The sequence below is a fragment of the Panicum hallii genome, chromosome 7, assembly GCF_002211085.1.
Source record: "Panicum hallii strain FIL2 chromosome 7, PHallii_v3.1, whole genome shotgun sequence".
NCBI lineage: Eukaryota > Viridiplantae > Streptophyta > Magnoliopsida > Poales > Poaceae > Panicum > Panicum hallii.
Window position 1 is genome coordinate 16,371,773 of NC_038048.1, and position 72,089 is coordinate 16,443,861.

The following is a 72,089-nucleotide window of genomic DNA, read 5'->3' on the forward strand; positions in this document are numbered from 1 at the left end:
CTGCCTTGAGGAACAATTTCCAGATTAAGCTTGCTCATTTCCCAACAAAGAGTTTTGCTAAAAACTTCTACTGATAAGCAATGACAATGTGACTTACGGCTAAGTGCATCCGCAACCACATTGGCTTTACCTGGATGGTAATGGACCTCAAGATCATAATCCTTTATAAGTTCCAACCAACGTCTCTGCCTCATGTTCAAATCTGCTTGTGTAAAGATGTACTTTAAGCTCTTATGATCCGTATAAATATTGCACTTGGTACCCATAAGATGGTGTCTCCAAAGTTTAAGTGCATATATGACAGCTGCAAGCTCAAGGTCATGAGTAGGATAATTCTGCTCATGCGTCCGAAGTGCTCTAGAGGCATATGCAATTACGCGGTTGTTTTGCATAAGTACACATCCTAGTCCGGTGCCTGATGCATCACAATAAACATCAAACGATTGGGATGGGTCTGGTTGAGCCAAAACTGGAGCGGTGGTAAGGAGTGCTCTTAAAGTATGGAAAGCTTCTTCACATTTCTCATTCCAGGAGAATTTCACTCCTTTCTTTAACAACTCTGTCATGGGCTTGGCTATTCGAGAGAAATCTGGGATAAAACGTCGGTAATAGCCAGCAAGACCGAGAAAACTGCGGATCTGATGGACCGAAGTAGGAGGTTTCCAATCCATTACTTCTTGAACTTTACTAGGGTCAACAGATATACCGTCCTTGGAGATGGTATGACCTAAGAATTTGACGGTGTCAAGCCAAAATTCACATTTAGAGAACTTGGCATACAAATGATGATCTCGCAGACGTTGAAGAACAACATGAAGATGTTTAGCATGATCTTCAAGAGTTTTGGAATAGATCAAAATGTCGTCGATAAATACCACGACGAATTTATCAAGTTCCGGCATAAAGACAGAGTTCATGAGATACATGAAATATGCCGGTGCATTGGTAAGACCAAAGGACATAACCAGATATTCATAGAGTCCATATCTGGTGGAGAAAGCTGTTTTCGAAATATCATTTGGTCTAATCTTTATCTGATGATATCCGGAGCGAAGGTCAATTTTAGAAAATATCTTGGCTCCGGCTAACTGGTCAAACAGGATATCAATGCGGGGCAGAGGGTACTTATTCTTGATAGTAACCGCATTGAGGGGACGATAGTCAACACATAGTCTAAGACTATTATCCTTCTTTTTCACGAATAAGGCAGGGCATCCCCAAGGTGAAGCACTTGGGCGGATATAACCCTTATCCAGGAGTTCCTGAAGTTGAAGTTTTAACTCGGCCAATTCATTGGGTGGCATCCGGTAAGGTCTCTTAGAAATAGGGGCGGTGCCAGGTTGTAGTTCTATAACAAACTCAACCTCTCTATCCGGGGGCATTCCAGGTAACTCATCTGGAAAAACATCTGGATATTCGCATACAACAGGAATATCTCCTAACTTGATTCCCGTTGTATTATACACACAAGATTTGGTATATTCCGGTGATGGAAGGTGAAGGATGGTATGTCCATATTCCGGAGAATTTATTTCAACCACTCGAGAAAAGATATCTAAAGATACTCGATGTCTGGTCATCCAATCCATACCTAGAAGAATATCCATCCCTTCTAGGTTTAATGTAATTAAGGCTGTTCTTATTAATATGCTACCCATTTGGATTGGTACATCTCTACAAATTTGATTTGATGCAATTCTACCTCCCGGGGTTGTTATCATATATGTTCCATTTGTGGGGTAGAAATCCAAACCTATTTTGGTCCCAAACCTTGTACTGATAAAACTATGGGTTGCACCAGAATCAAAAAGTATAATTGCAGGGTGATGGTGTAGAGTGAATGTACCCGTCATCACTGGTGCACCTTCTGGAAGTTCCGATAGAGTGGTGAAATTCACCCTTCCTTGACGGACTTGCATAACCTGCCTCTTGCCTTTATTCTTGGAGTTGGAGTTGGAAGCCTGTCCAGGGAATGTCCTCTTGGGTTGGGGGCAGTCTTTAACAAAATGTGCTGAACTACCGCAGTTGAAACATCGGTTGATATTATTCCCTTGATTAGACTGTGGAGGGTTCGGCCTTGGACCAACTGGTCGTTGCTGCTGCTGAGGTTGAGGCACTGGTGGCCTGTTATATCGGGGCGGCTGAGGAGGTCTAGCTACCCATCTGCCTGCGGGAGCATTTCTGGGCGGAGCTCGGAAAGTCGGGTTTTGAACTAACCGATACCTCGAAGGTTGTGCATTCGAGGGTCCAGTAGATACTTTTTGCTTCTTCTCAGCACGATGTGCCGAGATACAGTCCTCTTGGGTAATGGCCATATTGACCAATTCATTGAAATTGTTAGCCTTGACCAAATTCAAGCGCTCCTTCAGCTTAGTGTTCAATCCACGACGGAAACGATCTTTCTTCTTGATGTCTGTGTCAGCATGGTAGCCTGCATACTGGCACAAATGATTAAAGGCTTGTGCATATTGGAGTACCGTGCTGTTCCCTTGAGTCAGTGCCAAAAATTCATTGAGCTTCCGCTCAATGAGTCCCTCCGGGATATGGTGCGCTCTGAAGGCTGTCTTAAATTCTTCCCAATTGACAACATGTCCATCTGGCTGCATTGCATAGTAATTGTCCCACCAAATGCGAGCGTTACCACGAAGCTGCTGGGCTGCGAAAAGAGTTTCGTTTGCTTCGGAGCACTGAACCGGGAGTAATGCAAACTTAGACTCGATGGTTCGGAGCCATGCATCTGCATCCAGGGGTTCTTCAGTCTTATGAAAAAGTGGGGGTTGGGTGCTGAAGAAATCCTGATAACCAGCCGAGGGATGCTCCTCACGTCCACGTTGAGGAGGACGGAACTGATGTTGCTGGGCCTGTACTAGCATGTTTAGGAGTTCAGTCTGACGGGCCATCACTTCCGCTAGATTTGGTGGTGGCGGAGGTGGTTGTTGTGAACCACTAGCTTGTTCCTGTCTGAATCCCTCTGGGGTTCCGCGCGTAGCGCCAACCATCTGAAATATAGAAGTTATCCATGAGCATTCGCCAATACTTGCTTCTAATTTCAGAAATCATATCATAGCATATACTAGCACAGTACAAAGGAATCACTCCAAATCTCAAGTGTTAATTCCAGTAACTCAAATTTTACATAACCAACTGAAACTTATTCCATGTTACACCACAAGGTTCCAAACCAGATCGTACATAGGTTTGCCACATATTCTACAACAAGTGGCTCACACATTATCCAACTACTCACTCCCATGTCACACGCACTATCTACATCTAGGATGTCATCAACTCAAACGAGTCTAGAAGTCATCGAGGTTGCCCACGGATGACTGACTACCGGAGGAGGAATGGTAAGGACTAAGAACAGGATCTCCATGTTCAGAGTCAATTCCCGAGACTCCTTCGACTTCTTCAGGGTCTTCTTCTTCATCATCTTCTGGTTCATTAGCAACTGGTTGCGCTGGTTGCTCATGAAGCATGTTGATGTGGTCAATAGCTTCGCCCAGATTAAGGTTGAGCTCATGAACTTGCTCTTGGAGGAAGTCGATAACAGTATCACGCTGAGTAATGAGGGCATCACTCTCAACAATTTGTTCTTCTTGATGCTGTATAGTTTCTTCGCGCTGAGTAATTTCTTCTTCCTTGGCAGTGATAGTAGCTTGGAGTGCCTCAATCTGTGTGTTCTGTCGGCCAACCTGATTACGATACCTTTGGGCTATGTTGGTCAAGCGATAGATACCGTGCTGCTGAAGCGTCTGATAGCGGTACTGTGCACTCATGAATCGAACGGCAGTACGTAGGGTCTCTCCAGCCAGAGTTCCCAGTAAATGGTCACAATATGCCACTCTGAAAGTCCATTCCGGGTCACGAGAATCCATTGCAGGAAACAAGCCGATAGGATATCCTGCAACTTCCTCAGGATGTTGATCACAGAAAGTGTGAATAGCTTCTATAGCTGCTGCTTCAAAAGTATCGGCAAGGCGATGACCAACCACATTTACTTCAATCGGTGACCACAAAGATAAAGTAGGATGCGGAGGGATAGTCATTTTAACCCGGCAACGAGGAACATCTTCTTCATCATACTCTACTCCATCATAGGGTGGAGGCTCGGTGTAGCCAAACACCTGAAGAGATTCCCACAAAAGACGAGGAAAACCCTCCCAATGCAAGGCATTGGTATGAGCGTGTCCTGCGGAATCCCAGAAGAACCTGGGAAGTTCAGCCATCTGAAACAAGGACTCAAATGGTGAGATTATAAGTTTCAACCATACTCCTTGAGAAGACTGCGGAAAAATGTGAGTTAGCTTGATAGATTGGTTGGAATGCAGCTGTCCTCACAACGTAAAGGAAACAAGATGACTTACCCTGATAACAGCAGAGTCTGAAGATCGAAAGATTGCTCTAGATCTTGAGAATAAAGTGATAGAGATAGAAACATTAACCTTAAAGCTATCAAAAACTAATCATTTTACTATTTACTAACACCTTCCAGATAGCCCTAAATCATCAAACCATGTCACTCATTCAATCAAATCAAGGAATATGCATGCACGTGCTACACGTCCTCACATTCAAAATATCTTCCAAAATACTTGGACTTATACGATTAATTCCGGTGGCACAATATATTCGTCTCTCCCTATAATATCTAGTCGAATATCCCTATTCGTCCTAACCTATTTAATCGTGGTTAGTGTACCTGCAGAAAACCACAATGAATATATGGACCTTCCATGCCAGCACTCATGAAAGCGTCCCCAAACATTACTGTTCACTATAGAAACAGCATCTGTACAATTACCGCCGTACAGACAACGTTAACATACGTCATTGAAACAACGTATTCACAAGATACCGCAAAATGCGGGGGTATTGCTATACCCTATTACTGACCATATACTCCCAATATCATCAACCTAAGTCGATATATTGGCAGCATCTCAAGTAGGCCACTGCTTGAGAAACAGCGTTCGGTTCGCATCACCGACGGGAAGACTAACTCCCCAGTTAGCTGAGGATCCTTACCTTCATACCTCACCATCGAAGATGTCGTTACAGAAAGTAAAGTTGGATTGTGCACAAATTTAAGTCTAGCAGAAATGTAGTGCTGGAAGTTAGAGTTATATACATATACTATAGCCACCTATAATTCCCATATTAACATTACCCTAGGGCTTTACGTACTAAGCACAATCCTTAACGAATCCAACGTAGTTTTGCCAAATATTTTGTTGGTCAAACTTTTATACTGAAAACATTTTTAAGGTAAAATGTATCTCCAGGGTAACCTTATAGCTCTGATACCAGCTGTGGCAGAACCAACCTGAATTATACCGGCTCAAGTACGTGAGTCCAATTCCGAGGCCTCCAACGTGCTTCAAACGGTATAATCCCTTGGCCTGTCGGGTAACGTCCCGATAAACCACCGAACACAGGATCAAATAAGGTTACCTCACACGAAGGTGAGTCCAGAAATACATTCACCAGCACATTTCATTATACAGGCATTTACATTATAAAAGTTTTCAGAATAGCATAAGTACTAGAGTGCTAACAGTTATTACAAACCATATATAACATTTGAGTGCAAAACAGCGGAAATCAAAGTACGATAATTATACACGTCGCTCGTATCAACATCATGCTAAGCCCGAGCATGACATTACTCGTTAGGGTCGGTGTTGGCCGGGGACGGTTCCCACTCTACGGACCAACCATCAGGCAAAGTAGAAAGCCAAGGCACAGGGTGAGTAGGTTCTTCGGAGACATGACCTGAAAAATACATAACTAGCAAGGCTGAGTATACTAATACTCAGCAAGGCTTACCCGGGGTTGGGTATACTTAGCCCATAACTAGACCATGCAGGCTTTGCAAAAGGTTCTGGATTTAGCTTTTGCTGAAAAGTAATAAAGAGTAGATCCTTAATTTCAACTTTTAGCTTTTAGGTTCTAGTTGATTATCCATTCTAGGTAAGCACCTATAACTACTCAAGCATAGTATAATCTTTAATCAAACATCATCTTTGATAATCAAAACATTGCTCTTCTTACTCTATGTGGTAAAAGAGATAAGCAGTCTCAAACTTCGTGAGAGGCGGACGATTCTGAATCGAATTTTAACCCTTGCAAGGTAAACCTAACTCACACGCTTGGAACACCAACAGGTCGTTCCGAAGCAACCGTTTGCCTTTCATTCCGGGTCGTGGAACAAAGCCACCACAAGCGACTGCTGGACTATACGCACATCCAATGTGCAGGACATACGTCTGTAGCGCGACTACATGACCGTATTCCTGTCTGCTCTGCAGAACGTACTCTCACAGTCGGTGCGTGTAAACATAAAATAAAAGTCGAGTGGTGGGGGACGAGTCCACTTGCCGGGCCGATTGGTTACTAGGCTTACCGCTTACCATATTTCGCGGCATGTGGCTAGTACTTTCAAGCGCTTAACTACCACTACCACACACTGCGACCTTAACCAAATTCATCAACACAGACGGGGTATCACTTTCTTCCATGAAATTACACATACCCCGTCCGTCATCCTTATAGTGATTGCAGGAATGAAGATAATCAATTCCTATGTCGCGCGAGTGACAGGAAATCACTCGACTTCTACCGGTCCTATTAGCATAGCATTAGTCGGACTCAGGTTCTAATATTCAGCACATTGGTTCCTAGAAGTATGCATCTAGGGTTTCATTACAATTCCTAGACTTAATGCATAAATACAGATAAATAAACATAAGTTGCAGTGTACAGAAAATAATGGGATATGTCCGGGGCTTGCCTTCACTGGCGGGGTTGGGGTCAGAACTATTAATAAATTCTCCCGAATTCGGGTTCGGGGCTTCAGTTAATTCCTCAGTGAGGTTCCCGGCGGCTTCAGAGATTTCCACTTCAGGTTCTTGGAGGATCTGATAGTCACCGTCAGCGAGAAACGCCGAGTCTATATGTAATCAAAAGGATGCAGCTTAGGAAATGCATAAATCTATATTCTATTTCACGATAAAGTTGCAATCCAATACATTCAACATTACATACTAGCAAACAACACAACTCTCATACTGGGCAGTCATTTATCGAGTATTAAATAATTTACTTAGTCACATTAAGCAACATGGTTAGTTACCCTAAATATTTATCTATCTACCTTAAGTAGCATGGTGGATTATTTTAAATAAACACACTAATTCCTAAAATTAAGAGGGTTTAGGTTTGCAACACCATTTACAAAGGAATTGTAAAGATATTGCTAAATTGTTGCAAACAAGAACTGAAACATTTAAATTTGAAGCTAAACCCAAATTTAATTTCAACATTTTAAGCAAAAGATAATAAAGTCTTGAAAATTTATTTACACATCAAGCATTAACACATTAGGGAATGACAAAAGATCCCAATTGGAAAAGGTTATACAATGGGTTTAGTTTATATTTTAAATTTGAAGATTCAAATTAAAAGAAGTTAAGTTTATATTCGATTTGAGTTTGAAACTTTGCACAAAGTTACCTAGAGCTTATAGAACATTCATGCCAAACTTCATAAGCAATAAAGCATGAAATATTAAAGTTAAGCATATACTACCCTTTAATCTTGGGTTTAAAATAGAGGTAAAAGTATTTTGTTTCAAACTAAACTATATTAACAAAAGTTATAGAGTTGGTAATCTAGTTTCTAACAAAACTAGTTTTGCCATTTTTGGATTTTTCTGTGAATTACTACGAATTTTACAAGACAGAGCATGCACACACATGAAATAACAGTCACTTCTTTACAAACCAGCCCCTACATTTAACACATAACCCCCTGGAAAAATTTCAATCGAAGCAATTGGGTCCATGTTCATGGCCGGCGGTGGGGGGCTCGGGCCGGCCAAATTCCGGCCAAGTAGTTCGCCGGCGGTGAGGGGCAAGGGGAGGAAAAGCATGAGGGCACTACGGGCTACGCACCAGTGCTCTTGGGCGGGCCTGAGATGACCGGAGATGGGCGGCCGACGTGAGGCCGAGCCGGCGGCCGGGGTGAGCCGCGGCGGCGGCGCTCCGGCGTCCGGGGAAAGGAGGGGCCGGGTCGGGAGGATGCGGTGGAGGCCGTGGAAGGTGAAGGCGCTGTCAATTTGGGGAGGGAGAGGGCGGAGGGGGAAGCTCCACGGTGGACCGAGCTTGGCGGCACTAATGGTGGGCGGCGAGGTACTGGGCGTGCGCGAGGTGGTCCGATCAGCCCTTTTATAGGCAATGGGGATGGAGGGGAAAAGCCAGGGCGAGCTGAGCCTTGGCTCTGAGCCGCTACGGGGGAGGGAAACTAGAGGAGCACGGCGGCCGGTAGAGGCGCCGGCGGGCGGTGCTTGCAGAACCGCAGGCAGCGTGGCGCTCGGGCGAGGTGCCAACAGAGAAAAACAGGGCGGTGGAGGGACGGTGGGGAGGCACGTAGGCGAGGGAGGAGCAGGAGGTGGCGAGGGGCGGCCGGGAAAGGTGGGCGGCGGCGCGGCAGTAGAGGAGCAGAGAAGCAGGGGAGATGCCAGAGGAGGAAGAAGGAAGAAGAAAGAGCCGAGGACTGATTTGCGAAACCAAAGAATTACAGGGACTGCATTGTAAAGAGTTTATAACTTTTAAAACAAAGCTCAGATGAGAAAATGGTCAAAATGAAAGTTGTAAAACTTTTCAAGACCTATAACTTTGCTTTAGAGATTAAGCTCAAAAACTTAAAGTACACAGTTTTATTTCACCATTTTACATTCAAATCAAATTTTTACAAAAATTTGTCCTAATAAAGCAAATTTTATAACTTTTTGGGCTTATCTGCAAGCATTTAATGCTGATCATGATGACATTCACTTTTTCACTTTAACCCTTGGTAATTTTTGGAAAGTTACTTTATGTCCCAACTAATTTACATAAAAGGGTTTGTATTTTCCTAAATTTACACAAATACCCTTAATTTCAAAATTTTGCTAGATTTCCACACAATTTCACACATACCAAACATTATTTCTATTGATTTGATCTAATTGACACCTAGGGTTCCACACTACATTATGTACACAGTCCCGTAGCCCCGAGTCTGACAATGACTACTTCGACATATCTGCAGTGCCAACGACAACTTCGACAACTCGTCTTGACTAAAAACTAGTCAGGAATGAGCCGCAAACTACTCGGCGACTAGCTCTGCATGGTCAATAACTAGTTGGAATCAGCTTCGACTAGTCAGCTCCATCGACAAATCGCTCACGGATCAAGATCGGGTTAAGATGATTCAACCCAGGACCCTCTCTACATTGGAAGAGGATCTCGATGATCCTCGACCACTCAGAGAAGGAGAAGCAACCACTTGTCAGGGGCTATGGTTTCCGACAACTACTCAGACCCAGCTACTCATGTGACCCAGGGTCTGGTAAGGGGATCAGATTGGTCGGGCAGGTTTGGGTAGAGGAAGGGCAAGAAACCCTCCTAGTCCCTCAAATCAAGTCCACCACGATTCATTGCCTCACCCGGGGAACTCCCCTTTCAAGAAGGCAGACCCCTCGCCCCATCTAACGATTAAGATGAGGGTGTGACACCCTAGGTGTCAAAATTATAAAATATTAGGAAAGAATGTGTAATGTATGTATTGAATTGAGTGAAATTGAGTGAATGTGTAGACATAAGGATTTATGTAAAATATTTACCCTAATAAAGTATGAGTCCTTTTATGCAAAATATTTGAATTACAAATGTAACTTTCAATTTTTACTAGGGGTTAAAGTGTAAAAGTAGTGGTCATCATTACATTGCATAAAACTTGCAATTAAGTCCAAGGTTACATGAAATTTACCCTAATAAGGACAAAAACTTTAAAAAGTTTGAAATTAGTCCAAGGTTTTAAAATAAAGTTCTATCCTTTGAGTTTTTAGTTTTGAACCCTAAATAAAAGTTGTAGGGTTTGAAAAGTTCTACAACTTTTATTACGACTATTTTCTCATTTGAGGTATAAAACAGTGAAAAAACTTGACTTTACACCAAGGTCCCTGGAGTTTTTGAAATTGCAAATCAGCCCCTAGCGCCCCTCCCCCTTCTTCTTCCTCTGCTCCTCCTCTGCCGCGCAGCAGCACAGCCGCTGGCCACCGTACCACGCCGCCCGAGGCCCCCGCCTGCTTCTCCTGGCCTCCACGCGTCGCCCTCGAGCTCGCCCACCGCCTCACCTTCTTACTGCTGGCCTTCCTCGAGCGCGCCACGCCGCCCGACCAAGCCACCCCTCTGCCGCCGCAGGTAGCCGCCGCTCACTGTTGCTGCAGGTCTGCTGGTGCTACCTCCTGCTCTGGCAGCTCCCATGCATCGCCTTCAAGCCGGCCGCGGCCCTAGCCCTTCTCCTCTAGCCTTCCCCGCGCGCTCCACGTTGCCCCATCTCTGCCCGGCCGCCACCGCGCCGCCGTCGTGGCTTGTGCCGTGCGTGCCTCTCCCACCTTTCTTTTTTGGTCCAAGACCTTTAGTAGTCCCCTCTCCCTCCATTTCGCCCTCTCTTGCACTCGCATTCCACACCGAGCTTCGAATCCACCATTGCTGCCTGCTCTTCGTCTCCGACGAGCTCTGCTCACTGTGGGCAGACCACCACAGCTCCTCCCGATCCATGATAACCCCTCCCATAGCTTCACCTCAACCCTGTGAAGCTTATCGCCCTTCACTCGACTACTTTTGAGCTTCAGATTGGCCTTCCCGACTCTCGCTGGTGTTCTTCTCCTTCGCCGTCATCACGGTCACCGTCGGTCACCTCTTTCCCGTAGCTGTTAGCCTAAATTGAATGCAGCAGTGCATCACCCGTGGATCACCGATGCTCGTGCGCAGGACCTTCACCGCCGTTGATCACCGGAGTATCACCGTTGCCATCGATCTCTCCGTTGCCGCCACGGTCTGCCGTGGGGACTCATCTTTCCGACCACCTCAACCCTCACCAAGGTGATCAATCGAACTGCCTTGCTTCCCTCGAGCTTCTTCCCAACCTCTGGACCACCGCCGGTGAAACCCCTCGCCGAAACACTGCCGCCATAGTCGAGCTCCATCGCCGCCGCCTCGGGTCACCGCCGTTCCACCCCCTCCGATCGACCCCGACCATCACATCACCCCCAGCGAGGACCGCCCTAGTTGCCTGACCCTCCCTGGCCGGTTCCCCCTCGCCACTGGCGACCATCGTCGCTGGAATTTGGCCGACGAGTCTCAGCTCTCTTCCCCGATGAGCCAGGGACTTGATTGCATTGATTTAAATCTTCCCGAGGGCCTGGCTGCAAGATTTCAGTCCCTCCCTTCCAATTTAAATCAGCGATCTTGAGAAATTTGTAAGAATTTGTAGAAAATTCAGAAAAACATCAAACCAGTTTTGTTTGAATCCTTGAAGTAAACTATACAACTTTTATGTAATAACCTTGAGCTGAATAAGTGGATATTTTGAATTAGAATAAATACTTGAAAATGGGTGTGCTAATTAGATCTCTTGATCCATAGCTGTGCTGATGCTGAAATTTGAAACACAGGACTTGTGTCTCATGTATAGCTTCATGTAAAAATTATAGACTCGGAGCTAATTCCTAGCTATGATATTTAAGTGTTTTTGTTTTATATTGATGAAAGCTTTAGGATTTATTCAAGGGTGAATCTGTTAGTGTTTATAGCTGAAACGTTTACCCTAACTTTCTTTCAGCATGTGTAAGCCATGATAAAATTTTGAACATCAGTAGTATAGAGTAGCTTAAGTTATGAATTTAGACTTAGATTCAAAGATAATTCATGAATAATAGTTTTGGTTTATGAAAATTTATGAAATTAAATTAGGGTGTTACTTTTGAGTAGTGTGATATGTTCACAAAATTTCAGTACAAGATCTTGTATAGAGCTCCTGATGTGAATAGATCTTAATATCACAATGCCATTTTTGTTTATGTTATAGCATAGTTGCTATAAGGATAAAAATCTTGATAAAATCACAATAGCTTAGATTTAGATCAACCTTTTTTTTCCAGTAAAATTTTTATCCTTAGGTTTGCAGTAGATCCAACTAGAAAAAAAAATTTATGGTCAAAATATTGTTTGATCAAAATAATAACCCCAACTCTTATTGAATGAGTAATTAGTTAATTAAACCACTAATAATGTTTAAGGGAATTGATTAGATAAATTAGGATCTTTTCCAATGCTACTTACTGTAATTAGTTTAGTTGCTTGGAGCAACTCAACTTATCACTTAATGCAATTAGGTAATTATGTTTATACTCGATAAATGATTGCCTAGTATAAGAATAGATGACATGTCTGCTAAATAGAATGTTTGTTTATTGGATTGCAACTTTATCATGAAGTAAAGTTCTTAAATCAACGACCATTGCTTCAAATCACTGCATATCATGTAGATTCAACTACACTCGCCGACGGAACCTACGAGTTGATCCAGAACCCGAGCAGGGCATTTCGGAAGACCAAGTGAACGTCGCCGATGAATTAACTGAAGCCCCGAACCAAAGTTCGGAAGTTATTGACATCCCTGAACCTAGCCCCACCCAAGAAGGCAAGCTCCGGACATAAACCGCTATTTTTACTACACTACAATTTATATATTCATGTATATCTGCTTATGCATTTAAGTTTCCAGGAATTGTATTGAAACCTTAGTTACATATTCCTAGGAACCTATGTATTGAACACTAGAACCTGAGTCCGACTAGCTGCTAAGCTAATAGGACCGGTAGAAGTCGAGTGATTCCCGGTCACTCGCGAGCTCATAGGAGTTGCAATGTTTACATTCTTGCAACCACTATAAGGATGACGGAAGGGGTTGTGAATATGATTCATGACTTTAGCAATAACCCCGTCTGTGTTGATGAAAATTTGATAAGGTCGCAGTGTGTGGTAGCGGTGGTTAAGCATTTGAAAGTACTAGCCACATGCCGTGAAATATGGTAAGTGATAAGCCTAGTAACCAATCGGCCTGAGGAATGGACTGTGGCAGAACCAACCTGAATTACACCGGTTCAAGTACGCAAGTCCTCTCTCAAGGGCTCCAACGTACTTCAAACGGTGTAACCCTTTGGCCTGTCGAGGAAAGTCCCGATAAAACCACCTAACTCAGGATCAAAACAAGGTACCTCGCACGAAGGCGAGTGTAAAGATACAAATGCCAACCCTTTTTACATCACAGATATAATATTACATGGTATACATCCATAGTATAAAAACCTAGCTAGTACAAATTTATACAAACTGTATAAAGTTAGAGTATCGGCAGCGGAAAGACAAAATGCGACACTACCAGACGTCGCGGAATAGATGTTGAACTAAGCCCAAGCTCAACATCACTCGGAGGGACCTGTGTTGGCCGGGGACGGATCCCACTCCACGGACCAACCATCAGGAAGAGCATAAGGCCAGGGTACAGGTAGAGCAGAGTCCTCAGGTGGATTACCTGAACAAAAGTCACATTGCAAGGCTGAGTATCCTAATACTCAGCAAGGCTTACCCGTTTCATGGTATACTTAGCCATGTAACTAGACCATGAAAGCTTTAAGTGGTTCTGGGTTTAGTTTTCAGCTGAAAAGCAACAAAGAGTAGATCCTTACTTTCAAATTTTAGCTTTCAGATTCTAGTTGATTATCCATTCTAGGTAAGCAACTATAACTATTCAAGCATAGTAAAATCTTATAAACAAACATCATCTTTGATAACCATAAGGTTGCTCTTGTTACTCTATGTGGCAAAGGGATCAAACAGTCTCAATATCCGCGAGAAACGGACGATTCCTGAATCGAATTTCATCCTTGCAAGGGTAAACCTAACTCACACGCTCGGGACATCCAGAGATTTTAAAACAGCCTTCTTGAGTGGGGCTTGTATGTCTGTAGCATGACTACATGACCATACTCCTGGTTGCCCTACAACACGTATTCCCACACATCGAAGCAAGTAACCGGAAAAACCAAATACGAGTGGTGGGAGGTATGTCCACTCCTCGGGCCGATTGGTTACTAGGCTTACTGCTTACCATATTTCGCGGCATGTGGCTAGTACTTTCAAATGCTTAACCACCGCTACCACACGCTGCGACCTTAGCCAAATTCATCAACACAGACGGGGTATCATCTCAACCATGATACTTCACATAAATCCCATCCGTCATCCTTATAATGATTATAGGAATGTAAACACTACAATTTCTATAAAGCTCGCGAGTGACAGGTAATCACTCGACTTCTACCGGTCCTATTAGCATAGCAGCTATTCGGACCCAAGTTCTAGTATTCAGTACATCAGTTCCTAGGGATATGCAACTAGGGTTTCCAGACAATTTCTAAGAACTTAATGCACAAGTATATATATAAATATAGATTGCAGTGTAAATAAAGTAGTGGGTTATGTCTGGGGCTTGCCTTCTTGAGTGGGGCTAGGGGCAGAAGTGTCAAAGTTTTCCAAACTTTGGTCCGGAGCTTCAGTTAGATTTCCGATGACGTTCTCGGGGTCTTCCGAAATTTCCACTTCTTGTTCCAGGATCAGTTCGTAGTCTCCGTCGGCGAGAGTGGTTGAGTCTATATGATATGCAAAGATGTGGTTCAATGGATGCATACACCTTCATTTCACTTCATGATAAAGTTGCAATCCAAAAAAATTAACATTACATACTAACAAACAACACAGTTTCCCTTTACTGGGCAGTCATTTATCGGGTATTAATTAAACCACCGAGTTACATTAAGTAACATGGTTGCCCGAAGTGGCAGCGGAGGGGTCAACGACGACGGCCATGCTCTAGTGGCCAACATCGACGAAGGACCTGCGCGTGAGCTTCAGTGAGTCATAGGGAAGGTACTGATGCAGTCAATTGGGAACACAAGCTACGGAACAGGGACGACCGGCGAAGGCAGTGACGAGGGCGGCGGAGGTAAACGCCGGCGAGCGTCGGGAAGCTGGTGTGGTGCACTAGGGGACCGATTGAGGGGTCGTAGAGCTTTACAGGGTCTAAAGGAAACTAGCTGAGGGGTTGTCGTGGTGCGGGAAGGACTGCGGTGGGCTGCCCACGGCGACCAGTGGGTTTCCGGAGTGGAGGAAGGAGGCGGCAGTGGAGTTCGAGGCTCGGGGTGTGCGCGGCAAGGAAAAGGGATGGAAACGGATTGAGTATGATCTGCTGGTGCTGCTGGGCAGAAGGGGGAGGGAAGAAGAGCAGGCACGAGTGCGGGACAAGGCGGCAGCGAGGTGGCCGCTGGCAGCAGCTCGGGTGGCCGTGTCGCTCGCGGAAGAGGACAGCGGGGGAGGGAAACAGGATCGGGAAAGGGGGAGAGTGACGCGTGGAGGCCGCCCAAGAAGGAGGTGGCGCCGGGGAGGGGCTAGAGCGGCGGTGAGCAGCGCTGTCAGCTAGCGGTAGAGGGCAGAGCAGGGGAGCAGAGGATGCTAGAGGAAGAAGAAGAGAGGGGGTGGGGGGTCCGAGGGACTCATTTGGAAAAATAGAAAAGTCTAGGGACCCTACTATAAACTAAAATTTCCCACTGATCCAAATCTCTAATGAGAAAATGATCAAAATAGAAGTTGTAGGATTCTTCAAACCCTACAACATTGCTTTAGGGTTCAAGTTCAAAAACCTAAAGTACCATGCTTTATTTTACAACTTCGCACTCAAATCAAACTTAATGAAGTTTTGTCCTTACTAAGGTAAATTTCTTATACTTTTGGACCTAATTGCAAGTTTTCCTGCAATGTCATGATTACTTACATTATTACACTATAGCCCTTAGTAACTTTGAAAGTTACTTTTGTAATTCAACTACTTGCATAAAAGGACTTGTATTTTTACAAAAATTACACCTAAGTCCTTATTTTCACATAAACACTCAAATCTCATATAACTCAACATGTCTATTACAATTTCTTTCCTAATATGGTACAAATTTGACACCTAGGGTGTCACAACCTTTCCCCCAAAAAGGAATCTCGTCTCGAGATTACAAGAATGATAGGGCTCGGAGAATAGCTATCTAAATAGGCTTTAGGAATTCTGGGAAGTTTTTCCGAAGATAATCTTTGGTTTCCCAGGTTGCTTCTTCTTCTGTGTGATGATCCATAAGATCTTATACATCTTAATTTTCTTTCTTCTGGTGACTCTCTCCTTGGTATCAAGGATCTGGATGGGTTGTTCGGTATAAGATAGATCAGGTTCAATCTCAATGGCTTGTGATTCAACGATCTTAGTAGGCACTTCGATACATTTCTTGAGTTGAGAGATATGGAAGATATCATGAATGGTAGCCAACTGAGAAGAAAGATGAATTCTGTAAGCCACTGGGCCACAGACTTCCCTTTTATGCCGAAACGCTAAACACCTTTGGTAGGAGATACTCGGAGGTAGACAAAATCCCCTACTTAGAATTGTAAAGGTTTTCTCCTTTGATTTGCATAACTTTTCTGTCTAGACTGGGTGGCTTTAATATTGGCTTGGATAAGTTTAACCTTATCTTCAGCTTCGGTAACTAAGTCTGATCCAAAAATTTGGCGTTCACCGGTCTCTGACCAACTCAAAGAGGTTCGACATCTTCGACCGTATAACGCTTCAAAAGGAGCCATTTGAAGGCTGGACTGGTAGCTATTGTTGTAGGAAAACTCGGCCAAGGCAAGACACTTGTCCCAGCTTGTACCATAGTGAATAATACAAGCTCGGAGCATGTCTTCAAGAATTTGGTTAACTCGCTCAGTCTGTCCATCAGTTTGTGGGTGATATGCAGAGCTTCGAATTAGTTTGGTTCCAAGAGCAGACTGCAATTGTTCCCAGAAGCGGGCAATGAATTGTGCCCCTCGATCAGAAATGATGGTCTTAGGGACACCATACAATCGAACAATTTGATCAAGATAGACTTCGGCATACTTCTTGGCAGAATAAGTGGTATGCACAGGAAGAAAATGAGCAATTTTGGTAAGTCTATCAATAATTATCCAGATGGAGTCATGTTTCTAGGATGTGTTGGGAAGACTAATGATAAAATCCATAGTAATGTCTTCCCACTTCCATGATGGGATGGGTAGTGGTTGGAGTGTACCAGATACCTTCAGGTGACTGGCTTTGACTCTCTAGCATGTATCACATTCGGATACATACCTAGAAATTTCTCTTTTCATCCTGGTCCAATAGAAGTTTTGCTTAAGATCTTGGTACATTTTAGTACTACCAGGATGAATAGAAAACTTGGATAGATGTGCTTCATCAAGGATTTGTTTGCGAAGCTGATGATCCTTAGGTACAACAATACGGTTGTTGAACCATAGAACTCCTTGATGATCCGTGTGGAAACATCTATATTTGACTTCTCCCTGGGATAGTTTTTGCTTGATAATTTTGATGCCTTCATCATGTAATTGTGACATGATGATTCTATCTTGAAGAGTAGATTCGATGGATATGAAATTCGGACTACCTTGAGGAATAATTTCTAGATTGAGATTTCTCATCTGATAGCAAAGAGTTTCATTGAAGGCTTCTATGGATAAGCAATGACAATGCGCCTTGCGGCTAAGTGCATCCGCAACCACATTGGCTTTGCCAGGATGGTAGTGTACCTCAAGCTCATAGTCTTTGATCAATTCTAACCAACGCCTTTGCCTCATATTTAGGTCAGCTTGAGTAAAGATATATTTGAGGCTCTTATGGTCAGTGTAAATGTTACATTTGGCGCTCATAAGATGATGTCTCCAAATCTTGAGAGCGTGAATAACAGCTGCCAACTCAAGATCATGGGTTGGATAACTTTGTTCATGATTCTGAAGTGCTCTGGATGCATAAGCAATGACCTGGTTGTTTTGCATCAGAACACAACCAAGTCCAGTTTCGGAAGCATCACAATAGACATAGAAAGGCTGGGTATTATCTGGCTGAGCTAGACTGGAGCAGTGGTTAGAAGTTTTCTCAGTGTGTGAAATGCTTCTTCACACTTATTATCCCAATGGAATTTGACCTCTTTCTTAAGTAGCTTAGTCATGGGTTTGGCTATTTTGGAGAAGTCTGGAATGAATCGGCGATAATATCCTGCCAATCCAAGGAAACTACGGATTTGATGGACTGAAGTTGGAGGCTTCCAATCCATAACTTTCTGAACTTTAGTTAGTGTCACACCCGATTTATAAGAACATAAATCGAGCAATCATATATGCGCCAGGATCAAGTCACGCATATATACAACAGATCATCAAGATATCACAACACATGTCACGAATAACATTAATATAAAACGTAAATGAATCAATAAAATGAATTATTTTTATTACAACCGAATCAAGAATCGGTTCAAGAGTTGCGGAAGCGTAAAAGAGATACAGGAAGAGCTGGGCGCCACAGGGACGTCGACTGGGAGACAAACGCCTAGAAGTCGTCGAAGCCGCTGACGTAGTCCTCCACGTTGCCGGGCACTGAGCAGCAGTCGAAGATATCCATAATAGAAAAGAAGAGTAGAGAGGCAAGTGTGAGTACAAACTCGTACTCAACAAGTATAACATGAGCATGAGGCTCTAAGGTTAGCTGACTCAACCGCATTAGCTTTTAATCTTGGCAAATTTTATTAAAGCTAATTACTACAAGTGGATGAATTACCATATCCCGAATTGCATAAGAATTAATTAATATTAATTAAGAACTACTGAGAACCATCCAAACCAAAACCACCCGGGGAATCGCCCTCGTCAAAGGTTGATAACCCCACTAATCAGACGGAGGATCTGGGCCGCTCATAACTGTGAGCACAGCTGATATATCAGTTTTACACTCTCGAGAGGTTGCACAACTTTACCCACAAGTCGTGAGCTACGCTAGTTGTTCATCACACTTCCTTAGGTGAGATGGCTAGCAAGCACACTACGAGACCGTTACAAAGAATCACGTTGGTAAGGTGTAACCGCTAAGGATTCTGGATCAGCGACGATGGGGCCCACCTCCGGGGGTACAAGACACACAGCACAGACCAAGCCGGAGGAGCAGGGACCATTGAAGCTTACCACCCCTCTTGCCCACGCAGGTAAGTTACTCCCGAACCAAAATGACCTAATTAGTAAGTCAAGACCGTCCCATACCAGTCTTGTGGTTGCGCGGTTGTCCCAGGTTGTCGCTCTATGAACCGGTCCTTATGGAGAGTGGCCAACCAAGCACTAAGCACCGTGCTAGCCCCCTAAACCCTGTTTCTAACAAAAACATCTTTTAAGGACGCACAAACCACTCAAGCACACAGCACAGAGGGTCGGCTCCAGAATTAAGTTGCATAAGACCATTAATCAAATTAATTAAAAGGACCCAGATTTGTTATAGCGCAGCAACCTAGCACAACTAACCAAGAATGCAACCCAAGGGATATATATAAAGGATATAAAGGTGGCTAGGACAGTCCTTATAGGCATGCAGAATTAAAATGCAGTATGAAATTGTATTTAAAAGTGATAGGAGGTTCATGTTATACTTGCCTTCCTCGTACTCTCCCGGCCTCGATTCGGGGTATGGACGGCACGGGGAGAGAGAGGGAAGCACAGGGAAACGATTTGAGGGGAAAGGGGGCAGCCAAATCGGCCGTAGCGGCGGGGCGACGGCGGCGAGCGGCTCGGGAATGCCGGCGAGCGCGCGCGGCCGCGGAGGAGCGGGACCGAGGGAAAAGAGAGGCGGGGGAGGATCCTTACCACCCCGGGGTAAGCCCACGGTGCCCGAGCGACGGCAGAGAGCGGCGGAACGACGGCACGGCGGCGGCCCGCGGCACCGGCGGCGGCAGCGCGATTGGCGGCTGGGGTTAGGCGTGCGGGGGTATGGCGGCGACTTGGGGGAACCCTAGGTGCAGGCGGCGGCTTTGTAAGGCGGCTGCGGCGCCCTGGCGAGCGGGCCCAGGGGAAGAAGCTCGCCGGAAACCTCGGAGGCCGTTGCGCCGGGGAGGAAGAAGGGAGGGGGAAGGGGATGACCGGTGGGGCCGGTCTGTCAGCGGGAGAAAGGAGCGCTGCGTCGCGGGCTGAACGAGGGAGCGGTGCGCTGGGCCGGAGCGAGTGCGTGCGCTGGCTAGGACGGCCCACGCGGGGGAAAGAAGGAAGGAGAGGAGGTGGAGACGGGCCGGGGCGCTCGGCTGAGAGGAGGAGGGGATGGGCCAGCGTGCAGCCCACGCGGAGAGGAAAGGAAGAGAGAGAGAAGGAGGCCCGATGGGAGGAAGTGGGCCAGGGAAGAGAGAGCCCGTGCGGGAGAGAGAGAAAGGGAAACTGGGTCGGGCTGGGCTGGGAGAGAGGGTTGGGCTGGCTCTTTCTTTTCCCTTCTTTTTCCTATTTCTTTCCTACACTCAAACATTCAAACCATTCCACTTGAATCCAAAATAAATTTGAATTCAAACCCACACAACAAAACCATGCAGCAGCATGAATGCACAAGCAAGTTGACTTATAATAAATTTTAATTACTTGCGTTATGAAATTACTTTAAATACGAGATAATTTAGAGAGAATGCTGGAAAATTTATTCAAGCCCAAATAAATTTATTAAAAATTGGGAGTATTTACCTTAGGGTGTTACAAACCTACCCCCCTTACAGGAATCTCGTCCCGAGATTCGGATAGGCTAGCTAGCAAAGAGATCGGGATATGTCTTCCTCAGCTCATCTTCTCGCTCCCAAGTAGCCTCATCCTCCGTGTGATGACTCCACTGAACACGGCACATCTTGATCTTCTTGTTTCGGGTGACTCTCTCAGATGTCTCCAAAATCTTCACCGGATGCTCGACATAGGTCAGATCCTCCTGCACATCCAGCCCTTCTATCGGTGCTTGCTCTTCTGGCACTCTCAAGCACTTCTTCAGCTGAGACACGTGGAACACATCGTGCACTCCTGAGAGATTGAGTGGCAAATCCAGACGATATGCCACCTCACCTTTCCGTTCCAGCACCTTGAACGGACCAATGTATCGAGGAGCTGGCTTCCCTCGTACATTAAACCTGCGGATTCCTCTCATCGGCGAGACCTTCAGATATACATGATCACCCACTGCAAAGGTCAAATCTCGGCGATGAACATCCGCATAGCTCTTCTGATGAGTCTGAGCGACCCTCAGATTTTCTCGCACCTGCTGTACCAGCTGTTCGGCCTCCTCAACAATATCCGGACCAAACACCTGCCTCTCACCAATCTGATCCCAATACAGCGGAGTCCTGCATTTTCGACCATACAGAGCCTCAAACGGGGACTTCTTCAGACTGGCCTGATAACTGTTGTTATAAGAAAATTCTGCATACGGCAGGCATTTATCCCAGCTGGTACCATACTGAATAGCACAGGCTCGAAGCATATCCTCCAACACTTGGTTGGTTCTCTCTGTCTGTCCATCTGTCTGAGGATGATAAGCAGTACTGAAGCGCAGCTTCGTATCCAACGAATCATGCAACTGCTCCCAGAACCGTGAAGTGAACTGAGATCCTCGATCAGATATAATCTTCTTCGGAACATCATGCAGACAGACAATCCTGGAGATGTACAACTCTGCGAGTCTAGCACCGGAGTAAGTAGTGTTCACCGGAATAAAATGAGCAACCTTCATCAACCGATCCACTACTACCCATATGGAGTTGTACCCTTTCTGAGTACGAGGCAAGCCGACAATGAAGTCCATAGTGATTTCCTCCCATTTCCACTCTGGAATCTTCAACGGCTGCAATAACCCTGCTGGCCTCTGATGCTCTGCCTTGACACGCTGACAAGTGTCGCAGATAGCCACGTACTCCGCAACGGAACGCTTCATTCCAGACCACCAGAATCGTTCCTTCAGGTCGTAATACATCTTCGTGCTGCCTGGATGGATAGAATATGCTGTATCATGGGCCTCACTCAGAATCAACTTCCTGAGATCTGCTACGTCCGGCACACATATACGACCCTTGTACCACAAGGTACCCTGATCATCCTCTCTGAAATGAGGGGCCTTGCCAATCTTGAGCAACTCACGAATCTCCTGCAGCTTCTGATCTTCCTTCTGATGCTGCCTGATCTCAGCCTCTAGAGTGGGTTCTGCCTCGAACGATGTACCCGAGGTATGATGCAAGAAACCCAGACTCAACTGCTCAAACTCCTCGCATAACTCCTGAGGCATCTGAAAAGCCACGGCCATGTTAACATAGCTCTTCCTGCTCAGAGCATCTGCTACAACATTGGCCTTGCCCGGATGATAGTGAATCTCCAGGTCATAATCCTTGACCAACTCTAGCCATCTTCTCTGCCGCATATTCAGCTCACTCTGAGTGAAAATATACTTGAGACTCTTGTGATCGGTGTAAATATCACACCTCTGCCCAAACAAGTAATGCCTCCATATCTTCAGAGCATGCACAACTGCAGCTAACTCCAGATCATGAGTGGGATAATTCAGCTCGTGCCGGCGCAACTGCCGTGAAGCATAAGCTATCACTCTGCCTTCCTGCATCAGAACACAACCAAGACCATCCCTCGAAGCATCACAATACACTGTGAACCTCTTGCTCTGATCTGGCAGAGTAAGGACTGGCGCCGTAGTCAACTTCTTCTTCAGCTCCTCGAAGGCACTCTGACGCTCATCAGTCCAAGAAAAACCCACATCCTTCTCCAGCAAGGAAGTCAAAGGCTTCGCAATTTTGGAGAAATTCTCAATGAACCTCCGATAATAACCTGCTAAGCCCAGAAAAGAGCGGACTTCCTTCACCGTCTGCGGTACAACCCAGTCAAGCACATCCTTCACCTTTCCGGGGTCCATAGCAATACCTCCCTTGGAGATAACATGACCGAGGAATGGAACCTCGTCAATCCAGAACTCGCACTTGCTGAGCTTGGCATACAGCTTGTGCTCTCTGAGCCTCTGCAACACAAGCCTCAGATGCTTCTCATGCTCCGCTTCTGACTTGGAATATATCAGGATATCATCAATAAATATCACCACAAAGGTGTCCAGATAATCCATGAAAACCTTGTTCATCAGATGCATGAAGAAAGCCGGAGCATTAGTCAAGCCGAAGGACATGACCGTATACTCGTATAACCCATACTTGCAGGTGAATGCCATCTTCTGAATATCCTCAGGGCGAATCTTCAGCTGATGATAACCCGAACGCAGATCAATCTTCGAGAATACACAAGCACCCTGGAGCTGATCAAAGAGATCCTCAATACGGGGCAATGGATGCTTGTTCTTGATAGTGACTGCATTCAGATCCCGATAATCGACGCACATTCTCTTCGCACCATCCTTCTTCTCTACAAGCAATACAGGAAAAGCCCAAGGAGAGAAACTGCGACGGATATAACCCTTAGCTAGCAACTCGTCGACAGTCTTCTTAACCTCCTCATGCTCGACAGGAGCCATACGATAGGGCCTCTTAGCAATAGGAGCTGTGCCAGGCAAGAGATCAATAGAAAACTCAATGTCGCGATCAGGCGGCATACCTGGCAAATCATCCGGAAAGACATCCGGGAATTCAGACACCACGCGAATACCGTCCGTGGGTCTAGCCTCCATCTGATGAAGAAATCCAGAAGGCTCCGTAGCTCCAACAGTAACCTCCTGACCATCCGGTGCTGACAGAAGAACCGTCCTCTGAGCACAATCTATCCGGACTCCCCATTTAGCAAGAGTCTCCATCCCGAGGATCACATCAATGCCCTTGGAGTCAAGCACCATCAGATTCGCACTGAAATCTACCCCCCTTATGGCCACACTGACTCTGGGACAGAGGACATGAGACCTCAACTGCCCTCCCGGTGAAGACACTATCATGCACCTCTTTAATGTGCTAGTAGGAAAACCATGATGCTCAACAAAAGACTGGGTGATGAAAGAATGTGTAGCACCAGTATCAAAAAGCACTATAGCAGGATGGGCATTAACCATGAACGTACCAATAACCACATTGGGAGCCTCGGCCGCTGACTCGGCCGTCACGTGGTTCACCCTGCCCTGAGCTGGGGCCTTGGGCGGTGCTGCACGCCCCTGTTGTCCTGCCTGCGGCTTCCGAGGGCAGACGTTGGCGTAGTGCCCTGACTCGCCGCAGTGGAAGCACACTCGAGGAAGTGCCGGAGCCTGCTGCCCAGGAGGAGGAGTGGGCGCCCCCTGCCTCTGAGCTGGTGGAGCCGGAGGCGCTGGAAGCCTCTGACCCTGTCCCGCCTGCTGCTGCTGCTGAGGACGAGGCGGGTACGGCTGCCGCTGCTGGTACTGCTGGGGCGGCCTCTGCTGCTGCTGCTGTGGAGGGTACTGGTAGCGGGGACGGGTGTTGCTGCCCGAAGAGGATGGAGCCATCTTCCTCTTCTTGTCCTCAATCTCCCGGCGCTTGCGCTCGGTGTTGAGGGCCGCATCAACCAGCTGGTTGAAGTTGTCGAAGCGGTGGTTCAGCAGCGCATACTGGATGTGATCATCCAGCCCCTCCTTGAAGTACTCCTGCTTGTCGCTATCACGAGCGACGTCAGCAGGGGCGTAGCGGGCAAGCTGAAGGAAACGGTCACGGTACTCCGTCACCGTCATAGACCCCTGAAATAACGAACACAGATAACAAGGATAGAAATCGCTCAATTGGTTAGATTTTACGAAAGAGATCAAGGATAGATCAAGCTCAAAAGAAATGGTAGGGAATTTCCGTTAAATTTTACCTGCTTAAGGGCACGGAACTCCTTCTGCTTCATCTTCATGATGCCCTCAGGAATGTGATGGTTCCTGAAACGCTCACGGAACTGGTCCCACGTGAGAGCCTCACGATCCCGAGCTGGGTAGGACTCCCACCAGTCAAGAGCGGAGCCTCGCAGCTGCCCTGCAGCGTAAAGGACTCGCTCCCGGTCGTCGCACTGCGCAACAACCAACTGGCGCTCCACCGAGCGAAGCCAGTCGTCCGCCTGGAGTGGGTCCGTGACGTGAGAGAAGGTCGGCGGGTGACCTCTCAGGAAGTCCGCACGCCTGTCACGGGGCTGAGGCGGCGGAGGAGGCGGTGGCTGAGCGTGGATCTGCTGCAGAGCCTGAACGGTGTTGTTCAGGGTAGCCATCATCTGCATCTGGAGCTGGAAGAACTGCTCCGGGGTCGGTGGTGGCGGCATCGGTAGCGGCTGACCAGTACCCTGGTTGTTCTGCTCCTGCTGGTCAGAACCGGAACCGGTGCGCCTGGTGTTCACCATCTGATTGCAACAAACGAAATTTATGAGAATAAGATATCGTGCAGCTGCGGAAATGAAACTTCGGAAGGATATGCCAGAAAGAAAGGAATATAGGTTTTACCCCCAACGTTCTAACTCCATTTTATTATTTAGTTCAAGTTGGGTTAGGTCGATTTGCATGAACAAGTTTAACTACTAGCCTATGCAATCAACCAAAAATCCAAATCAAGCATTTGCACAATAACAAACATTCAACATTCACAACTTAGTTGAGTTTTCCACACTACTCGACTAACACATTCGTTCTAGCGTATTTTTATCGGGACAATCTAAACCTATAACTTATAAGATTAGGCGACTCAGGCCCACGTCTACGGAAAACTCAAGCTACTTCTCAGAAAAGACGGGGGAGATGGCCAATCTAGGGCTTAAGACTCAAGGAATAGAAGCAGAAAAACGATGGCTGAAGATTTGCGGAGGCAAGCAAGCGAACAGAAGTCCTAAACTCGGCCAATTCTACCTAGGCTTCGTCCTACAGTCGACACGGCTCTGATACCAATCTGTCACACCCGATTTATAAGAACATAAATCGAGCAATCATATATGCGCCAGGATCAAGTCACGCATATATACAACAGATCATCAAGATATCACAACACATGTCACGAATAACATTAATATAAAATGTAAATGAATCAATAAAATGAATTATTTTTATTACAACCGAATCAAGAATCGGTTCAAGAGTTGCGGAAGCGTAAAAGAGATACATGAAGAGCTGGGCGCCACAGGGACGTCGACTGGGAGACAAACGCCTAGAAGTCGTCGAAGCCGCTGACGTAGTCCTCCACGTTGCCGGGCACTGAGCAGCAGTCGAAGATATCCACAATAGAACAGAAGAGTAGAGAGGCAAGTGTGAGTACAAACTCGTACTCAACAAGTATAACATGAGCATGAGGCTCTAAGGTTAGCTGACTCAACCGCATTAACTTTTAATCTTGGCAAATTTTATTAAAGCTAATTACTACAAGTGGATGAATTACCATATCCCGAATTGCATAAGAATTAATTAATATTAATTAAGAACTACTGAGAACCATCCAAACCAAAACCACCCGGGGAATCGCCCTCGTCAAAGGTTGATAACCCCACTAATCAGACGGAGGATCTGGGCCGCTCATAACTGTGAGCACAGCTGATATATCAGTTTTACACTCTCGAGAGGTTGCACAACTTTACCCACAAGTCGTGAGCTACGCTAGTTGTTCATCACACTTCCTTAGGTGAGATGGCTAGCAAGCACACTACGAGACCGTTACAAAGAATCACGTTGGTAAGGTGTAACCGCTAAGGATTCTGGATCAGCGACGATGGGGCCCACCTCCGGGGGTACAAGACACACAGCACAGACCAAGCCGGAGGAGCAGGGACCATTGAAGCTTACCACCCCTCTTGCCCACGCAGGTAAGTTACTCCCGAACCAAAATGACCTAATTAGTAAGTCAAGACCGTCCCATACCAGTCTTGTGGTTGCGCGGTTGTCCCAGGTTGTCGCTCTATGAACCGGTCCTTATGGAGAGTGGCCAACCAAGCACTAAGCACCGTGCTGGCCCCCTAAACCCTGTTTCTAACAAAAACATCTTTTAAGGACGCACAAACCACTCAAGCACACAGCACAGAGGGTCGGCTCCAGAATTAAGTTGCAAAAGACCATTAATCAAATTAATTAAAAGGACCCAGATTTGTTATAGCGCAGCAACCTAGCACAACTAACCAAGAATGCAACCCAAGGGATATATATAAAGGATATAAAAGTGGCTAGGAAATCCTTATAGGCATACAGAATTAAATGCAGTATGAAATTGTATTTAAAAGTGATAGGAGGTTCATGTTATACTTGCCTTCCTCGTACTCTCCCGGCTGCTGCTCGAACTGCTCGGAAGACGGCTGCTCCTGGTACTGCTCCAAAGGCTCCGCGTCTACTCACGATCATCAAACATAGCCCACACATACACACATGCATAGCAAGAACAAACTATAAGAAAACAGTACACCAATACAACAGAACAGCACATGAAACTAGCCTAGAACTAATCTACGCGTTACAACGATCGCGTGCATATAAAGAACACCTAAAACGGAGCTAAAACGTGAAAACTGCGCTTAAAACAGGATCCAGGGACCTAATTGTAAGAAAAACAGGACTTCCAGGGGCTTCTGGACAAAAACCGAGGACTAAAACGTAATTAAAGCATAGACTTAGGGGCTAGCACGTGAAATCACGCGGCATGGACGGCGGGTTCAAATTCCCGGAAGCTCAGGGGGTCAAACAGGAAGAAAGGACTTGCTTGCAATTACTTTTGACTCACGGGGTGGACTGCGGGTTTATTTCCAAGAAGGACAGGGACTCTTTAGCAAAAGGGACGGCTAAAGGGGTAAGATCTGTTCTGGGCCCTTAGATCCGGATCGGGTGGCTGAGATCAGACGCTTAAAGCGAAGGGGTATCTGCGGATCTGGACGCTTGGATCAAGATCGGACGGTCGAGAGAGATCTAGGGCTGGGATTCACGCGGTCCACCAAATTCAAAACGTGTGGCTGAGATCTAAAGCTGATCGAGATCTAATCCGATCCGTCGGTTTGAAATCGTGCGGCGCGGGTTGAGTACCGGTCTGGATCTAATCCAGACCGTTAGGGTTGGATCGGACGGCGGACAGATCTCCGGCCGGCTCCGGCGGGGGAGAGGCGTTGGGCGCGGCGGAGGCTCGCCGGAGAGCACGCGTCCGAGCGCTCCCGGCCTCGATTCGGGGTATGGACGGCACGGGGAGAGAGAGGGAAGCACGGGGAAACGATTTGAGGGGAAAGGGGGCAGCCAAATCGGCCGTAGCGGCGGGGCGACGGCGGCGAGCGGCTCGGGAACGCCGGCGAGCGCGCGCGGCCGCGGAGGAGCGGGACCGAGGGAAAAGAGAGGCGGGGGAGGATCCTTACCACCCCGGGGTAAGCCCACGGTGCCCGAGCGACGGCAGAGAGCGGCGGAACGACGGCACGGCGGCGGCCCGCGGCCCTGGCGGCGGCAGCGCGATTGGCGGCTAGGGTTAGGCGTGCGGGGGTATGGCGGCGACTTGGGGGAACCCTAGGTGCAGGCGGCGGCTTTGTAAGGCGGCTGCGGCGCCCTGGCGAGCGGGCCCAGGGGAAGAAGCTCGCCGGAAACCTCGGAGGCCGTTGCGCCGGGGAGGAAGAAGGGAGGGGGAAGGGGATGACCGGTGGGGCCGGTCTGTCAGCGGGAGAAAGGAGTGCTGCGTCGCGGGCTGAACGAGGGAGCGGTGCGCTGGGCCGGAGCGAGTGCGTGCGCTGGCTAGGACGGCCCACGCGGGGGAAAGAAGGAAGGAGAGGAGGTGGAGACGGGCCGGGGCGCTCGGCTGAGAGGAGGAGGGGATGGGCCAGCGTGCAGCCCACGCGGAGAGGAAAGGAAGAGAGAGAGAAGGAGGCCCGATGGGAGGAAGTGGGCCAGGGAAGAGAGAGCCCGTGCGGGAGAGAGAGAAAGGGAAACTGGGTCGGGCTGGGCTGGGAGAGAGGGTTGGGCTGGCTCTTTCTTTTCCCTTCTTTTTCCTATTTCTTTCCTACACTCAAACATTCAAACCATTCCACTTGAATCCAAAATAAATTTGAATTCAAACCCACACAACAAAACCATGCAGCAGCATGAATGCACAAGCAAGTTGACTTATAATAAATTTTAATTACTTGCGTTATGAAATTACTTTAAATACGAGATAATTTAGAGAGAACGCTGGAAAATTTATTCAAGCCCAAATAAATTTATTAAAAATTGGGAGTATTTACCTTAGGGTGTTACAGTTGGATCAACTGATATGCCTTCACTGGAGATAGTATGTCCCAAAAATTTCACACTTTCTAGCCAGAATTCACACTTAGAGAATTTGGCATAAAGGCGGTGATCACGTAGTCGTTGAAGAACGACACATATATGATTAGCATGATCTTCCTCAGTTTTGGAGTATATCAGAATATCATCGATGAAAATCACGATGAATTTGTCAAGCTCCGACATAAAGACTGAATTCATAAGATACATTAAATAGGCTGGTGCATTAGTGAGTCCAAAAGACATAACCAGATATTCATATAGTCCATATCTGGTTGAGAAAGCCGTTTTTGGAATATCACTAGGCTTGATTTTGATCTGATGATAACCAGAGCATAGATCAATCTTAGAGAAGACCTTAGCTCCAGCTAGTTGATCGAACAAGATGTTAATGCGGGGAAGAGGGTTCTTATTTTTGATAGTGACCGTATTGAGTGGACGATAATCGACAATAGCCTTAAGCTATTATCCTTTTTCTACACGAAGAGAGCAGGACACCCCCAAGGTAAAGCACTTGGCGTATGAATCCTTTGTCAAGAAGATCTTAGAGTTGGATTTTTAGCTCGGCCAACTCATTAGGAGGCATACGATACGGCCTCTTTGAAATAGGAGCAGTGCCAGGTTGAAGCTCAATAATGAACTCGATGTCTCTGTCTGGTGGCATTCCAGGCAAATCACCCGGAAAGACATCGGGATACTCACAGACTACAGGAATATCTTCTACTTTAACATCTGTGATAGCATAGGCATAAGAGTGAAGATACTCTTGCTGAGGCAGATAGAGGGTGGTGGCTCCTTGATATGGTGAGTCAATCTCAATAACTTAGGAAGAGATATCTATCAGTACTCTATGTTCTGTCATCCAATTTGTCCCGAGTATAACATCAATACCCTCTAAATTTAGCAGAATCAAATCAGTTTTGATTATTTTGCTATCTAACTGAATTGGCACACTTTTAACCATTTGGTTGGAAGTAACTTTTCCTCTGGGGGTAGCAATCATATATGACCCCTTGGTAGGACAAAGATCAAGTCCTATTCGGGTACCACAGTTGTTACTAATGAAACTATTAGTTGCTCCTAAATCGAATAATGTAACAACTGGTTTGCGATGAATAGAGAATGTACCCGACATGACGGGGGCTCCATCCGGAAGCTCCGCAAGGGTGGTGAAGTTAACTCGCCCTTGCCGGACTTGCATCATTGGCCTCTTGCCCTTGTTCTGGTTATTCTGATTAGAACCTTGCCCTTGATTAGGCTTCCTGGGCCGCGGACAATCTTTGATAAAGTGGTCCGCACTACCGCAATTGAAACAGCGATTGGTGCTACTTCTCTGTTGAAATTGTTGAGCGTTTGGCCGTGGGCCAGACTGTTGCGGCTGTTGCGGAGGCACTGGAGGTCTGTATCCTCCTTGTTGTTGGGGCGGGCGGAAAACAAATCTGCCAGGTGGGGCATTCCGCTATGGCGCTCTGGGCAGTGCATTCCGAAAAAATCGATACAGCGATGGTTGAACACTCACGGGTCCAGTGGAAATCCTTCGTTTCTTTTCGGCACGGTGTGCCGTGATACAATCCTCCTGAGTCAGGGCCATATTAACCAGCTCACTAAAGGTATTGGCCTTCATAAGATTTAGGTGTTCCTTGAGCTTAATGTTCAAGCCCCGACAAAAATGATCTTGCTTCTTGGTGTCATTGTCAGCGTGATAACCCGCGTACTGGCACAAGTGATTGAAAGCCTGTGCGTATTGCAGTACGGTGCGGGTGCCTTGGGTGAGTGCCAAGAACTCATTTAACTTTCGCTGCATCAACCCTTCAGGTATATGGTGTGCCCTGAAAGCATTCCGAAATTCTTCCCAAGAGATAACATGGCCATCAGGTTGCATGGCACAATAGTTATCCCACCAGATACGGGCAGCACCACGAAGTTGTTGGGTAGCAAAGTGAGCCTTATTGGAGTCTGCACATGGAATCGTAAGAAGAGCAAACTTGGATTCAATGGCGCGAAGCCAAGCATCGGCATCAAGGGGCTCCTCAATTTTGCTGAATAGTGGGGGCTGAGTACTGAAGAAATCTTGGTAGTTTGCCACCTAAAGATCATCACGACCTCCTCGTGATTGCTGGCGATGTTGGTTCTGTTATGCCTGTACCAGCAGATTAAGAAGCTCGGTCTGCCAAGCCATAACCTCGGCGAGATTTGGGGGTGGTGGTGGTGGTTGTTGGGAACCGCTGGCCTGGTTTGCCCGGAAACCTTCCGGGGTTCCACGCGTGGCTCCAACCATTTGAAACAAACGAGATGTCCATTATTAACCACATATCCTTACTCCCATTTTCAGAAGGCATACCACAAATAATAGATATGTAATTCACATGTTCCATTCAAACAACTCATTTCAGATACAAAGATATTGAACAAGATGTAGAACACGAGGCTTCGATTACAACACAGATTCTGGTTGTCCTTAATGTCGTACATCAGGGTGGTCCATACACAGGCCATCTATATTACAACAAATGGCACAGGGTCTAGGTAGACTACTTACTACCTATGTCACTACACTTTACTCTGATTACATCTAAAGAATCGATGATTTGAACAACTAGAAATCATCGAGGTCACCTACAGAAGACTGACTGTCAGAAGAAGAGTAATCTGGCTGAGGGTTGGGTTCTGGATCTCCATGCTCAGAATCGAGATCAGAAACTCCCTTGATTTCCTCCGGGTCTTCTTCTCCACGTTTAGGTACTATGGGTACAGCAGGAGGTATTGGTTGCTACTGAAGTTCTTCGATGTGAGCATGGGTGTCGTCAGCCTCAAGAATCAGGTCGTGGATTTGCTCCTGGAGGAATTCAATGATTGTGTTGTGCTGAGTGATTATTACATCACTTTCATTGATCTGATCCTCCCGATGAAGAATGGTCTCATCTCGCGCTGCGATAATTTCCTCTTTCTCGGTGACCAGGGCTTGAAGCTCCACTATCTGAGTGACTTGCCGATCAGCATTTTGGTAGTGACCTTGAGCTGTACCAATCAACTTGCCCATACCGCGGCGTAACAGGATCTGATAGTGGTGCTAGACATTCATGAACATGATGGTGCCACAGAGTGGTTCTTTGGCTGAATCTCCGAACATATGACCATAATGGGCTACCCTGAACTTCCACTCAGGATCACTGGAATCTATTGCAGGAAACAGACCGATGGGATGTCCAGCAACTTCCATGGGATGCTGATTGCAGAAGATATGGATGGCCTCAAGAGCGGCAGTCTCGATGGTGTCAACAAGACGATAGCCAACCACATCGACCTCGATGGGGTGCCACTGAGAACGGAAAGGATGCTGAGGAATAGTCATCTTGACTCTGCATCGCAGAACACCTTCCTCTCTATATTCCACTGCATCATACTGGGGAGGTGTCACACCCGGTTTAGAAAAGGTAGCCGAATGCATCCCATATGTGCGCCAGGATCAAGTTCCGCACATACAGTAGACGTCACAAGCGAATATCCGAACAATGCATTAACGAATAAGAGTATAATAGTACTTTATTACATGACCGACAGTCTTAACCTTAAGCGAATAAATAAATGTCGATAAATAGCAGCGGACTTCAACTTCACAGGCAGTTGACTGGGAGACACTCGCCTAGAAATCCCCAATATCCTCGGGAAACTCCGGAAAGTTGTCTTGTTCTGAGCAGCATTGGTTTTAATAAAGCAAGCGTGAGTACACTTATGGTTGGTACTCAGCAAGTGGAGTAAATTATATGACATGCAAGGTCAAAACAAGGATAAGCTGACATGGTTTGACTGCGATAAGCATTTTAGTTGGTCAAGTTTTATTTAGCAAGCATTAACTAAGTTTAAGTTTATACCAACCCTTATATAAAAACTGAGTAAATAAACAACATCAGCCATAAAGAACAACAGCTTAAATCATCTCTGAGTTCAATTATCATGTGAGGGTCCAAGCCGCTCTTAACCGTGAGCACGGCTGATATATCAGTTTTCACTCTGCAGAGGTTGTACACTTTACCCACAGCTCGTGTTTCCCTTTATGCCCGGGTTTGCAAGGCCCTTAAACACTTCCGAGGTGAGTGGCAGGGATTCACTACGAGGCCTTTACAAAGATTCCCTAACTTATGACAATCCGCTAAGGTTTCAAGTCAAAGCGGCCATAACTCCTCCTAATGAGGTGGACGCCTTACCCAGGATCATATCACACCCTCAAGAGGACCGAGCTATACCCCGATGATGCAACCCCTCTTGCCCTTTCGGTAAGATCATCATAAGCCAAAGTTTCTAATTAATTAGCCAAGACCAGAGCCATATAGTACTGTGGTTGTACTGTTTTCCTGGGTGGTTCTCCATGTTCCATTTCATTCGATAAGCTTGTTTGATTGCCATCACAAAATTCCATAGGACATGAGAGATATACGGAGCAACATGATTTCCAAACATCCAGAACTATCATTAAGCAACTAGCGTAACTATAACATAAATAAAACAACCCAGGTTTGAGCAAGGAAGTTAAACAACATCTAGTCGTGTCCTTAGTTGGGTTCCATCATATTCTAGACACATGCATGCATAAAAGTAAAGGTGTAATTGTGACATTAATAGGACTGAAAACATGATCAAGGACCACTTGCCTTCGTTAGCAAACTGCTGCTGCTCAGGGAATTCTTCAAAGTCTTGACTCTGCGGATCCTCGAACTGCGCACCGTCTAACGTCGCACACGAGCACATACAAGCAAACAAAATAAAATAAGAACAGTACACCAATCATTGAAAACAGAACAAAATAATATTTTAAAAACATTGTACAAGTCGTAAGGATCGCGTGAGCGCAAGAATCGACGAAATCGGAGTTAAAACGAAGAAGTTAGGGCTAAAACGGGATTCCAGGGGCTTATCTGCGAAGATTTAGATCTAAAAGGACCTAAAACAGAGAAACCAGGGGCTAGATCGTAATTAAACCCTAACCAGAGGGGCTAGCTTGCAAAACCCTAGGCTTAAGGACGGCGGGTTAGATTTTGGAAAACCTCAGGGGCCTAAACAGAAGAATTTGGACCTATACGCGAATACTTTTGAACTGGTCAGGACGGCGGGTTGATTTCGGGGAAACTGAAGGGCTCTTTTGCAAAATTGCCTCGGTTGACCGGTACTCAAAACCTTTGACCTGAGGCTGGATCTAACGCGGGCCATCGGATCGGGATCGGGCGGTGGAGATCGCACTGGCGGGGGGGAAACAACGCGGGAGCGGCGGCGGGGCGCCGGCGGCGAGGCGGAGGCGGCGGCGGCTCGCCGGACTTCGAGCGCTAACGCGATTTCCGGCTCGGTTTTGGATCGGGTCTGGACGGGAAGGTAGAGGGTGCTACGGGAAAACGATCTAGGGGGTCGAGGAGGTGAAGCGACGGCCGAGGGCGGCGGCCGGCGGCGAGAGGCGGCGCGGAGCCTCGGTGGCGGCCGTGCGAACGCGGAGGAGCCGGGGAGGGGGGATAGGGAAGGCGGCCGGGGGATCCTCACCACCACGCGGGCTTCGGGGGGCGGTCAATCGACGGCGGGCGGCAGCGGATTGACGGGGCGGCGGCGACCCGAGGTGGGGCGGCACAGCAGCGGCGGCGGCTAGGGTTTGGGGCGTGCGGCGGCGGAGCGGCTAGGGTTTAGGGGGCCCGGGGGTGCGGCGCTTAAAAAGGGGCGGCCGCGGGGCGCCTGGGCGTGCGGGCCCGGGTCGGAGGCGGCGCGGGTGCGGCGGACCGAGCTCGGACTCGAGCTCGGGTCCGGCTCGGGCGCGGGGAAGGAGGAGGGCCTGACAGGTGGGGCCCCCCTGTCAGCGCCAGAGAGAGAGGAGGGGGAGCGGTACGCGCGCGCGGAGGCTGGGCCGGCGGGGCGAGCTGCGGCCCAGGGAAGAGAGAGAGACGCGGGGGAGGAAGGGAGAAGAGAGAAGGGAGACCGCGTGGGCCGGCCAGGAGGGAAGCGGGCCGCGCTGCAAGGGAGAGGAGGGAGAGGAAAAGGGACTGCGGGCCGGGCTGCAGAGGGGAAAGAGGAGAGGAAGGAGAGAGGGGTGGCCAGCCGGGCTGGGCTGGGCCCAAGGGGAGAAAAGGAGAGGGAAAAGAGAAGATCAAACAAAATCAAAAGGACTTTTGAATTTGAACTGAAATTTGAACTCAAATTTAATCCAACTAAACCACAACCAAATAAAGCAATGCAAAGAGCATGAATGCACATGACATATATACTTTTCCTACATTTATTTTTATACCTTAAGAAAATTTGTTCCTCAAAAACCCAATGACTCCTTAACCCATCCTTTTTATTAAATTTTTGCACTTTGTAAAATTTAGGGTGTTACAGGAGGCTCAGTGTAGAAGAATAGACTAAGTGATTCCCATAAAAGATGGGGAAAACCCTCCCAGTGCAAGGCATTGGTATGGAGATGCCCTACATGATCCCATAAAATGTTTGAAGGAGCCGCCATCTGAAACAAGAAATCAGATGATGAGATTTATTTACCACGCTGAGAACTCACAAGGTAAATGGAACAAAACAATCGATTCGGGTAACAGCAAAGGCTGGAAATCAGATAGATGTTTAAAATATTTAACTAAGGCTACTACAAGGATTCTATTGAAACCACAATAAAGATAGACAACACTTTATCTATCCTTAAAAGAACAACACATTCAAGCACTCATTTTGTTTGTTAACGGATTATGCATGCACGTACTATTCGACCTCACAACCAAAACAATTGCCGAATATCTTCGGACTTACGTGGTTAGTTTCGGTGGCATAATTCATACGTCTCTCACTAATATCTAGTCGATAAGTCCTATCCGTCTTAACCTCTTAATCGTGGTTAGTGTACCTGCAAAAGACCATAATATATATCCAATGAACCTTTCATGCCATCATGTCATGAAAGCGTTCCCAATCATTACTGTTTATTATAGAAACAGCATCTGTACAATTACCGCCGTACAGACAACGTTAGCATACGTTATCGAAACAACATATTCACGGGGGTACCGCAAAATGCAGGGGTATGAACAGCGATCGCCATACCCTGCGCCGAACCATATACTCCCAATATAAGCAACCTAAGTTGATATATTGGCAGCATCTCAAGTAGGCCACTGCTTGAGAAACAGCGTTCGGTTCGCATCACCGACGGGAAGGCTAACTTCCCAGTTAACTGAGGATCCTTACCTTCTTACCTTTTCATCGAAGGTGTAGTTACAAAATGTAAAGTTGGATTGTGCATAAGTTTAAATTTTGACAAAAAAGTAATGCTGGTAGTTAGAGTTATATATATACTATAGCCACCTATAACTCCCTTGATAAACATTACCCTAGAGCTTTACGTACTAAGCACAATCCTTAACGAAACCAACGTAGTTTTACAAAATACTTTGTTGGTTCAATTTTATACTAAAAGATAGTTTTAAGGCTAATTATATCTCCAGGGTACACTTGTTAGCTCTGATACCAGCTGTGGCAGAACCAACCTGAATTACACCGGTTCAAGTATGCAAGTCCTCTCTCAAGGGCTCTAACGTACTTCAAACAGTGTAACCCTTTGGCCTGTCGGGTAAAGTCCCGATAAAACCACCTAACTCTGGATCAAAACAAGGTACCTCGCACGAAGGCGAGTCCAGAGATACAAATGCCAACCCTTTTTACATCATAGATATAATATTACATGGTATACATCCATAGTATAAAAACCTAGCTAGTACGAATTTATACAAACTGTATAAAGTTAGAGTATCGGCAGCGGAAAGACAAAATGTGACACTACTAGACGTCGCGGAACAGATGTTGAAGTAAGCCCAAGCTCAACATCACTCGGAGGGACCTGTGTTGGCCGGGGACGGATCCCACTCCACGGACCGACCATCGGGAAGAGCATAAGGCCAGGGTACAGGTAGAGCAGAGTCCTCAGAGGGATTACCTGAACAAAAGTCATATTGCAAGGCTGAGTATCCTAATACTCAGCAAGGCTTACCCGTTTCATGGTATACTTAGCCATGTAACTAGACCATGAAAGCTTTAAGTGGTTCTGGGTTTAGTTTTCAGCTAAAAAGCAACAAAGAGTAGATCCTTACTTTCAAATTTTAGCTTTCAGATTCTAGTTGATTATCCATTCTAGGTAAGCAACTATAACTATTCAAGCATAGTAAAATCTTATAAACAAACATCATCTTTGATAATCATAAGGTTGCTCTTGTTACTTGTCACACCCGATTTATAAGGACATAAATCGAGCAATCATATATGCGCCAGGATCAAGTCACGCATATATACAACAGATTATCAAGATATCACAACACATGTCAGGTATAACATTAATATAAATCGTAAACGAATCGTAAATGAATTATTTTATTACAACCGAATCAAGAATCGGTTCAAGAGTTGCGGAAGCGTAAAATAGATACATGAAGAGCTGGGCGCCACAGGGACGTCGACTGGGAGACAAACACCTAGAAGTCGTCGAAGCCGCTGACGTAGTCCTCCACGTTGCCGGGCACTGAACAGCAGTCGAAGATATCCGAAAGAGAACAGAAGAGTAGAGAGGCAAGTGTGAGTACAAACTAGTACTCAACAAGTATAACACGAGTATGAGGCTCTAAGGTTAGCTGACTCAACTGCATTAGCTTTTAGTCTTGGCAAATTTTATTAAAGCTAATTACTACAGGTGGATGAGTTACCATAACCCAAATTGCATAAGAATTAATCAATATTAATTAAAAACTCCTGAGAACCACCCAAACCAAAACCACCCGGGGAATCGCCCTCGTCAAAGGTTGATAACCCCACTAATCAGACGGAGGATCTGGGCCGCTCATGACTGTGAGCACAGCTGATATATCAGTTTTTACACTCTCGAGAGGTTGCACAACTTTACCCACAAGTCGTGAGCTACGCTAGTTGTTCATCACACTTCCTTCGGTGAGATGGCTAGCAAGCACACTACGAGACCGTTACAAAGGACCACGTTGGTAAGGTGTAACCGCTAAGGATTCTGGATCAGCGACGATGGGGCCCACCTCCGGGGGTACAAGACACACAGCACAGACCAAGCCGGAGGAGCAGGGACCATTGAAGCTTACCACCCCTCTTGCCCACGCAGGTAAGTTACTCCCGAACCAAAATGACCTAATTAGTAAGTCAAGACCGTCCCATTCCAGTCTTGTGGTTGCGCGGTTGTCCCAGGTTGTCGCTCTATGAACCGGTCCTTATGGAGAGTGGCCAACCAAGCACTCAGCACCGTGCTGGCCCCCTAAACCATGTTTCTAATAAAAACATCTTTAAAGGACGCACAAACCACTCAAGCACACAGCACAGAGGGTCGGCTCCAGAATTAAGTTGCATAAGACCATTAATCAAATTAATTACAAAGGACCGAGATTTGTTATAGCGCAGCAACCTAGCACAACTAACCAAAATGCAACCCAAAGGATATATATAAAGGATATAAAGGTGGCTAGGACAGTCCTTATAGGCATGCAGAATTAAAATGCAGTATGAAATTGTATTTAAAAGTGATAGGAGGTTCATGTTATACTTGCCTTCCTAGTACTCTCCCGGCTGCTGCTCGAACTACTCGGAAGACGGCTGCTCCTGGTACTGGTCCAAAGGCTCCGCGTCTACTCACGATCATCAAACATAGTCCACACATACACACATGCATAACAAGAGCAAACTATAAGAAAACAGTACAACATCACATAGAAACAGCACATGAAACTAGCCTAGAACTAATCTACGCGTTACAACGATCACGTGGATATAAAGAACGCTTAAAACGGAGCTAAAACGCGAAAACTACGCTTAAAATAAAATCCAGGGACCTATTTGCGAGAAAAACAGAGCAACCAGGGGCTTCTGGACGAAAACCGGGGACCTAAACGTAATTAAAGGGTAGATCTAGGGGTTAGCACGAGAAAAACCCAAGACAAGGACTGCGGGTTCATTCTAAGGAAGCCCAGGGGCTCTTTAACAAAACTGCCACGGCTGAAGGGATACACGGCTTCTAATCTGGGCGGTTGGATCTAAATCGTACGGTTCGGCGCACTCCGGTTCGGACGGTCCGATCTGAACAGCGTGGTCGGACGGTCCGATTTGGATCGGACTGGTCCGATCTGGTTGGGCTCGCGGGGACGGCGGGTCTGCACGGCGGCGCACGCCGGCGACGGCGTTCTACGGCTCCAGGGGCTACGGCCTATCCAACTGACGCAAGAGAACAAGAGGGCGAGTTGGTGCTTTCCGAGCCCTGGAAACGGGAGAAACGCCGACGTAGAGGGGTCGACGGCGAGGTTCGGGCGGCGGTCGCGGCGGGGCCCGCGGAGGAGATCGATGCAGGGGTGGCCGGGTCCTCTGGATGGCGGAAACGCTCCGGGAGGGTCCTGCGGGGATGCAAAGGGAATCAACAGGACCGGAACGGCACCGGCGGCGACGAATTGGAACGGCGGAGCGGCTCACCGGCGGCGGCTTCTTCGCGAATTCCCGTCGATACCGAGGCGTAGGGCTTCGGCACTGAGCTCGGGGAGCTTCGGGATAGCGAGGGGAATTCTTTGCGGGGGATGTGGCGGTCTGAAGCACGGCGGAGCGCCCGAACCACGATGAGGCCGAGGTAACCGGAGCGGAAGAAGAAAGGGGCGGCGGTGCTGGGATCTCCGGTGGCGGCTAGGGTTAGGGCACAGGGTAGGTGGGGCTGCGGGGCCAATTTAAGGTGGGGATCGAGGCCTCGGCGTGCGGGCCCAGAGAGAGTGGCTCGCCGGGGTTATCGGGGTCGTTGCGCCGGAGAAGAAAGGGGAGGGAGAAGGGGCCGACAGGTGGGGTCAGGCTGAAGGAATGACTGAGAATAGAAGGAATTACTGAGAAAAGAAAGAACGACTGAGAATAGAAAGAATGACTGAAAATAGAAAGAATGACTGAGAATAGGAAGAATGACTGAGAATAGAGAGAATGACTGAGAATAGGAAGAATGACTGAGAATAGAAGGAACAACTGAGGATTGAAGGAATGACTGACCCACCTTCCTGTTTTCTCCCTTTTCTTTTCCTCTACTCTAACCATTCAAACAAATCCAGTTGAATTCAAATAAATTTGAATTCAAACTCTATACACTCCACACAAATAAAACTAATGCTCCAGCATGAATGCACAACCAATTTAATCCTATGATAAATTTTAATTACTTGCGTTATAGAATTACTTTAAATGCCACAAAAATTTAAGAAAAGCATGGGAAATTTATTTAAGCCCAAATAAATTCATTAAAATTTAAGGAAATTATCTTAGGGTGTTACAAACCTACCCCCCTTACAGGAATCTCGTCCCGAGATTCGGATAGGCTAGCTAGCAAAGAGATCGGGATATGTCTTCCTCAGCTCATCTTCTCGCTCCCAAGTAGCCTCATCCTCCGTGTGGTGACTCCACTGAACACGGCACATCTTGATCTTCTTGTTTCTGGTAACTCTCTCAGACGTCTCCAGAATCTTTACCGGATGCTCGACATAGGTCAGATCCTCCTGCACATCCAACCCTTCTATCGGTGCTTGCTCTTCTGGCACTCTCAAGCACTTCTTCAGCTGAGACACGTGAAACACATCGTGCACTCCCGAGAGACCGAGCGGCAACTCCAAACGATATGCCACCTCACCTTTCCGTTCCAACACCTTGAACGGACCAATGTATCAAGGGGCTAGCTTCCCTCTTACGTTAAACTTGCGAATCCCTCTCATCGGCGAGACCTTCAGATATACATGATCACCCACTGCGAAGGTCAAATCTCGGCGACGATCATCCGCATAGCTCTTCTGACGAGTCTGAGCGACCCTCAGATTCTCTCGCACCTGCTGTACCAACTGTTCTGCCTCTTCAACAATATCCGGACCAAACACCTGCCTCTCACCAATCTGATCCCAATACAACGGAGTCCTGCACTTCCGACCATACAGGGCCTCGAAAGGTGATTTCTTCAGACTGGCCTGATAACTGTTGTTATAAGAAAACTCTGCATATGGCAGACATTTATCCCAGCTGGTACCATACTGAATAGCACAGGCTCGAAGCATATCCTCCAACACTTGGTTGGTTCTCTCGGTCTGCCCATCTGTCTGAGGATGATAAGCAGTACTGAAGCGCAGCTTCGTATCCAACGAATCATGCAACTGCTCCCAGAACCGCGAAGTGAACTGAGATCCTCGATCAGATATAATCTTCTTAGGAACACCATGCAGACAGACAATCCTGGAGATATACAACTCTGCGAGTCTAGCACCGGAGTAAGTAGTGTTCACCGGGATGAAGTGAGCAACCTTCGTCAACCGATCCACTACTACCCATATGGAGTTGTACCCTTTCTGAGTACGAGGCAAGCCAACAATGAAGTCCATAGTGATTTCCTCCCATTTCCACTCTGGAATCTTCAACAGCTGCAATAACCCTGCTGGCCTCTGATGCTCTGCCTTGACACGCTGACACGTGTCACAGATAGCCACGTACTCCGCAACGGAACGCTTCATTCCATACCACCAGAATCGTTCCTTCAGGTCGTAATACATCTTCGTGCTGCCAGGATGGATAGAATATGCTGTATCATGAGCCTCACTCAGAATCAACTTTCTGAGGTCATTCACATCCGGCACACATATACGACCCTTGTACCACAAGGTACCCAGATCATCCTCTCTGAAATGAGGGGCCTTGCCAATCTTGAGCAACTCACGAATCTCCTGCAGCTTCTGATCTTCCTTCTGATGCTGCCTGATCTCAGCCTCTAGAGTGGGCTCCGCCTCGAACGATGTACCCGAGGTGTGATGCAAGAAACCCAGACTCAACTGCTCAAACTCCTCGCATAACTCCTGAGGCATCTGAAAAGCCACGGCCATGTTAACATAGCTCTTCCTGCTCAGAGCATCTGCTACAACATTAGCCTTGCCCGGATGATAGTGAATCTCCAGGTCGTAATCCTTGACCAACTCTAGCCATCTTCTCTGCCGCATATTCAGCTCACTCTGAGTGAAAATATACTTGAGGCTCTTGTGATCGGTGTAAATATCACACCTCTGCCCAAACAAGTAATGCCTCCATATCTTCAGAGCATGCACAACTGCGGCTAACTCCAGATCATGAGTGGGATAATTCAGCTCGTGCCGGCGTAACTGCCGCGAGGCATAAGCTATCACTCTGCCTTCCTGCATCAGGACGCAACCAAGACCATCCCTCGAAGCATCACAATACACTGTGAACCTCTTACTCTGGTCTGGCAGAGTAAGGACTGGCGCCGTAGTCAATCTCTTCTTCAGCTCCTCAAAGGCACTCTGACGCTCATCAGTCCAAGAGAAATCCACACTCTTCTCTAGCAAGGAAGTCAAAGGCTTTGCAATCCTGGAGAAATTCTCAATGAACCTCTGATAGTAACCTGCTAAGCCTAGAAAAGAGCGGACTTCCTTCACCATCTGCGGTACAACCCAGTCAAGCACATCCTTCACCTTTCCGGGGTCCACAGCAATACCTCCCTTGGAGATAACATGACCGAGGAATGGAACCTCGTCAATCCAGAACTCGCACTTGCTGAGCTTGGCATACAGCTTGTGCTCTCTGAGCCTCTGCAACACAAGCCTCAGATGCTTCTCATGCTCCGCTTCTGACTTGGAATATATCAGGATATCATCAATAAATATCACCACAAAGGTGTCCAGATAATCCATGAAAACCTTGTTCATCAGATGCATGAAGAAAGCCGGAGCATTAGTCAAGCCGAAGGACATGACCGTATACTCGTATAACCCATACTTACAGGTGAATGCCGTCTTCTGAATATCCTCAGGACGAATCTTCAGCTGATGATAACCCGAACGCAGATCAATCTTCAAGAATACACAAGCACCCTGAAGCTGATCAAAGAGATCCTCAATACGGGGCAATGGATGCTTGTTCTTGATAGTGACTGCATTCAGATCCCGATAATCGATGCACATTCTCTTCGCGCCATCCTTCTTCTCTACAAGCAATACAGGAAAAGCCCAAGGAGAGAAGCTGCAACGGATATAACCCTTAGCTAGCAACTCGTCGACAGTCTTCTTAACTTCCTCATGCTCGACAGGAGCCATACGATAGGGCCTCTTAGCAATAGGAGCTGTGCCAGGAAAGAGATCAATAGAAAACTCAATGTCGCGATCAGGCGGCATACCTGGCAAATCATCCGGAAAGACATCCGGGAATTCAGACACCACGCGAATACCATCCGTGGGTCTAGCCTCCACCTGATGAAGAAATCCAGAAGGCTCTGTAGCTCCAACAGTAACCTCCTGACCATCCGGTGCTGACAAAAGAACAGTCCTCTGAGCACAATCTATTCGGACTCCCCATTTAGCAAGAGTCTCCATCCCAAGGATTACATCAATGCCCTTGGAGTCAAGCACCATCAGATTCGCACTGAAATCTACCCCCCTTATGGCCACACTGACTCTGGGACAGAAGACATGAGACCTCAACTGCCCTCCCGGTGAAGATACTAACATGCACCTCTTTAACGTGCTAGTAAGAATGCCATGATGCTCAACAAAAGACTGGGTGATGAAAGAATGTGTAGCACCAGTATCAAAAAGCACTGTAGCAGGATGGGCATTAACCATGAACGTACCAATAACCACGTTGGGAGCCTCGGCCGCTGACTCGGCCGTCACGTGGTTCACCCTGCCCTGAGCTGGGGCCTTGGGCGGTGCTGCACGCCCCTGCTGTCCTGCCTGCGCCTTCCGAGGGCAGACGTTGGCGTAGTGTCCTGGCTCGCCGCAGTGGAAGCACACTCGAGGAAGTGCAGGAGCCTGCTGCCCAGGAGGAGGAATGGGCGCTCCCTGCCTCTGAGCTGGTGGAGCCGGAGGCGCTGGAAGCCTCTGACTGCTGCTGCTGAGGACGAGGCGGGTACTGCTGCCGCTGCTGGTACTGCTGAGGCGGCCTCTGCTGCTGCTGCTGTGGAGGGTACTGGTAGCGGGGACGGGTGTTGCTGCCCGAAGAGGATGGAGCCATCTTCCTCTTCTTATCCTCAATCTCCCGGCGCTTACGCTCGGTGTTGAGGGCCGCATCAACCAGCTGGTTGAAGTTGTCGAAGCGGTGGTTCAGCAGCGCATACTGGATGTGATCATCCAGTCCCTTCTTGAAGTACTCCTGCTTGTCGCTATCACGAGCGACGTCAGCAGGGGCGTAGAGGGCAAGCTGAAGGAAACGGTCACGGTACTCCGTCACCGTCATAGATCCCTGAAATAACGAACACAGATAACAAGGATGGAAATTGCTCAATTGGTCAGGTTTTACGAAAGAAATCAAGGATAGATCAAGCTCAAAAGAAATGGTAAGGAATTTCCGTTAAATTTTACCTGCTTAAGGGCACGGAATTCCTTCTGCTTCATCTTCATAATGCCCTCAGGAATGTGGTGGTTCCGGAAACGCTCACGGAACTGGTCCCACGTGAGAGCCTCACGATCCTGAGCTGGGTAGGACTCCCACCAGTCAAGAGCGGAGCCTCGCAGCTACCCTGCTGCGTAAAGGACTCGCTCCTGGTCGTCGCACTGCGCAACAACCAGCTGGCGCTCCACCGAACGAAGCCAGTCGTCCGCCTGGAGTGGGTCCGTGGCGTGAGAGAAGGTCGGAGGATGACCTCTCAGGAAATCCGCACGCCTGTCACGGGGCTGAGGCGGCGGAGGGGGCGGAGGCTGGGCGTGTATCTGCTGCAGAGCCTGAACGGTGTTGTTCAGGGTAGCCATCATCTGCATCTGGAGCTGGAAGAACTGCTCCGGGGTCAGTGGTGGCGGCATCGGCAGTGGCTGACCGGTACTCTGGTTGTTCTGCTCCTGCTGGTCAGAACCGGAACCGGTGCGCCTGGTGTTCACCATCTGATTGCAACAATCGAAATTTATGAGAAAAAGATATCGTGCAGCTGCGGAAATGAAACTTCGGAAGGATATGTCAGAAAGAAAGGAATATAGGTTTTACCCCCAACGTTCTAACTCAATTTTATTATTTAGTTCAAGTTGGGTTAGGTCGATTTGCATGAACACTTTTTAACTACTAGACTATGCAATCAACCAAAAATCCAAATCAAACATTTGCACAATAACAAACATTCAATATTCACAAATTAGTCGAGTTTTCCACACTACTCGACCAACACACTCGCTCTAGCGTATTTTATCGGGACAACTTAAACTTATAAATTACCGGGTTAGGCGACTCAGGCCAACGTCTACGGAGAGCTCAAGCTATTTCTCAGAGAAGACAGGAGAGATAGCAAATCTAGGGCTTAAGACTCAAGGAATAGGAGCAGAAAAAAATGATGGTTGAAGATTTGCGGAGGCAAGCAAGAGAAAAGAAGTCCTACACTCGACCAATTCTACCTAGGCTTCGTCCTACAGTCGACACGGCTCTGATACCAATCTGTCACACCCGATTTATAAGGACATAAATCGAGCAATCATATATGCGCCAGGATCAAGTCACGCATATATACAACAGATTATCAAGATATCACAACACATGTCAGGTATAACATTAATATAAATCGTAAACGAATCGTAAATGAATTATTTTATTACAACCGAATCAAGAATCGGTTCAAGAGTTGCGGAAGCGTAAAATAGATACATGAAGAGCTGGGCGCCACAGGGACGTCGAATGGGAGACAAACACCTAGAAGTCGTCGAAGCCGCTGACGTAGTCCTCCACGTTGCCGGGCACTGAACAGCAGTCGAAGATATCCGAAAGAGAACAGAAGAGTAGAGAGGCAAGTGTGAGTACAAACTAGTACTCAACAAGTATAACACGAGTATGAGGCTCTAAGGTTAGCTGACTCAACTGCATTAGCTTTTAGTCTTGGTAAATTTTATTAAAGCTAATTACTACAGGTGGATGAGTTACCATAACCCAAATTGCATAAGAATTAATCAATATTAATTAAAAACTCCTGAGAACCACCCAAACCAAAACCACCCGGGGAATCGCCCTCGTCAAAGGTTGATAACCCCACTAATCAGACGGAGGATCTGGGCCGCTCATGACTGTGAGCACAGCTAATATATCAGTTTTTACACTCTTGAGAGGTTGCACAACTTTACCCACAAGTCGTGAGCTACGCTAGTTGTTCATCACACTTCCTTAGGTGAGATGGCTAGCAAGCACACTACGAGACCGTTACAAAGGACCACGTTGGTAAGGTGTAACCGCTAAGGATTCTGGATCAGCGACGATGGGGCCCACCTCCGGGGGTACAAGACACACAGCACAGACCAAGCCGGAGGAGCAGGGACCATTGAAGCTTACCACCCCTCTTGCCCACGCAGGTAAGTTACTCCTGAACCAAAATGACCTAATTAGTAAGTCAAGACCGTCCCATTCCAGTCTTGTGGTTGCGCGGTTGTCCCAGGTTGTCGCTCTATGAACCGGTCCTTATGGAGAGTGGCCAACCAAGCACTCAGCACCGTGCTGGCCCCCTAAACCATGTTTCTAATAAAAACATCTTTAAAGGACGCACAAACCACTCAAGCACACAGCACAGAGGGTCGGCTCCAGAATTAAGTTGCATAAGACCATTAATCAAATTAATTACAAAGGACCGAGATTTGTTATAGCGCAGCAACCTAGCACAACTAACCAAAATGCAACCCAAAGGATATATATAAAGGATATAAAGGTGGCTAGGACAGTCCTTATAGGCATGCAGAATTAAAATGCAGTATGAAATTGTATTTAAAAGTGATAGGAGGTTCATGTTATACTTGCCTTCCTCGTACTCTCCCGGCTGCTGCTCGAACTACTCGGAAGACGGCTGCTCCTGGTACTGGTCCAAAGGCTCCGCGTCTACTCACGATCATCAAACATAGTCCACACATACACACATGCATAACAAGAGCAAACTATAAGAAAACAGTACAACATCACATAGAAACAGCACATGAAACTAGCCTAGAACTAATCTACGCGTTACAACGATCACGTGGATATAAAGAACGCTTAAAACGGAGCTAAAACGCGAAAACTACGCTTAAAATAAAATCCAGGGACCTATTTGCGAGAAAAACAGAGCAACCAGGGGCTTCTGGACGAAAACCGGGGACCTAAACGTAATTAAAGGGTAGATCTAGGGGTTAGCATGAGAAAAACCCAAGACAAGGACTGCGGGTTCATTCTAAGGAAGCCCAGGGGCTCTTTAACAAAACTGCCACGGCTGAAGGGGTACACGGCTTCTAATCTGGGCGGTTGGATCTAAATCGTACGGTTCGGCGCACTCCGGTTCGGACGGTCCGATCTGAACAGCGTGGTCGGACGGTCCGATCTGGATCGGACTGGTCCGATCTGGTTGGGCTCGCGGGGACGGCGGGTCTGCACGGCGGCGCACGCCGGCGACGGCATTCTACAGCTCCAGGGGCTACGGCCTATCCAACTGACGCAAGAGAACAAGAGGGCGAGCTGGTGCTTACCGAGCCCTGGAAACGGGAGAAACGCCGACGTAGAGGGGTCGACGGCGAGGTTCGGGCGGCGGTCGCGGCGGGGCCCGCGGAGGAGATCGATGCAGGGGTGGCCGGGTCCTCTGGATGGCGGAAACGCTCCGTGAGGGTCCTGCGGGGATGCAAAGGGAATCAACAGGACCGGAACGGCACCAGCGGCGACGAATTGGAACGGCGGAGCGGCTCACTGGCGGCGGCTTCTTCGCGAATTCCCGTCGATACCGAGGCGTAGGGCTTCGGCACTGAGCTCGGGGAGCTTCGGGATGGCGAGGGGAATTCTTTGCGGGGGATGTGGCGGTCTGAAGCACGGCGGAGCGCCCGAACCACGATGAGGCCGAGGTAACCGGACCGGAAGAAGAAAGGGGCGGCGGTGCTGGGATCTCCGGTGGCGGCTAGGGTTAGGGCACAGGGTAGGTGGGGCTGCGGGGCCAATTTAAGGTGGGGATCGAGGCCTCGGCGTGCGGGCCCAGAGAGAGTGGCTCGCCGGGGTTATCGGGGTCGTTGCGCCGGAGAAGAAAGGGGAGGGAGAAGGGGCCGACAGGTGGGGTCAGGCTGAAGGAATGACTGAGAATAGAAGGAATTACTGAGAAAAGAAAGAACGACTGAGAATAGAAAGAATGACTGAAAATAGAAAGAATGACTGAGAATAGGAAGAATGACTGAGAATAGAGAGAATGACTGAGAATAGGAAGAATGACTGAGAATAGAAGGAACAACTGAGGATTGAAGGAATGACTGACCCACCTTCCTGTTTTCTCCCTTTTCTTTTCCTCTACTCTAACCATTCAAACAAATCCAGTTGAATTCAAATAAATTTGAATTCAAACTCTATACACTCCACACAAATAAAACTAATGCTCCAGCATGAATGCACAACCAATTTAATCCTATGATAAATTTTAATTACTTGCGTTATAGAATTACTTTAAATGCCACAAAAATTTAAGAAAAGCCTGGGAAATTGATTTAAGCCCAAATAAATTCATTAAAATTTAAGGAAATTATCTTAGGGTGTTACATTACTCTATGTGGCAAAGGGATCAAACAGTCTCAATATCCGCGAGAAACGGACGATTCCTGAATCGAATTTCAGCCTTGCAAGGGTAAACCTAACTCACACGCTCGGGACATCCAGAGATTTTAAAACAGCCTTCTTGAGTGGGGCTCGTATGTCTGTAGCGCGACTACATGACCATACTCCTGGTTGCCCTGCAATATGTATTCCCACACGTCGAAGCAAGTAACCGGAAAGACCAAATACGAGTGGTGGGAGGTATGTCCACTCCTCGGGCCGATTGGTTACTAGGCTTACCGCTTACCATATTTCGTAGCATGTGGCTAGTACTTTCAAACACTTAACCACCGCTACCACACGCTGTGACCTTAGCCAAATTCATCAACACAGACGGGGTATCATCTCAACCATGATACTTCACATAAATCCCGTCCGTCATCCTTATAATGATTACAGGAATGCAAACACTACAATTCCTATAAAGCCCGCGAGTGATAGGTAATCACTCGACTTCTACCGGTCCTATTAGCATAGCAGCTATTCGGACCCAAGTTCTAGTATTCAGTACATCGGTTCCTAGGGATATGCAACTAGGGTTTCCAGACAATTCCTAAGAACTTAATGCACAAGTATATATATAAATATAGATTGCAGTGTAAATAAAGTAATGGGTTATGTCCGGGGCTTGCCTTCTTGAGTGGGGCTGGGGGCAGGAGTGTTAAAGTTTTCCGAACTTTGGTTCGGAGCTTCAGTTAGATTTCCGACGATGTTCCCGAGGTCTTCAGAAATTTACACTTCTTGTTCCGGGATCAGTTCGTAGTCTCCATCGGCGAGAGTGGTTGAGTCTATATGATATGCAAAGATGTGGTTCAATGGATGCATACACCTTCATTTCACTTCACGATAAAGTTGCAATCCAAAGACATTAACATTACATACTAACAAACAACACAGTTTCCCTTTATTGGGCAGTCATTTATCGGGTATTAATTAAACCACCGAGTTACATTAAGTAACATGGTTGCCTATCCTAAACATCTAAATTAACCATATTAGGTAACATGTTTGGTTATCTTAAACTATCAAACTAATTATACTTAACAATTTTATTTATTTGACTCACTAATTATTTTTAATAACCTTAGGTTATAACATTACTATATCAAGTTCTATTTATTCTGGTTGTTCTACACATGATCATAGGCTGAACATTTGTGGCCATGTCACACTACTCAAAAGCATCACTCAACTTTATTTTCATAATTTTTCATGAGCTAGAACTATTGTTCATGAATTTCCTTTGAATGTAAGTCTAAATTTTATTACTAAAGGTACACTAAGGTTCTGATGCTCAAACTTTTATCTTGGATTACACATGCTGAAATAAAGCTAAGGTAAAATTTTCAGCTATAAACATGAAGAGATGCATCTAGAATTAAATTATGAAACTTTTATTAATATAAAGCAAAGTTATCTAATTATCATAGCTAGAAGGTTGTTCTGGGTCTCCAAAATTTACACAGCTCTATTTATAGCATACACATCTCATGTTTCAAATTTGAACCTCAGCACTGCTATGGATCAAAAGATCTAATTAAAGTACCCATTATATACTAATTAAATTGCAGTACAAAACACACATATTCATCTCATGAACACAATACAAAAATTGTATTATTTAACACAAGGATTCAAACCCAATTTGTTTGACATTTTTCTAAATTTTCTACAATTTTCTACATATTTTTGAAGTTCACAGCTTTTGAATTGGGGGGGGGCTCTGTAATCTTGCAGGGAGACCCTTGGAACTTTTCAAATCGTTCCAAATAGGCCCTTGGCCGGAGGAGGAAGAGGAACAGAGGAAAGGCGGCCGTGTTTCAGCGGAGAGGGCCTCCGGTGGCGAGGTCCGAGGGGAGGAGAAGTTCCAAGGGCTCACGGTGGTTCGATTGGACCACTTGTCGAGGGTAGGGATGGCCGGGAAGGAGGATCTTGACGGGAGCCCGAAGCGGCGGCGGAGGGGTCAACGATGATGGCGATGCTCCGGCGGCCAACGTCGGCGAAGGACCTGCGCGTGAGCTTCAGTGAGTCATGGGGAAGGTACTGATGCAGTCAATTGGGAACACAAGCTACGGAATAGGGACGACCAGCGGAGGCAGTGACAAGGGCGGCGGAGGTAAACGCCGGTGAGCGACGGGAAGCCGGTGTGGTGCACTAGGGGACCGATTGAGGGGTCCTAGAGCTTTACGGGGTCGAAAGGAAACTAACTGAGGGGTTGTCGTGGTGCGGGAAGGACTGCGGTGGGCTGCCCACGGAGGCCAGTGGGTTGCCGGAGTGGAGGAAGGAGGCGGCAGTGGAGTTCGAGGCTCGGGGTGTGCGCGGCAAGGAAAAGGGATGGAAAAGGATTGAGTATGATCTGCTAGTGCTGCTGGGCAGAAGGGGGAGGGAAGAAGAGCAGGCACGAGCACGGGACACGGTGGCGGTGAGGTGGCGGCCGGCAGCAGCTCGGGTGGCCATGGCGCTCGCGGAAGAGGACAGCGGGGGAGGGAAATAGGACCGGGAAAGGGGGAGAGTGACGCATGGAGGCCGCCCAAGCAAGAGGTGGTGCCGGGGAGGGGCTAGAGCGGCGGTGAGCGGTGCTGTCAGCCGGCGGCAGAGGGCAGAGCAGGGGAGCAGAGGATGCCAGAGGAAGAAGAAGAGAGGGGGGTTCGAGGGACTCATTTGGAAAAACAGAAAAGTCTAGGGACCCTACTGTAAACTAAAATTTCCCACTGATCCAAATCTCTAATGAGAAAATGATCAAAATAGAAGTTGTAGGATTTTTCAAACCCTACAACATTGCTGTAAGTTCAAAAACCTAAAGGACCATGCTTTATTTTACAACTTTGCACTCAAATCAAACTTAATGAAGTTTTGTCCTTACTAAGGTAAATTTCTTATACTTTTGGACCTAATTGCAAGTTTTCCTGCAATGTCATGATTACTTACATTATTACACTTTAGCCCTTAGTAACTTTGAAAGTTACTTTTGTAATTCAACTACTTGCATAAAAGGACTTGTATTTTTACAAAAATTACACCTAAGTCCTTATTTTCACATAAACACTCAAATCTCATATAACTCAACATGCCTATAACAATTTCTTTCCTAACGTGGTACAAATTTGACACCTAGGGTGTCACATGGACATACCCCTCACCACTCGTAATTTGGTTTTTCGCACACGCACCGACGTGCGGGAGTACGTTCCGCACAGCGGATAGGAGTACGGTCATGTAGTCACGCTACAGGCGTACGTCCTGCACATTGGATGTGCGTAGGGTCCTACACTCGCTTGTGGTGGCACTGATCCACGAGTCGGAATGAAAGGCAAACGGTTGCTTCGGAACAATCGTTGGATGTTCCAAGCATGTGAGTTATGTTTACCCCTGCAAGCTTTGAAATTCAATTCAGAATCGTCCGTTTCTCGCGGAGATTGAGACTGCTTAATCCCTTTGCCACATAGAGTAATAAGAGCAACCTAATGATGATCAAAGATGATGTTTGTTCACAAAATTCTACCATGCTTGAGTAGTTATAGGTGCTTACCTAGAATGGATAACCAACTAGAAATTGACAGCTAAAAGTTGAAATGAAGGACCTACTCTTTGTTGCTTTTCAGCTGAAACTATACCCAAAATCACTACAAGCCTTCATAGTCTAGCTACATGGCAATGTAACTTTTGTTTTCAGGTAATCCCCCTGAGGACTCTGCTCTGCCTATGCCCTGACCCTATGCCCTTTCTGATGGTTGGTCCGTGGAATGGGATCCGTCCCTGTGACACTCAGGTACTTAGTATAGTTGCATACTAGATTTTAGTATGAAATTGTGTGCAAAATGTGGTGAAAGTGCGTTTAAAAATTTAAATGACAAGGAAAAAGGGTTGTTTATATAATTATAAATTAACAAAGGTCCTTTAGTGTTAAATGGGTAAGTGTGGAACGTAGAATTTAAATGTATGAGGGTTGTTTTGCAAAATTCAAAAACTTGCATTTAAATCGTAATTATAGGTGAAACTACACCTAGGATGTAAATGTAGTGTAGTTTTTAAATAGGATTTATATGAAGTTTAGAAACTTTGCTAAGTTTTATATTAACTTCAAATCCTTAGCTCTTCTACAGATAAACCTTAAAGAAAAGTTGTAGATTTTGAAAAACCCTACACTTTTGCTTTTGAGCCCATTTCCATTTGAGCTCTGGTTTGAAAGTTACTTATATATTACAGTGCAGTCCCTATGTTTCTAGGATATTACAGTTCAGTCCCCTTCTTCCTCCTCCAGCCCCGGCCTCCTCTGTTTCTCTGCCCGTGCGCCGCCGCCGCTCTGCCGGCCATGTGCAGCACCCCCGCCGCCCTAGCGCCGCTCTGCACCAGTCCACGTGCCCTCCCCTGCCTCGCCGCCGCCTTCCCAACCCCGCGCTGGCCCGCTTCTGCTCTCCCCACGTCGCACCGCAGCTGCCCGTGCCGCCGGTGTCGCCAGCTCCTGCTCGCACGTGCAACGCCCCTCCTGGCCTTAAGGCGTGCTCAGCTGTTGCTTTGCGACCTTCCTTACTCACCCGAGCACCTCCAGACCACAGCATTTCCTCTTCCCCGAGCTCGATTCCTCACCGGACCTCTGCCGCCCCCACTACCCACCGTCGTCAGCCGCCCTCGCTGCCTTCGAACCCCAATCCAGCGCTGCTAGAGCACCGCAGTGACTCACTGGTGCTCCCAAGCCCCTCCAATTTCATTTCCCCACGCCTGACCATCATCCCCCACAGCGCCGGTGAGCTCTCAGCTCCGCTGCCGCTCGGCATTCCTGTCGACCCGCCGACACAGAGCCGTCTTACCCCCACCTAAGGCACCAACAGCACCACACCAATCTGTAGAAGCTCCTCGACTACTTCCCCACCACCCTCCGGAATCCCAGCTTGCAGAACGCCGCGCCGCCATCGCCGCTGGTAAGAACCCGAGCCGCCCCACCGTCGATCACCACCTTCTGACCCATCTCCGACCAAATTGGGCACGGGGAAAGCATCCTCGCACTCTCACGAAGCTTATGCGCGCCTTGTTCACCCCTGTTCGCCGGCCCCTCACCGGGAACACGGCCGCGCCGTCATGGCCGCCGCCATCCATCATCGCCGGCCATGCTCCGTCACTTGTCTTGGTGCACATCACCCACCCGTGAGCACAGTAGATCATGTAGATCATGTAGGACTAGTTCTTCCCCGGCCAAACCCTCATCGCCGGCGAGAACACGCCGGTCAGACGCCACGGCCGTCGTCTTCCCCCGGCAAGGACCCAATTGTAATCTAGGTTTATGTATAAGGGTCCCATACGCAAGAAACCAGGGGCCTCTCTGCGAAACTCTTTTATTATTTCATGTGTGCAAAGCAGCTAAATTGTAAAATTCGTAGAAAATTGTAGAAAGATCAAAAAATTACCAAACTAGTTTTGTTAAAAACTAGAATTCAAGATCTACAATTTTGTTAATGAAATCTGGTTTGAAACTAAATACTTTTGAATCTCTTTTAAATCTAAGTAAAAGAGGTATTTTATGCATAACTCCTGCATACAAGCTTAGCTTCTTATGATCTTTGGTATATAACTTCTTTAGGTCATGGGTAAGCTAGTACAAAATTTTCATGCTTAGCATAGCTTTGTAGTTTAAGTTTCTTTAACCTTTTTACAAATCAAATTAAAAAAGTTTAAATTTATGTAAACATATTCCTGAGGCTCTTTTGTCTAGATCTTTTTACCATAGCCTAATATATTGATAATTAGTTCATAATTAAATTATCAAGAGTTTATAATTTTGATTGCTTGGGATTTGAATTTAAAATTAAGGTTTGAATTCAAATTCAAATGTTTTAGTTTCTATTTCCAGAAAAATATGAGAAATTCACCATAAGCTTATTTATTAAAAATAAACTTATCCACAAAAATTTAAGGTCAGAATCTTTATGGTTTTCCAAAATAAAAATCAAACTGGTCGAATTACTTCAAAGTAATTCCATTAAAATGACATAACCTAAGTATAGATGGTAGTTTGGAACCCCACCCCCTTGTTACATGAGTTTATGTTTGTTAATTTATTGGACTGCAACTTTATCGTGAAGTAAAATCTTTAACTCAAAGACCATCTTACTTAAATCTTTGCATATCATGTAGAGTCAACGACACTCGACGACGGAGACTACGAGCTAGTCCTGGAACAAGACCAAGGGTTTTCTGAAGACCCGATAAACGTCGCCGAGACTCTAACTGAAACTCCAAACCAAAATTCGGAAATCTTTGACACTCCTGCCCCCAACCCCACTCAAGAAGGCAAGCCCCGTTGCATAACCTAGTATTTCAATTTACTACAATTTTACACTTATACATTATATCGTGCATTAAGTCTAGGAATTGAAATGGAACCTTAGATGCATTTATACTAGGAATCCAATGTATTGTACCTGAGTCCTTATCGCATAGATGCTCTGCTAATAGGACCGGCAGAAGTCGAGTGATTTCCTATCACTCGCGCGATATAGGAGTTGCATGTTTACTATTTTGCAATCACTATAAGGATGATGGTTAGGGTCATGTGCAGTATCATGACCTGGAGGTTTACCCTGTCTGTTTTGTTAAAAGTTGATAAGGTCGCAGTGTGTGGTAGTGGTGGCTAAGCGTTTGAAAGTACTAGCCACATGCCGCAAAATATTGTAAAGCGGTAAGCCTAGTAGCCAATCGGCCCGAGGAGTGGACATACCTCCCACCATTTGTAATTTGATTTTTCTCACGCACCGACGTGCGGGAGTACGTTCCGCACAGCGGACAAGAGTACGGTCATGTAGTCGCGCTACAGACATACGTCCTGCCTAATTGGTGTGCGTACAGTCCTACAGTCGCTTGTGGTGGCCCTGTTCCACGAGTCGGAATGAAAGGCAAATGGTTGCTTCAGAACTATTGTGGGATGTTCCAAGCGTGTGAGTTAGGTTTGCATTGCAAGGTTTGGAAATTCGATTCAGAATCGTCCGTTTCTCGTGGAAATTGAGACTGCTTATTCCTTCTGCCACATAGAGTAAGAACAGTAATCATTATGGAATAACCTGGATGGATGTTAATCCCTACCTTGTTTGCCTAGTATAGGTGCTAACCTAGAATAATTAATGAAACTAGAACCTGACAGTTAAAATATGAAAGTTAGTCATATTCTTTGTTGCTTTTCAGCTGAAATTAATCCCAGACCCTTTTCAAGCCTTCATGAGTTTAGCTATGGGCAAAGTATACCCTAATCCCGGGTAAGCCTTGCTAAGTATTAGCATACTCAGTCTTGCTAGTGAATTTTTTAGGTATGACCTTCGAGAACCCCCCGGATAATTCTACATGGCCAACATCTGTTCCGTATGACTGGTCCGTGGAGTGGGACCTGTCCCCGGCTGGCAGTGACCCTCCTGAGTGACACCAAGCTTTGGGCTGAGTACGGTGTCAACCATTGCGACGTGCGTAGTCGCGTGTTTATTTTCCTTCCACTGTGAACTTAGACAAGCTGGGTAGCTTGTCGTGTTAAAAACTGTTTGTATAAGTTTTACATTCAGTTTGAAAAAGGTTTGTAATAATGTTTGCATTTCTATAAATTAAAAGTTGATGAGCTGTGCTGTGATTGTAAACTCGCCTTCGTGCGAGGTAAACCTGCTTCAATCCTGTTCAACCGTGGTTGTATCGGGCGGAGACCCGACAGACCAATGGGTTGTTCCATTTGAAGTGCGTTGAGTTATTATCGGCTGTATAGCGATGACTAGCGCACTTGAGCCAGAATAATTCAGGCGGTTCTGCCATAGCTGGTATCAGAGCTGTAGGTTTATTCTTACAACTGCAGTAGCTCTTAAAAAGTGTTTTCCGGATAAAAATTGGCCCACCAAATAAATTTACAATGTGCGTTGGATCCGTTAAGGCTGTGCTTAGATCGTAAAGCCCTAGGGACTTATAAGGGAATTATCAGGTGGCTGCTAATGTATATATATATAGTCCTATTCTAACTTGCAGCACTGCTTTCTGTCAAAACTTAAATTCATATATAATCCAACTTTACTTTCTGTAACGACACCATCGATGGTGAGGTAAGGAGGTAAGGATCCTCAGCCAACTGAGGGAGCTTGGCCTTCCCGTCGGTGATGCGAACCGAACACTGTTTCTCAAGCAGTGGCCTACTTGAGATGCTGCCAATATATCAACTTAGGTTGGTTATATTGGGAGTATATGGTTCGGCGCAGGGTATGGCAATCGCTGTTCATACCCTCGTATTTTGCGGTACCCCCGTGAATACGTTGTTTAACGACGTATGTTAATGTTGTCTGTACGGCGGTAATGGTACAGATACTGTTTCTATAGTGAACAGTACTGTTTGGGAACGCTTTTATGTTGTGCTTTCATAGTGAACAGTACTATATATATGTGGTCTTTTGCAGGTACACTAACCACGATTAAGAGGTTCGGACGGATAGGACTTATTGACTAGTTATTAGAGAGAGTTGTATGTATTTTGCCACCGAAATTAACTACGTAAGTCTGAAGCTATTCGGCAGTTGTTTTGGTTGTGTGGTCGAGTAGTACATGCATGCATAATAATTTATCACCAAACAAATGAATGTTTAAGAGTATTGTTATTTTGGAACAGGTAGAGTGTTGCCAATCTCTAGTATGGGGCAATAGGATTCTTGTGGTAGTTTTAGTTGATTACCTTAAGCGTCCATCTGATTTCTAGCTTTTGCTATTATCAGAATTGATTATCTCATTTCATTTACCTTGTGAATTCTCAGCAGGGTAAATAAGTCTCACCATTTGCATTCTTGTTGCAGATGGCAGCCCCTTCTAATGTCTTTTGGGATCCTGAAGGGCATCTCCACACTAATGCCTTGCACTGGGAGGGTTTTCCTCGTCTTCTCTGGGAATCACTAGGTTCATTCTGCTATACCGAGCCCCCACAATATGACGTAGTGGAATATCAGGAAGAAGGTATTCGTCGATGTTGAGTCAGAATGACTATTCCTCAACATCCCTTCCGCTCCCAATGGCAGCCCATCGAACTCGACGTGGTAGGCTATCGTATAGTCGACACTATTGAGGCAGCAGCTCTTGAAGCCATCTACCTTTTCTGCAACCAGCACCCAACGGAAGTTGCAGGACAGCCTATTGGTCTATTCCCTACAACAGATCCCAACAATCCTAAGTGGAATCTCAGGGTAGTCCCTGAAAGTCACAGGTTGGAAGGTTCAGCGGAAGAAACGCTTCGAGGTACTATCTAGTTCATGAATGTTCAGCAACACTATCAACTTCTACTACGTCACGGTATGGGTCAGTTGACCAGTATCATGCAGGGTCACTTCAGGAATGCTGACCGGCAAGTCACCCAAATACAGCAGCTTCAAACTTTGTTGACAGAGAAGGAGGGAATCACGCTGCAAGTGAGGAAACTATTCATCATCGGGAAGACCAGATCAATGAGAGTGATGCGATGATTACCCAACGCAACACGATCATTGAGTTCCTCCAAGAGCAGATTCATGACCTCATTCTTGAGATTGATGATGCCCATGCTCAAATCAACGAACTCCAACAGCAGCCAGCACCTCCTGCTGTACCAGCACCCGAAGCCAAAGAAGAAGGTCCAGAAGAAATTGAAGGAGTTTCAGACCTCGATTCTGAGCATGGAGATCCTGTTCTTAGTCCCCATCATTCCTCTTCGGGCAGTCAGTCATCCGTGGGCAACTTCGATGAATTTTAGTTTCGTTTAAGTTGGTGACATTCTACTTGTAATTAATGTAGAAAGGTGTGACATAGGTAGTGAGTAGTCTACCTAGATCTAGAGCCACTTGTTGTATTATATGTGGCAGGTATACTTACGAAATGACTTGTAGTAGTCAAAGTGCCCTAATGTAAGATGTATGGACCACCAGTGTTATGTAGTTATCTAAACCTCGTGTTGTACCATCTTACTCAATATGTTGCATCCGAAATGAGTTGATTGAATGGAGCATGTTACATATCTTTTTGGCAACTGTTTATCATCTGAAATTAGGAGTAAGAATATGTTGATAATCATGGACATCTCCTTTGTTTCAGATGGTGGGAGCTACTCGCGGAACTCCGGAAGGTTTTCGGCCCGATCAAGCCAGCGGTTCCCAGCAACCGCCACCAGCCCTGCCAAATCTGGCCGAGGTCATGGCCCGACAAACTGAACTCCTCAACCATCTTGTGCAGGCTCAAATGGGCCAATATCATCATCAATCCCGAGGCTGAGATGAACCCCCATCGGCCAGTTACCAAGACTTTCTCAGTACCCAGCCTCCACTGTTCCATAAGGCGGACGAGCCCCTTGATGCTGACGCTTGGCTTCGCACCATCGAATCCAAGTTTGCCTTATTGTCTGCCCCATGTTTAGATGAGAACAAGGTGCTCTTTCCAGCCCAACAACTCCATGGTACTGCCCGCATTTGGTGGGATCATTATCATGCCATGCAGCCTGCCGGTCATGTCGTCACCTGGGACGAATTTCGGACTGCTTTTCGAGAGCACCACATCCACGAAGGACTCATTGAGCGAAAGCACAATGAATTTCTAAATCTGACTCAGGGAACCTGCACCGTCTTGCAATATGCACAGGTCTTCAACCACTTGTGCCAATACGTGGGTTATCATGCGGACACAGACACCAAACTTAAGGAATGATTGAATTTGATAAGGGCCGATAATTTCAATGAATTGGTCAACATGGCCATCACTTAGAAAGACTGCATCTCAGCCCACAGAGCAGAATAGAAAAGGAAGACACCCACAGGGCCTTCAGCTACACAACCATCAAGGTATCGGTTGGTTCAGAACGCTGCTACCCGAGCACTGCCTCGAAGTAACTTGCCTGGCAGATGGGTAGCAAGACCACCCCAGCAGGCACGATTCAATCGACCACCGACACCACAACCTCAGCAGCAGCAGCAGCAGCAACAGGGTCCGTGGCCGAGTTTTCCGCCAGCCAGCCAAGGAAACAACAACTATCGTTGTTTCAACTACGAAAGCTCATCCCACTTCATCAAGGATTGCCCTCAACCTAGAAGACCCTTCCAAGGGCAAACATCCAATCAACCTAGCAAGGGCAAGGGCAAGAAGCAAGTGATGCTTTAACAGTCCCAGGAGGCTGATAACACTTTTATTATATCAGATGGTACATCACCGTACAACTCTACGCGGTAATGGGCAGTGAAGCGCCACTATCGCGAGGATTACAACTAAAACCCACACTACTACACTAGCTATGAAGAGAGGGTCATCCGAGTCTTGCGCCATGCGGAACTCCAGTGGTGGCCTTAACCACAGGCCAGACTGGGTGCAGGACGAAACCCTACTCAACGTCTTCGGGGAGGTAGTCTGGATCCTCTGCTGTAAAAATTAAGAGTAGGGTGAGTACAAATGTACTCAGCAAGTCCAATCACACCCACGGGGGGGGGGGAGGGTTATAACAGAAATCAATGCACAGGATAGTCCAAGGACAGGGTTAGGGTTCATTTGCGGAAAACTCAATTATATGCAAAGGTTCATTTAAATATGTTTTTCAAAACAAGTTTTTAAGTACCAAAGAGCACATGGTGTTGATCCACACAGGATCCAAGTTTTAAGCTGCTACCGGACTCCCCGTCCGCCGTAGCACACGGCACAACTACCGGACACTTTCCAAACAACCCACACTAGTTCAACCATTCCCAGAGAGAAACACTAGTTATGTGACCACACCGTAACTTGCCCAATACCGTGGGCACGGCTATTCGAATAGATTTTAACTCTGCAGAGGTGTGCAACTTTACCCACAGGTGGGGTACCACAGCACGATCACCTTAGTGTCGGTGCAGATCCCAACAAAGCCATTACCCACCTTAGCTGGACCTGACTAGCCACCACGGAATCCATCAAGGGGTCATTCGACCTGTCTCCGAGGTTTAACCGGGGCATAAGTCACACAGGGGTTATCCCTTCTCCTTGATCACCGTTGCTCTCAGCTCTCCTAATGGCTATCAGACTAACTAGTGGGGTTTATGCTAAGCCGTTGCCCATACAACGGTCAAGTGGTTTGCACGACAAGAAGCTAGGTGAGATGACACATCAACTTAGTCCTTAGGGGTGACAAGATGGATATCTCCCTTCCTCGCTCAACCACACAGGTACGAGCACACCAACGGCAATTCACACAGAAATACAATCCATCCATCTGACTCATCTTTCAAAACCACATTTTTTTTATCCCTTCCCACACACTCACATTTTCTTCATAAAACCAGGTGGTCAAGGTATGGTTATTCCAAACACGGGTGGCTATCCTACCATGTTTTCAGTAAGCAAAACCATGCAATTTTATAAAACAGGCCGCTGAGTTGTGTTTATAAAAACTAGGACAGGAACATGCATCAAAGGGCGGGATTGAACTTGCCATCATCAAATCCTTGCGGGAGGTCCTGATCAAAGCACTGTCCCTTGGGTTCGGGGTCGCAGAACTGGTCCTCGTTTGCTTGATCACAGTCGGGACCTTCCTCATTCACTCCGTGTCCTACGACGCAAACAAACAGGCACACAGTCAAGCGAAGGAACTAAAAGCTTTTATCGTTGAGCTTGAATCGGAAATATTTAGTTATGGAGATAGGGGTAATATTTTTGGGTGGTTTCTTAATGGCATGGTTAAAACTATACTAGAAAGGGCGTGGTAAAATTTCGGGTCGATCGGAGATTGTTTGGCGCATAAAATGATGAGTTAACGGGGTGTTAGGGTCTAAACAAGGGTCCGAGGGCCTATTTGTAAGTAGATATGGCGTGGAAAGGACTTGGTCATAATTTCTAGAGACGTTTGGGGCTCGTTAGAAAGAGGTGGGGGTTTATTTGATATTATGTTCACATGGTGGGGGCTAGTTCTTTGAATAAACAAAGGTGGAGGGGCTTTTACGCGAGGTGATGCATAAGGGGGGGGGGGTTTACAGGAAATAGAGGGAAGGGGGGGTCTTTGGGCAAAATGCCCTTTCTTCCTCCTCTCCCCACAGGAAAAAGAGGAAGAGGGGGGGGAGCTCTTGCGCCGGCCGATTCCGGTGGCCCAGGGCTCGATGGTGGCCCGGGATGGGGGGAAAAGGGAGGGGAAGAGGAGGGGGTTTAATCCCCGGCCTCACCTCGAGCCGGGGTGGTGTGAGGAGGCCGGACGATGGAAGCGGGTGGCGGCGGCTCTGGTGGCCCGGTGAGGCGGCGCCAAAGCTTGGGAAGGGACCTGGGAGTGGTGGTGGAGGCCGTGGGGGGGGGATGAGCTGCGCAAGGGGCTGATTTATAGGGGGGTTAAGGCGGTGGGAAGGAGGGGAACCGGGTGGCGGCGGCCGGCGGGCAGTGCGGGGCGCCATTAATGGTGCTCCAGCTGCATGCAGCCGTCGTGGGGCGGCGTACGGCGCGGGCGCTGAGGGCGACGGCACGAGCGGCGAGGGCGGAGCGCCGCGCCGCGCCGCCACGGGTGCGCGTGCGCGCGTCGCGGTACGGTCGTGCGCGTGCCCGAGAGTGACAGGGGTGGTGGCGCGCGGCTTGGCGGAGGGGCGCGTACGGCGGCCGAGGCAGCGCTCGGAGCGGGGAGCGACGGGCGGTGCGGCGGGTGGCGCGCAGCATGCACGTGGGCAGGGGCGTGCTTGAGCCAAAACACGCGTGCGCGGAGAAGGCGGGGAGCAGGGACGCGCGTGTGCACGGGCGTGTGCGCGAGGAGAGGGGCGGCGTGGCTCGGGAGCCAGAGCGCGGCCGGGTGGTGTTCAGGAATAGAGGGAGGAGGGAGAAGAAGGGAGGAGAAGGGAAAAGGGGAGGGAAAAGAAAAGGGAGGGAAAGAAAAGGGAAAAGGAAAGGGGAGGAAAAGAAAGAGGAGGAGAAAGAAGGGAAAATAGGGAAAAAGAAAAGGAAAAAGAGGAATGGTGGAAAGAGAGAAAGGGAGGGGAGTGACGCGCGCTGGCGGTATTCGCGGTGGCGACCGCGGCTGGTCGGCCACGTGCGCGCGACGTTCGCACGCTGCGCCAGGAGAAAAGAAAAAGGGGGGGGCGTGACAACGGTCGGATTCGGGTGCCAGAACGGCGGCGAAACTGGGAGAGGATTAGGGTTTAGGGTACGACAGAAAAGGTTTTGAACAAAAATATCTTAGCACGTAATTTAAGTTAGTAATTTTCCGGGCGTCACAAACCTACCCGACTTAAAATGAATCTCGTCCTCGAGATTCGGCTGGTTCCTAAACAGATGGGGAAACTCCTTCTTCAGGGCATCTTCACGTTCCCATGTCGCCTCTTCTATTCCATGTCTGCTCCACTAAACTCTACAGATCCGTACTTCGAAATTCCTTGTCCTCCTAGAGATGATGTCCAGAATTTTGACCGGTACTTCCTGGTATCGCAGATCCGGTTGCAGATCTATTGTTTCCACCGGCACGTGTTCTTCCTCGGGTACTCTTAAACACTTTCTGAGTTGCGAGACATGAAACACTGAGTGTATATCTGCCATTTCTCTTGGTAGCTCCAATCGGTATGCACGGCTCCGACTTTCTTCAGAACTTGGTACGGTCCAATGTACCGAGGGGCTAGTTTTCCTTGTACTTGAAACCTCCGGGTCCCTCGAATAGGTGAGACCTTGAGATAAACAAAATCCCCTGGGTTGAAACTCACTTCTCGCCTTTTTTTGTCTGCGTAGGTCTTTTGTCGGGATTGGGCCGCTTTCAACTTCTCGCGGATCTCCGCTACTTTTTCTTCTGCTTCTTTTATAAGCGTGGGCCCCACTAGGGCACGCTCTCCAACTTCTGACCACATTAGGGGAGTTTTGCACTTCCTTCCATAGAGAGCTTCGAATGGTGACATACCCAAGCTAGCTTGGTAACTATTGTTGTACGAGAACTCTGCATAAGGCAGACTCTGCTCCCAGTCCTTTCCGTAGGTCAGGACGCATGCTCTCAGCATATCTTCCATAATCTGATTTACCCTTTCGGTTTGACCATCCGTCTGTGGGTGATATGCGGAGCTGAAATCTAACTTGGTGCCCATGGCTTGATGCAAGCTTTTCCAAAACCTAGAGGTGAATTGGGTTCCTCTATCTGAGACAATTCTGCTAGGCACTCCATGTAACTTTACTATGTTTTCCACATAAAGCTTTGCCAGCTTTTCTCCATCGTAATTAGTTCGTACGGGTATGAAATGAGCCGATTTAGTGAGTTGGTCTACTATTACCCATATGGAATCGTGCCCCTTCTGTGTTCTATGTAGGCCCACTACAAAGTCCATTCCTATTTCATCCCATTTCCAACCCGGAATGGGTAGGGGTTGCAATAATCCTGCTGGCTTTTGATGTTCGGCCTTGATCCTTTGACAAGTATCACAGTGAGCCACAAATCGTGCAATATCCGCCTTCATTCCATTCCACCAATATTTTTGCCTTATGTCCATATACATTTTGGTGGATCCTGGGTGGATGGAGTAGACCGAGTTATGGGCTTCGTCCATGATTATCCACCGGAAGTCTCCATTCTGGGGTACACAAATCCTATTCTCATACCACAACGTTCCCTTATCGTCCACTCTGAAACCCGGTGCTTTGTTTTCTCCAGTTTGTTTGCAGATCTTTATTAACTCCTGATCCGAGCTTTGAGCCTCTCTAATTCTATCCTCTAGTGTTGATTGGATGTTCAGCACATGGCTGGAACCTCGAGGAACAATGTGCACATTTAATCGTGCCATTTCCTCGTGCAGATGGTCATCTTTGGGTCCATAGGATTTCCGGCTTAAGGCATCGGCTACCAACTCCAACCATCTTCTCTGCCTTAAGTTCAAATCCGGCTGGGTGAAGATATACTTCAGACTCTTATGGTCGGTGTAAATCTCACACTTATTTCCAATCAAGTAGTGTCTCCAAATCTTAAGGGCATGTACTACGGCCGCAAATTCCAAATCATGGGTCAGATAGTTCTGCTCATGAGTCCTGAGTTGGTGGGAAGCATATGCAACGACTTTCCCATCTTGCATCAGCACACATCCTAATCCTTGTCAGGATGCGTCATAATAAATGACAAAATCCCGATGAATGTCCGACAGGGTCAGCACTGGGGTGGTTGTCAACCTTTGCTTCAATTCTTGAAAACTTCTTTCACAAGATTCCATCCAGGCGAACTTCTTCTCCTTCTTAAGAAGTTCCATCATGGGTCGGGCTATCTTGGAGAATCCCTCGATAAATCTCTGATAGTACCTGGCTAATCCAAGAAAACTTCTGATTTCACTAACATTAGTCAGTCGCTGCCAGTTGGAAACTGCTTCAACCTTCTCTGGGTCCACTGCTACGCCTTCCGCGGTCAGAATGTGACCAAGGAAAGCTACTCTCTCCAGCCAGAATTCACACTTGCTAAACTTGGCATATAGCCTATGTATTCTCAGCTTTTCCAATACTACCCGCAGGTGTTGCTCATGTTCCTGAATACTCTTGGAGTAGACAAGTATGTCGTCGATAAAGACTACGACAAACTTATCTAGCTCGTCCATGAATACTTTATTCATGAGGTTCATAAAATAGGCAGGGGCATTGGTTAGTCCGAAGGACATTACGGTAAACTCAAACTGCCCGTAACGGGTGACAAAAGCTGTCTTAAGGATGTCACTTTCTCTAATCTTGAGCTGAAAATATCCTGACCTTAAGTCGATCTTGGAAAAGTACTTGGCTCCTTTTAGCTGATCGAAAAGGTCATCAATCCTGGGGAGGGGGTACTTATTCTTAATGGTAACCTCATTCAGTGCCCGGTAATCTACACACAACCTCATGCTCCCATCTTTCTTCTTGACAAACAGAACTGGGGCTCCCCAGGGCGATGAGCTTGGTCTTATGAAGCCAATTCGTTGCAGTTCTTCTAGTTGCCTCTTTAACTCCGTCAACTCAGAGGCCGCCATCCTATAGGGTCTTTTGGCTATAGGGGAGGTCCCAGGGATAAGGTCAATGACGAACTCTATATCCCTGTCCGGTGGCATACCGGAAAGTTCTTCGGGGAAGACATCTGGGTATTCGTTTACTACCGGGACTTCTTCTAAGGGCTTGGCTTCCATGCTAAACACCATCGGGTTGAACTCACTTTCCCGGGTATGGCAGATTACTTGTACTCCTTCGGGGTTTATTAGGTGTACCACTTTGTCAGTACAGCCTATGAGACCATTGTGTCGGCTTAACCAGTCCATTCCAAGGATCACGTCTATTCCCCCAGACTTAAGTACTACCAAGTCTGCTAGAAATTCTACCCCACTCAAATTGATCCTTACTCGTGGACAACCTAATTGACAATTGATGTCGCCTCCAGGCGTCCGGGTTAATAGGGGTGTTTTTAGTAGTACTGTAGGTATTTTGTGTTTTTCCACAAAACTTGAGGATATGAACGAGTGCGATGCTCCAGAATCAAATAGTACTGTTGCCAGAGCTGAGTTGACTAGGTACTCACTGAGCACTACGCCCTGAGCTTCTTGAGCCTCCTGCGCGTCGATGTGATTGACACGGGCTCATCCAAATGATTGCTGGGGCTGCTTCATCTGTTGACTGTTGTCATTGTTGCGGATGGGCACTCGGTTGGCACCGGTCAGGGCTGGTCTGGGTCCATTCACCGTGTTGGAGAAGGCTGATGTAGCCGGCTTATTCTTGGCATAAGGGCAATTGGCGATGAAATGCCCTGTCTCACGGCAGTTAAAACAGGCCTTAACATTGTTGTTGTCAGAGGCGACCAGGCTTGTAGTGCTCTGCGGGGCCCTCATGGTACTCTGGCTCCTAGGCTATGTGTCAGGGGCCCGTGGTCTTGTCACTTGAGACTGAGTCCTATACTGCATTGGGGCCTGAGATCTTGGTGTAGTGTAGCTGAAGTTCCTCGGCTTTTGGAATCGGTCCTGTTAGCGGGCCTTACTTTCTAGGAATTTGTGTTTGTTATCCTTCCTCTCTTCGGTTTTAGCCCTTTCCGTAAGGATAGCCTCGTTCATCAGGGTATTGAAGTCAGGATAGATCTGAGGGGTAAGCAAGGTTCGGAGTTCTAGGTTTAGTCCCTTCTTGAACATGTCTTGTTTCTTGTCATCGTCGTTCACTTCCTTCGGTGCATATCGGGCTAACTCCATGAACCGGTGAGTGTACTCTTCCACCGTCATGCCTCCTTGCTGTAGTGCGCGGAACTCATTCGCCTTGCGCTTCATGGTGGCCGAAGGGATGTGATAACGGCGAAACTCCCTACGAATTCCTCCCAAGTGATGGTAGAGGCATCCTGGGCTGCGGCACAATAATTCTCCCACCAGGCTAATGCAGTTCCGGTGAGTTGGTGGGCTGCCAGAAGGACTTTGTCTTGGTCCTGGCATTCAAACGGTTCGAGTTTCCTCTGAATTACTCGTAACCAGTCATCTGCATCCAAAGGGTTGTAGGATCCAGCAAAGGTGGGCGGCTTGGTCCTTAGAAAAGCCGTCAGCTTGTCATTCATGTTCTGCCCTCGTGGCTGCCGGTTAATGAGGGCATTGGCCAGTGTTTCCAGTATAAGGGTCTGGTTGTGGATTATCTGCGCCAAGTCTCCGAGGGGTGGGTGTGGTGGTAGTTGCTCTCCTCCTTGATTTTCTCCTCGGTTCTGGCTTACTTCCTGTTCTCCCTGAGGAAGGTCTTGTCCAACAGGTTGTGCTCCGGCACCAGCGGCTGCGGGGTTCCGGCTACGGGGGGCCCTCGTGATGTTCCGGGGAGTCACCTGTTGATTGGGTAGATTGGGGTTACGATTATGCGATGTTTACGTTGTTTAATTCATATATAAGGCAGAATCTACCTCCTGCCGGTAGTCACACAAACAAACCAGCACACAACAACACAATAAGCACAAACAACTTCATTACTGCAAAAAGGGGGTACAACTTGGGGGTAAAACCAGGTCTCGTACTACTCATCCGGGGTCATGCCTAAGGGCACGACTTAAGCAAAAGAGGCTGGGGCTACATTACTAGGGCGGTGTTAGTTACTTTGCTCACAGGGCGTGCCTTCTTCCGGGGTGGGGAGTGTGAGTAATCCTTGCTCGCCGTTCTCTGGATTTCCATTTGCCAAGGGTTGTGCAGCACCATCTCTTTCAACGGCGGTAGCAGGACTTTCAGGGTTCTCGGATGGGGCTTGTGAATTTCCAAAGAGTGGTCCCCACCCTATGACGGGTGTCCTGAGTAAAACATGGTCTTCTCCAATTGCCGGGACTGGCGTTCCACTTTGGGTCCATTCTTGCATACGCCGGTCTCGGGCCTGCATGAGGCCCTCTTGGGCGACTGCTTCGCTGCTGACCGTGGCTGCGGCCCTTGCCTTGGCTTGGGCGTTTTGAATCTGCTGCAGCCTTACTGCGAGCTCTGCTTGCTCGGCTCGATGGGTCTGCTCTCTCAGAAGGTTGGCTTGCTCATCAAAGAGTTGGTCCAAGGCGGCTAGATAAGTAGCCACTTGGTACAGAGGGCCTTCTTCATGGCGGCGTTGTTCCAGACTTCTCATGCGTGCTTCCCAAACTGGGGTTCTGATGGCTGGCGGGAAGAACCTCACTGGTGTGGCAGCGAGGTGTCCTTCAAAAATCCGGCATAAATAAGGGAGTGCTTTTCTGACGGTCAAGGGGTAGGTGTCTTGATGCCTAAACCCTGTGGCAGTCACTCGCCATGGCTGGATGTCGGGGTAGCGGTTGCTCCTGGCGATGACCAGGATCACCCTGTAGCGGAGGGTACCATGGTGTTCATACTCTCTGCTGTAGTACCTTGGGCGTTCCGTAACGCCAAGGTTTTCCAAAGCGTTGATCAAAAGGCTGGGAAAACCAGGTGCAGCTTGGCAATTGCCCTGGGTCCATCCTTCCTCAGCCATCTGAAACAAGGATAGGGTAAACAAATTTTGCACAGGTACAAAGGGGTAGGTAACATTAATTATTGCAACATGGAGGGGGTACAGTTCCCATAGGTACGTGGTTACTAGGGTAGGGTTCTAGCTTAGAGTACTACTCCTATCATGGGGATTCTTCCCCGATTCTGATAGGGCGCTTCTTTATTGGGAGGCACCAATCCATCACCTCATCTTCGGTCTGAGTACTTTTATCCCAATGGGTTTCCTCGGGTTCCTCTTCTTCCTCTATCCATCCACCTATTTCTCTGCGGTTTTCATATTCCTGCATCTGGGCTTGGAGGGCGGCTAGGGAATACTCAGCGCGTGCGGCCCTTATCCGTTGTTCTTCTAGTTCTTGGGTTGCCTTTTCTGCCCTATGGATTAGCTGCTTCAGTTGTGCCGCTTGTTCACGGTAGAGTTCATCCAAGCCGGTAAGGTAGATGGATAGGTGGGAGACCGTATCTTCTAGGTCTTCTTCTTCTCTTCCGACTCCTCTCATCCGGGCAATCCAAGTGCGTCCTCTCCCTTTAGTAGGTGGGAAAAATCCCATAGGAGTCCGCTGAAGGTGGTGCTTGTAGATCACACGCAGTCGTCGCAGGGCTTTACGGGCGGCCTTTCGGTAGGTGTCAGGGAAGCGAAAGCCAGAGGTGGAGATGAACCAGCGGTCCACATCAGGGTAGCGGGTGCTTTTCCCCACAAAGATCATCATGTCGCACCGAAGGGTGCCCTTGGAGGTGTATTCTCGGTAGGCATACTCTGGTGGTTCCATAACTCCGATGCGTTCCAGGCTGAGTATTAATAACTTAGGAAGGCTGGGCTCTGCGTGGCAGATTCCGTCAACCCATCCATTATCAGCCATCTGGAACAGGACAAGAACCAGTGGTGAGTGTTTACGCAGGAAAAGAGTTAAGTCAGAACAAGTCCTGAGCCTGAAAAAAAAGGGTATCGTTTCTAGGGTCACGTCCTACGGCCAGCCTACGGCTCTGATACCACCTGAAGCGTCCACCCCATCAGGGAAGACTTAAAAGTGATGCTTTATCAGTCCCAGGAGGCTGATAACACTTTTATTACATCAGATGGTACATCACCGTACAACTCTATGCGGTAATAGGCAGTGAAGCGCCACTATCGCGAGGATTACAACTAAAACCCACACTACTACACTAGCTAAGAAGAGAGGGTCATCCGAGTCTTGCGCCATGCGGAACTCCAATGGTGGCCTTAACCACAGGCAAGACTGGGTGCAGGACGAAACCCTACTCGATGTCTTCGGGGAGGTAGTCTGGATCCTCTGCTGTAAAAAGTAAGAGTAGGGTGAGTACAAACGTACTCAGTAAGTCCAATCACACCCACGGGGGGGGGGGTTATAACAGAAATCAATGCACAGGACAGTCCAAGAATAGGGTTAGGGTTCATTTGCGGAAAACTCGGTTATATGCAAAGGTTCGTTTAAATACATTTTTCAAAACAAGTTTTTAAGTACCAAAGAGCACATGGTGTTGATCCACACAGGATCCAAGTTTTAAGCTGCTACCGGACTCCCCGTCCGCCGTAGCACACGGCACAACTACCGGACACTTTCCAAACAAGCCACACTAGTTCAACCATTCCCAAAGAGAAACACTAGTTATGTGACCACACCGTAACTTGCCCAATACCGTGGGCACGGCTATTCGAATAGATTTTAACTCTGCAGAGGTGTGCAACTTTACCCACATGTGGGGTACCACAGCACGATCACCTTAGTGTCGGTGCAGATCCCAACAAAGCCATTACCCACCTTAGCTGGACCTGACTAGCCACCACGGAATCCATCAAGGGGTCATTCGACCTGTCTCCGAGGTTTAACCGGGGCATAAGTCACACAGGGGTTATCCCTTCTCCTTGATCACCGTTGCTCTCAGCTCTCCTAATGGCTATCAGACTAACTAGTGGGGTTTATGCTAAGCCGTTGCCCATACAACGGTCAAGTGGTTTGCACGACAAGAAGCTAGGTGAGATGACACATCAACTCGGTCCTTAGGGGTGACAAGATGGATATCTCCCTTCCTCGCTCAACCACACAGGTACGAGCACACCAACGGCAATTCACACAGAAATGCCATCCATCCGTCTGACTCATCTTTCAAAACCACATTTTTTTTATCCCTTCCCACACACTCACATTTTCTTTATAAAACCAGGTGGTCAAGGTATGGTTATTTCAAACATGGGTGGCTATCCTACCATGTTTTCAGCAAGCAAAACCATGCAATTTTATAAAACAGGCCGCTGAGTTGTGTTGATAAAAACTAGGACAGGAACATGCATCAAAGGGCGGGATTGAACTTGCCATCATCAAATCCTTGCGGGAGGTCCTGATCGAAGCACTGTCCCTCGGGTTTGGGGTTGCAGAACTGGTCCTCGTTCGCTTGATCATAGTCGGGACCTTCCTCGTTCACTCCGTGTCCTACGATGCAAACAAACAGGCACACAATCAAGCGAAGGAACTAAAAGCTTTTATCGTTGAGCTTGAATCGGAAATAATTTAGTTATGGAGATAGGGGTAATATTTTTGGGTGGTTTCTTAATGGCATGGTTAAAAATATACTAGAAAGGGCGTGGTAAAGTTTCGGGTCGATCGGAGATTGTTTGCGCATAAAATGAAGAGTTAACGGGGTGTTAGGGTCTAAACAAGGGTCCGAGGGCCTATTTGTAAGTAGATATGGCGTGGAAAGGACTTGGTTGTAATTTCTAGAGATGTTTGGGGCTCGTTAGAAAGAGGTGGGGGTTTATTTGATATTAAGTTCACATGGTGGGGGCTAGTTCTTTGAACAAACAAAGGTGGAGGGGCTTTTACGCGAGGTGATGCATAAGGGGGGGGGTTTACAGGAAATAGAGGGAAGGGGGGGGGGTCTTTGGGCAAAATGCCCTTTCTTCCTCCTCTCCCCACAGGAAATAGATGAAAAGGGGGGGGAGCTCCTACGCCGGCCGATTCCGGCGGCCCAGGGCTCGATGGTGGCCCGGGATGGGGGGAAAAGGGAGGGGAAGAGGAAGGGGTTTAATCCCCGGCCTCACCTCGGGCCGGAGTGGTGTGAGGAGGCCGGACGACAGAAGCGTGTGGTGGCGGCTCTGGTGGCCCGGCGAGGCGGTACCGAAGCTTGGGAAGGAAGCTGGGAGTGGTGGTGGAGGCCGTGGGGGGGGGATGAGCTGCGCAAGGGGCTGATTTATAGGGGTGTTAAGGCGGTGGGAAGGAGGGGAACCGGGTGGCGGCGGCCGGCGGGCAGTGCGGGGCGCCATTAATGGCGCTCCGGCTACTTGCGGCCATCGTGGAGCGGCGTGCGGCGCGGGCGCCAAGGGCGACGTCGACCACGTGGGGGGGGGGGCGCTGTGCGGCACAGGGCGACGGCACGAGCGGCGAGGGTGGAGCGCCAGCGGCGGGCGGCGCGGCATGCCGGGCCACCACGGGTGCGCGTGCGCGCGTCGCGGTACTGTCGTGCGCGTGCCCGAGAGTGACAGGGGTGGTGGCGTGCGGCTTGGCAGAGGGGCGCGTACGGCGGCCGAGGCAGCGCTCGGAGCAGGGAGCGACGGGCGGCGCGGCGGGTGGCGCGCAGCATGCGCGTGGGTAGGGGCGTGCTTGAGCCAAAACACGCGTGCGCGGAGAAGGCAGGGAGCAGGGACAC